The 72,089-nt window shown below is 37.8% G+C and overlaps 1 protein-coding gene across 1 annotated transcript; it reads left to right on the top strand.

The window, feature by feature from the left end:
- The first annotated feature begins 7,440 nt into the window (after positions 1-7,440).
- sema3d (sema domain, immunoglobulin domain (Ig), short basic domain, secreted, (semaphorin) 3D) lies at positions 7,441-58,986 on the top strand. Its single transcript, XM_048169076.1, is given in 19 exon segments — positions 7,441-7,718; positions 16,702-16,913; positions 32,496-32,656; positions 36,578-36,640; positions 37,505-37,624; positions 37,774-37,867; positions 38,906-39,034; positions 40,224-40,366; positions 44,591-44,705; positions 44,820-44,889; positions 45,021-45,165; positions 45,420-45,642; positions 45,999-46,087; positions 46,202-46,243; positions 47,088-47,245; positions 50,650-50,714; positions 51,221-51,339; positions 51,341-51,358; positions 58,011-58,986. Coding segments are annotated over 18 exon segments (2,313 nt in total). The 5' UTR covers positions 7,441-7,718; positions 16,702-16,732; the 3' UTR covers positions 58,389-58,986.
- The last annotated feature ends 13,103 nt before the right edge of the window (positions 58,987-72,089 follow it).

Raw genomic sequence — 72,089 nt, forward strand, 5'->3', positions numbered from 1 at the left:
TAGATTACACATTCAAACACTAATGTCCAAATCATATTCTATGCATATATGTGACTGTGAATGTGAGCATTTCAAGGTACAGTATTATGCAAGCTCAAATTTATGCATTGTTGCCTTAGGCTTAGGAAATGTGTCAGAACATGTATAATGTGTTGTATTCTCATCATTGCATTGCTACATATCATAAATGGGATCTCTATAAAATCTCAATTGTTTCTCTTAGACATCAAATAGATTAAATTAAAGGATTAGTTCACTTTCAAATGAAAATTATCCCAAGCTTTACTCACCCTCAAGCCAAGAAATATTAATAAATATCCTGACGCATCTGAGCTTTATAATGGTAGTGATCAATAAGTATGAGCTGAAGAAAGTGTCTCCATCCACATCCACCCATCATAAACGTACTCCACATGGCTGGTTAATAAAGGCCTTCTGAAGCGAAGCGATGCATTTGTGTAAGAAAAAAATCCATATTTAACAAGTTATGAAGTAAAATATCTAGATTCCGCAAGACCGCCTACAAAAAAAAAAACGGATCTGGCATCATGTCAGTTAAGCTTTTTCTGTAAGTTGAATAGGGAAGGTGCAGGAAGTAGCGTAAGCTTTTTGAACTGCAAGAGTTTTTCACTTTCATCATAAGTGGAATACAGAAGGCGGTCTGGCAGAAGCTAGATATTTTACTTCATAATTTTTTTTTTTTTTTTTTTTTTTTTACACAAACGCATCGCTTCGCTTCAGAAGGCCTTTATTAACCCCCCAACGTTTATTAACGCTCATACTCGTTGATCCCACGCACCACCATTATAAAGCTTGGATGCGTGAGCCAGGATATTTATTAAAGGTGCCGTAGAACGTCTTTTTAAAAGATGTAATATAAGTCTAAGGTGTCTCCTGAATGTGTCTGTGAAGTTTCAGCTCAAAATACCCCATAGATTTTTTTTAATTAATTTTTTTAACTGCCTATTTTGGGGCATCATTAAATATGAGCCGATTTAGGCTGCGGCCCCTTTAAATGCTCACGCTCCCCGCCCACGGAGCTCACGTTTGCCTTTAACAGCATAAACAAAGTTCACACCGCTAATATAACCCTCAAAATTGTTCTTTACAAAGTGTTCATCATGCAGCATGTCTAATCGTGTAAGTATGGTATTTATTTGGATGTTTACATTTGATTCTGAATGAGTTTGAGGCTGTGCTCCATGGCTAAAGCTAACATTACACACTGTTGGAGAGATTTATAAAGAATGAAGTTGTGTTTATGAATTATACAGACTGCAAGTGTTTAATAATGAAAATAACAACAGTCTTGTCTCCGTGAATACAGTAATAAACGATGGTAACTTTAACCACATTTAACAGTACATTAGCAACATGCTAACGAAACATTTAGAAAGACAATTTACAAAAATCACTAAAAATATCATGTAATCATGGATCATGTCAGTTATTATTGCTCCATCTGCCATTTTTCGCTGTTGTTCTTGCTTGCTTACCTAGTCTGATGATTCAGCTCTGCACATCCAGACATCCTGCCCTTGTCTAATGTTTGAACATGAGCTGGCATATGCAAATATTGGTGGTGTTATGTTGAGATTCGCCTGTTTGTCGGAGGTCTTTTAAACAAATGAGATTTATATAAGAAGGAGGAAACAATGGAGTTTGAGACTCACTGTATGTAATTTCCATGTACTGAACTCTTGTTATTTAACTATGCCAAGATAAATTCAATTTTTAATTCTAGGTCACCTTTAATATATTGTGTTCATAAGAAAGAAGAAAGTCCTATACACCTAGGATGGCTTGAGGTTTCAAATTGAGACTCGCTATTCTCAGAAAAAAAAAACAAGGTTATATCTCAATGTCTCAAACTGATTTGCCAAGAGTCTGCAAATAAATGTTGTTACATTTTTCATCAAATTATTTCAATTATCTGTTCTACAATGTCCATGTTAATGTTATACTGTAGCTCTGTACTCTTACTGTATGTCAACAACTGTCTCATTTGTGTCTATTTTTTATTTTTCTTAACTTTTAAAGAAACACCTGAGACAAGGTTGAAAATTCTTAAAAGTAATTCAACTAAGAACTCCACTAAGCCTCCTGAACTAAAATATTTCTGATTAAATTTCCTCTGGATGCAAGAAAAGATATCTGGTTTAATGGCACTGACATGTGAAGGTTACTATTGTCCACTTTAGTTATTGACTAAAAAAAACAAAAAAAAACAAAAACAAAAAAAAAGCTCTTAAAAAACTATTTTTGTCAGCTAGTAGCTAAGGTAGCATTTCTCTCTCTCTAAAACTGAAATAAAATTATTAAAACCTATGCAGACAAATAAAAAAAAGACAAAACAACAAAATTGCTAAAACTAACTGAAATTAAAATAAAATAAAAAAAATAATAATAATAATTCAAAATATTAATGAAAACTACAATAGCATCTCAATAATACAGTAATCTAAAATGACTCTGTCCCTTTGAGTTCTAAGGTTTGTTACTGTAGCACTTGCAATGCATTAGCCAAGTATTCACTTCTTGGTTTGTCCACTTGCATGGAGTAAGTTTCTGGCCTAACTCACACATACACTTATAGACAATACACAAAAGGTTCTTTCCAGGGGAATATTCCACTTATTTCGTCTTTGGCAGCGTTTTGGGACAGCAAGCCACTTTTCTCAACAACACCCAGTTGTTTTTACACAGACTGTCCTGCATTTTATCCAAAGCACATCCCAAAAAGGTCAGTGAGCATTCAGCGTAGTCTTCAGCTTTTAGGAGTTTCTGCACCAGATTAATCACAATATTTCAGTTGCTTACAGTATATTTTGCCAAATAATACAACTGCATGTTATAATCCCCATCAAAAGGGCTTTATGTTTTGATTAATATACCCAGAAGGGCAGCTGAGTTTAGATTTCTTTCTGAAGTTCTTAGAGTGCAGTATGTCATGATGAATTCATGGAAAGGGGAAAGTATAGCTGGGCTCAGTTTCAACCACATGTATGTAATGCTACTCCAAATGTGGAAGTGAAAAAATCAAATCAATTGAAGGGTGTCATTGCTCAGTGCTCTCACTCTCTCCCACTCTGGCAGTCCTGCTGGCCAAAGGCTCATACAATGACTGAATTGTGCCTCACATTCTGTATAGTAACAGGCTTCTGAATTTATTGTATGTGTCAGCCTTCATAAAGAACTATGTAAGTCACAGCACAAATGAATGACATTAGCTATCGTTAATGACGTATGCAACCAGAGGGAAGTGACTCATATTGAGACCTCGACCGAGCCTTGATTTTACAGTGCAGTAGTGACTATTTTTCGGTGGCATTGGATTCTTTGGTATGCTGAGTGCCTTCGAAATGAGACACAGGCAGTGTTTTTGAAAGAATATCTTCAAGTTGCGTCGCTACCATAGACATCAATGATTATAGCCAAACTATAAAATTTTATCCCAGTACTTCTGTGATGTTTGTAAAACAGAAATAATGATACTGTGTAGTTGAAAAGACTGTATGTGAAGCTGTTTCATACCTATACATCTCTGGCTCAATGGCAGCGATAGTCATTTAGGAGTAAGATTGTGTTGGTGTTTGAATCGAGATTGATAGCTTTTAATGAATGATTGTGCAGCTTAAACTTATAGTATAATATAGTAAATATATTATACTTGTAGCGCAAATACTTATAAATGTAGTATAGCCTGCTATAATAATTGTAAGTAACATTTTATAAGTAAAATATATTTAATTATAATAAATAGTATAAGGTACGAGAGGCTGTGCTGTATCGTGAATAAGTCATGGCTGAAAGGCGTTGTTAGGCATGACTCAAAGCAGTGTGCCTACAACCCCTTCAGCCGTGACTTATTCACGATACAGCACCAGCCTCAAGTACCTTATTGCTTTTATAAAATGGTTACCACACAATACAAATATTAAAGCCAAAAAATATAAGTATCAATGCAACTTTCATGAAGTAAAATTACTAAAAGCCTTCCTTCCACCGGAAAAAATAGTCCCTGACTGTGAACAGCAACAGAAGTTACATTATTACGCCATTAGATGGTGGCAAATACTGTCTTTATGAGTGAGTCACTCAGAAGCTAAGACTTTTATATTGAAAAGACTGAATTGTTGTGAACATGGAACAAGACGCAACTGACAAATGCTTTAACTAGTGCTGTCAGTCACAGGAAAACATACAGTTTACGTTGCTAAGAGTGGTTGCTAAGGGTGTTGTGTAGTGATATACAGAACCGTTGGGTGAAGCGGTCAAAGACGTGTTTTATCGTGAATAAAACACAGCTATTGACCAATCAGAATAAAGGACAGGAACTAACCGTTTTATAAATAAAAATAAAATATTCTTAAAAAATACGTTAAAATAATGCAAATCGATGACTTCAAGAAATGCATACTATCGATTAACAATCTTGGATAGTTACAGTACATGTAAATCTAGTAGGTCTGTCTTTAACGGTTAAGTTTTCATTTCATACCTGTCAAAAGTTTGGCCCATGGTGGAGTCAAGAAAATGAGGAGCCATGGTGGAGGCTTGGCAGCTGGAACAAGGGGACGGCTGACCGAAATGGAGCTACTGGCTGTGGAGACCCAGGCGAAGACAAAGAACAGAAGGGACTTTATTTAGACAATCACTCTCCCAATCAATCAGACTAGGGCTCCACTTCTTCTTCTCAAACTCCAACAGTATTCCCTCAGAAACTGACGTTGTAACCAGCTCACACACCTGGTCAGATGATTCTTCGGGCTTGGGTTCTGGGACAGTATTGAGCTCAGGCTTTGGCTGTGGTTTGTGGCGGGCTTAGGCTCTGAGTCTGGGGTGGGCTCAGACTGGTCTGTCTCTGGGCTAGTGGCTGCAGAAGGTGCGCTGTTTTCCTCCTCACTCTCGCAGATGGTAAAGCGGGAACCGTTGGGGAGGAGTACCCAGTCCACGTACTTTTGAAATGTCCCTCAAAAGTCTGTCACATGGACAAACATGCAGTCAATCGTCATCATAATACACAAGATGGTACATTCCAAGAAAACCCGCATGTGGGCCTGGTTCCCCTGCAAGAGGATAATTTTAAAGGCTGCTATCCATCTTTCTGTCACTTCTTGCTGGGTACCAAATAAAGATGAATGCAGGATCTAAACACAAGCAGTATTTATATGGATAAGTTATAAGGCAGGAACACACCAAGCCGATGCCGACGAACTAGTGGCGATGAAAGCAGACTGCGGGTTTGGCTCATGTCGGCAGCGTCTGGGTCCAAAGTTGCCCTGGCTGACACACCAAACCGACGCTCGGCAGCTGACGACCAATTAGCACGTCCATTCTGCGCCTTGCGCAAGATGAAATGCCTTTCCATACCAGCAGGTGGCAGTAGCTGAACAGCCAATCAGAATGATCAAATGGCCCAACAAAAAAGCAGACGAGGACCAACTTCAGCCGACGGTGCGTTTGTGCGGAACACACTGAGAAAACTTAGGCCAACAAACAAAAACTGCCTGACGGCCGACTGTCGGCTTGGTGTGTCCCTGCCTTTATTTACACTGAATTTAGGAAAAATGAACAGGAACAGAACAACCAGCTTAAACACACAGGTCAATGAAACTAAGCCTAAATTAACAACATAACCAAATGTTCGGCAGCAGCATGTCTACTAATAGCGAAGCTGTACATTTAACTGCTTCAAAAACAGCAACGTTATTATCTCGCAACTGATAATTGATGTGCAGCTTTTCAGTTACTTAACTATTTTAGGCTACTGATAAAGTTTCTGTGCTTGTGTATATTTCCCTGTGTGCTTCTTTACCGTATGTGTGTGACTTGGGTAAAGTTGGTTTTATATTCGCACATTCGGTCATCCGTATTCATAAGCCTTGTTAATCACACTACATTGGACGTTCAGTGGACATTCACAAGTAAATATGCCATTAAAACAATACTTGCCTATTTTGATCGACTGTGAAAAATGTAAGTTGACAATTGTTGGTTGTCAATATCATGTCGCTGCTTAAAATTCACAAACATTAATTTATTGCACATTTATTGGAAAGTCTGAATTTATCAGAAGTCCGAATGTGCAAATATAAAACCAACTTTACCCAAGTATGTGTGTGCATTCGTATGGGAGAAAGATGGGGAGAAATAGTTTGTTTTCATATTATTCGTTATATTTATTTGCTTGGTCACTGGTCAGTGTGTTTGTGGGTTTTTATTTATTTATTTATTTTGCTGTTGTAGGCTGTAGGCTACCTTTGAAATAATATAAATAATTTGGTAATATGTAATATGTAATAAAGTAATATGGAACTGTAATGCTGTTTCCTGAAAAATAATTGCACACCTTAGAACATTCATCAGTCAATCAGAATTGATCATTCAACAGCTCCATATAAAATGGAAGTTATTCATAACTCATAATGTTGCGCAATGATGGTCAGTCGCACGCCATCTTTTGATATCAAATGACGTGCTGCTGAGGTCGGACTCGGGATTAAAGGTGCTACAGAGGATATTTTCGTCGACTGAGAAACCAAAGACTTAGTGAGTTTTTGAAATGAGCGCATGCGTAAGAACAACCCCCCTCCTTCACATTTCGAGGGAATGCCTCCCAAAACTCGTGCACGAGTATTGGAACACGAGTGTTTGTTTACCACCGGCATTCGCTGTGTCATGTTAGTGGATTCATTATGTCGGACTCACCGCAGGTAACTCATAATCTGCAGTTGTTACTCCTGACAAAAACATTGCATGCGGCGCCTGTAGAGTGTGGAAAGTTACTGGAACGCGCACGTCTCTCACAAGGAACTTCATGGCAGTGATTGACAAGCCAGAGGGCCAATCGTTTACGCAATGATCGCGTTAAACGATTGGCTGATGTTTTTAAGGCCCTACCTCATGCACAGATGATGTATATTAATATTATTCCTTTCAGTGCACCTAATAAATAGTCTTTTATCAGTTAGTAAAGACAGTTTCAAGTAATATTGCCAAAATGTATAAAATAAAACATCCTCTGTTGCACCTTTAATCGATCTAATCCAAGCTCAAGCGCCGTTCTAGTCATTATTTTCATGTAGGGGGCAATGAGAAGTCTGGAACGCAGCGTAATTCTCTCGCATTTTATTCAAACCGAATTTAGTTAATCATTATATATATATATAATTTGTATATATGTATGTATATATATATATACACACACACACACACACACACACATATATATATATATATATATATATATATATATATATATATATATATATATGTATGTATGTATGTATGTATGTATGTATGTATATATACAGTAATAAATAAATTGCTCGGCTCAAATGACAGTATCTCCAACTCATGGAAAATGTGTGAATATGTTGAAGCGTGCTTTGCTCTTTTGCGATTCCAGCCCTCCCCTCCCTGCACGCGGCGCTAATTGGCGCTCTCTGCTCGAGCCAGCAGACACGAGCGCCACAGACGCGGACACCGCAGCCAAATTCGCAGAGTCCAGACACACTGAGAGAACAGTTCATTAGTCTTTTTATTTGTTTTCGTTGTATGTGTCTCCCCTCAATTAAGTTGAAGAGAGCTTAGTTTGAGAACAGCGGACACGTCTTCAAGATATATCAAGCATGACTTTGGATAATAACGGGTCTTGAAGTGTCAAACTGCGCCTCAGACTTTCAGAAAATAACGACAGACACCAGCTCTCACAGGTACCCTTTATTATTAATATTTCCTCATTTTATTGCATTTCAGTGATAAATATTGGGCAGAATAGCACCAAAACCTAATCAAAATGCCCATCTTCAGCAGTTCAGACATATTTTGATGAAGTTTTAAGGTGCATCACTCAGAGTAAGTGACAGTTAGTGTCTTATGACGGGCGATTGTCGATTGCGATAATCTTTCCTGAATTATATTATGTTATTATCACATCTTATTATTATTATTATCACGTCTTCTCTGAATGATACAGACTTTAGGGTATAAAATGATTTGCTGACTCTCATGAGGATACATATTTACAGTGATGTTTATTGAGGTTGTGGATCATGGTTCTCCCCCTTTCTCTTCTCATGTTATTTTTAGGTGATAGAAAACATGTTTTATTTCTGAATATTTAAATCCCAGCTGCGATTTATTAAACATTATCTTATAGCAACTTAGTGTAAAGCAAATATTTGACTTTAACAAGTGTGTAAAGCAATTATAAAACGGCGTCATTACAAAAGCACACATGCATTTATCAACACATGCTTGCTATTGTATAGATGCCCCATTTTATTATTTATTTACATATATTATTATAAATATTTATTTTATTTACATATACATTTATTTTACATTTAATTTATTTCCATTTATAATTTCATTTATATATTGGTTAATTTAATCAATTATATATATATATATATATATATATATATATATATATATATATATATATATATATATATGAGCCCATGTGTCATCCTTTCCTGTGCCCATTGCAGTTTTCTTCGCTGTGAATGATTTGCTAGTCAGTTGCAGGTGGAATTAGAGGATTGGGACTTGTGATGGGTGTAGCATGTGCGTAGGATGTAATTTTAAGTTTCAGAAAAATGTGTTCTGATGTAGGCTCCATGGGGCAGACTATGTGGCATTGTGTCACCAAAGTGTGGACTTGAAGGAGGAGGACCACAAAGGCTCAGAGCAGCATTTGGCACAGTGTCATTATCATTCTAGAGAATTTACCTTATGTCATAAGTAGTTTTTGTTTACATGTTTTAAATCCATTATCTAACTTTTATCAACTTTTAGAAGTAATGTAGCATATTGATTGCCTCAAAACATGGATTAAAATCCACAAAAACTCCCATGGGCGACTTTAAATTAAGGAAAAGATTAATAAGGTTATGAAAGTAGATAAGGTTTGTTTTCAAACGGCTGGCCAGATTTTCTGGTGAGGAATGTTTGATGGGAGTAAAGTGTCTGTTGTGTCTGTCAAGGGAATGAAAGATGGGAGATTTTCAGTCTGCCTCTGGTCCTCCTCACACGTCCACGCCAACAGCTGAGCTGGGATTGGCATTAACTCTTGACTCTGTGGTTCTTCAGAAGAGTAAGAGGACTAAAGTAAGTCAGGACGTAGTACTTGAGTGCGTTAGAGAGGGCTCTTTCTCTTCCCAGCGGTATTTCCCTCGTGTTAACGGTCCGGATAATACCTCTCTATGATGCACGCAGACTTTATGGAAACTCTCTCTCACACGCCCCACCGTTTTATGGGGTGAGACCAAGAGAAAGTCTCAGTCATAAGCCAGATGTAGTATACACACACTTTACTGACTATGTGAGTGTGTTTCTTATTAGGTATTGACTGATTAAAATAAATATTAGCAGTTCATTTATCTATATTGACTTTTTTTTAGTAAAACACAAGCATAGCTGTTTTTATTTCATTTGCCTGAACAAGCACATATGCCGTACAGTATAGTTGTACCTGTGTTCTCAATATAATGTTTTGCTTTGCTTTGCTTAGCTTAGCAAGCTGGACTTCTGACATATATTTGAAGAGGAAAACATGATACCAGAGAGGGTGGGGAGCTGGATTTCCTCTGTGTATGCTGAAGAATCAAAGTAGGGCGCTAAGTGGCAGAGTGATGGATTCTAGTTGCTGTGTGTGTGTGTGTGTGTGTTCGTGTCTAAGTGTGTTTACTGTACGTCTGTGTAGCATAGTGCCACCTGGGTGTTAAAAGGCTCTAGCACAGAAGTGTGATTTTTTTTTTTTTTTTTTTTTTTAGACTTCTGTCTCTCTTTCTCGTACATTTTCTCTCTGTCTGTCTCGCCTCAACGTCTCTCCTCACTACATCAGCAGTATATGAGGCAGTAAGACAAACCTTTGATTCTTTTAAATCCCAGATTTCTTGACTCATTTAGAAAGTAGTAGGCTGTGCCCTAGTGCAGGAACTTCTGTTTAAACTCATTGAAAGAAAAGAAAAAGTGATGCTTGCCATACAAAAGTGCCATCATAATGTTTTCACTTGCTTATACACATGTCCCAAAACACCATGTCATTTGGTACAACCACTATAAAACATGGAAAATGTTGTAATATTTTTTAAAAAAACTTGTGCTAAATATAAAATGTTTGATTGTTCTTTTGTATTTGATATCAGCCTGTTAGCATTTTTTGAAAATATCGTCATTTGATATAACCAAAAGTGTCAGTCGGTAAAACCGAAATTTTGGCTAAACCGAATGACTTTTTTGGTGACAAATTTTGTCCATCTTGTAAAAAATGACAACAGCAGTGTTAATTGATTTTAAAAAAAAAACACATAATCTCATTGTTAACACTTGATAAAAACTTCAAAATTAATTATATCTCCATTATGTTTTATCACTTTTAAAAACCTTTTTCGTCAGTGACCCATTTCTCACAGCCGATTGGTCCAGTTTTGATTTGCGATCTCTTAGACGGAATAAAACCTCCTCCAGATGGTTTTGGTTCCATGTAGTGTAAGTTACCATGACAGTGAACACCACTAAAAACCAGTCCATCTTCTTAATCCTGAAAAACCAGAGTTTGCTTAAACTAAACTTGTGTAGAGCCACTAAAACTGGCTTCATAAAATAGGTTTTGTAACAGATCTATTATGTTTTGGACACATACAACCCTAAGTGTGTGAATGTTTGTATCCTAAAATGACTGTGTTCAGCTTTGTCTCTCTCAAAGGGCTCCTGTCAGCGGCCTCACACACCTGAGCACCCTTGATAGAACACAGAATGTCAAATCCCTCGTCTTTTATCCATCCTTCACACGGCCTAAACCTTACACCATCCGCCCCCTCTTCACCTGTGTGTGGATAACAGTAAAGTTTTTAATCCGCTCACTCCAAACACAGCTAATCGACAGGAGGCATTATCCGAGCACTTTGTCTGCTCTCAATTACGGCTATGGAGGTTCCAGGATGTATTGAATTACTCATAATTCCCTAAACCTGTCACTCACAGACAGACAGACAGAGTGTCAGGTATTCCGGGCATATAATGAGGTTTGGGAATGTTGGCAGGGAGGAATTTCTTCACCCTCTTTCTGCTCTCTGTCATTAGATATGCACCTGGCTCTCCTTGAGCTAAGTGCAGGTATGAGAGCTAAAACATGTCCTCCTTTAAAGATGAGAAGGGGGATTAAAAGCATATCATTAAACATGGACTTGGCTCAAACAAACAGGTCTAAAGACAGAGCTTCGCCCTTTTTAATGTTTGCAGAACACAATTGAAAGCTTTTTTTTACTGTACTCTTTCCTCTGTCTAACATTGTGGCGATACTTGATATGTTTTTCAATAGCCTTTACCATAACAGTGCAATGATCCATGGATGATGATGATGATGATGATGATAACCTTCTGAATGGCTGTGGATATAAAAATGTCAAACTTACAGACTGTAGGAGTTGTTGAGGATTAGAAATGAAATTTGAGATAAAATCGTTATGACATCGTCTGCTTTCGTGCTGGATGATTGGACATTTAAGTTGAGGCCAAAGGACTGTACAAAGTGTCATGCGAATACTATTCAGTGAGTTGAACTAAAGGTCTGCTTTTACTTTCGCTCCATATGTAAGCTGTCAGTCATTCAGTTATGTCTTGAGGCAATTATGTATTCATAACAAGTAAGGGAAATAAGATTTTACAAATGTTTTCATTATAGGTATTAAATATAGTTGTATACACATTACCGGGTTACAGAATCATGAATACACAGATTTTATACACACAAGAGGAGTTGTGACTAGAATAAATGTTTTTTGTAAAATGAGCCACTTTTTATATGAGTCTTTGTAAATGCATACAGTGAATATGTCATTGCGTTTGTGTGCACTGAAAATACTTAACTTCGAACCAGTAGTAGTAGTAGTAGTAGTAGTAACGGCTGTGATCTCAACGTGGCACACATCCCATAAAGGGACACCCCATGTAGAATAAAACAGCTTGTTCCAAAAGACTGACTGGAGTCTGGAGACTGATATCTAGAGTCTGTAAGTCATGTGAGCATTATTTTAATGATATTTCTTAAAAATTATGTTCATTTCTTCATGTAAAACTTCTAATTAGCAGAACTAAAAACACCTTTAAGTTTACATTGCACTGCAAACATGGAAAATGGTATTAGTATTTCTAAGAAAATTGATTATTGGGAAACCACGTAAACAATAAATTAATTGAAAATATAATTAATAATAGAAATACTAATTGTAAAAACTTTCACTTTACATTTACACCAGTAGTACCTCATGTAGCTATGGTGTGAAACCTTTATATGAATATTAAATAAGGACACATATTAAATTTGTTTAAAATTTGCTAAACTTGTTGGCAAAGGTTATTTTCACTAACTACTTTTACTGACCACAATTGCTAGATATTTTCCTTATATATTAAGGAAAATTACTTATATTAATACTTACATTTTGTGTGAATAGCATCATGTGTGAAAAGCATCTTTACACTACAACATTTCTTACAGTAGTCTGAAGAAATGCAGTTCCTGTTTATACTCACGCAAACATGTACCACTTACACTTAGTATAAATAACCTTTTCTTTATTTTGAGTAATTCAACTTCAGTCATTTAAACACAATTAGAGTCATGTGGAAAAATAAATGAATGCTGCCAAACTAACTTAGCTCCATTTCAGTTCAATCAAACAAACAATTTTTTTTTCCTTTTTATTTTTTCCTCTTTAAAGAACAAAATAGTAGCTGTACAGATGGCGACCATGTGAGCTGACACTAAGTATAGTAATATAACTGGGCTTAGCTTGTATAAATTATTGAAGCCAGAAAATACAGCCATATATCCGCAGAGCAATATTTCAGTGGTTATTCTGATGGGGCAAATGATAGGATGTTATTTATCTTCTCTAAAAACCAGTGTTGGTTTTAGAAAGTCCAACCGCCACCTTGAACATGATATGAATTTCTTGTGATGTAATGAAGACAAATTTTCGTTGTATGTTGTGATTAGTATATGAAAACATAACATGGCCTTGGTGTCTGCATGTGCTTATGTTGATATGAATATTATTTACACAGAGCAAGGGGTAACACTTACACCCGACTATGACCACAGTGAAAAGACTGACCCCTGCCAAGAACAACACAAATACGTAACCTGAGCTCATAATAATGAACTTGCTCTGACCTTTTGTAAAGCTGAATGATATTGTAGTTGACTGTGTCTGTGGTAGGTGTAGGAATCTGTCCAGGAGATGTTTGCATGACACAATAGCTGTGATGTCAAATCAGATGAAAAATGTGTCTTTCTGGAGAAGGAAGAAAACATAAAAAAAAAATACATGGGAAAGAAGTTCTGTTGTTTGATATATGAACTTCCAAGACTCAGGCATTACCCAAGAGCCCCCATGCAGATTTCGTTGTGACATTTGCTCTCTGAGATAGCTCCCTCAGCCCCTTTAAATCTGCTCTACATGTCACGGATGCTGTATAATCATTCTTAATCAAAGCTATCTGTGATGCCTTCATATTCTTTAAATAAACAGACAAATCTGACTTATCTTTATGTTAGCGTTAGATATATGTATATCTGTTGTGTGTGTAAATGTGCAGTAATAAAGTAAATGTGCATGTCCTTAGCGACAATGTATGTCTTTGTCAGAGACATCTAAAAAAAAAATAGATTAACAGTGTTTCTGTACTGTTTATCAATGCAGTGGATATAGCAGTTGGTCATTAAAATATATGGACACTATTTTGGTTGGGCCGTTAGACGATGCCATTGTCCATCGCCGATGGCTGACAGACATCACGATGTTGAGCCGGCAACGAATTATAGGCTACTAGATTTTTTTACACAAACTAAACTACTGATTTTCAAATGGCATCCAGACTCCGGCATGTTTCCATCCAGACTGCAAGATGGAACGGTAGCACCATTTTACTGTTTCTAGTTGAAATGAGCAGCGCGTCAAAACAGCGGTGCAGATCACACCACAAGCACTCAGGATCATTTGTGGTAATGATATTTCAGTGCTGTATCCTCTACTAGTTTTATCTAAAGCCAAACGCGCTTCATTCAAGCCTTTTCAACTCTGTTCACGTTCTCTCTTTCTCCAGATGCGCGCCATATTAAAGGTGCATGTCCACTGGATTGGACCAGAGCGAACATTTTTAATTCATTCCAATTAAAGTTGAGCTTAACTCTCAAACGCGAACGTGATGATTAAACAAATTACCATAGTAACAAATGACTATGACCCCCCTGCCGATTGTCATTGTCCATCGCAATGTTTCACTGTAGACATCGTCTGATGCCAATTTGTTAGACATCGCCTAGCCCTAGACACTACTTGCATAAAACTCAGTATTGCGATTAATATTCCACAAATAAAAAGGCTAAATTAGGGCTGCACGGTATTGGAAAAAAAAACTGACATTGCAATATATTGTTTTTCGTGTGTGTGTGTGTATATATATATATATATATATATATATATATATATATATATATATATATATATATATATGAAGAGTTTGGTTCCAAAACGCGATAAACGCCATTTTCAAAAAAATCGAGTTTCCGCCAAAATCAGTATTGTATATGGTCAGTATTGAAAAGTCATTTATTAATTTTGCGCAAAATGCGATATCCGTCGTGTTATTCTGTCATGTTCCCTCCCTTTCTTTCCAAAATGCGACAAACACCAGTCTCCTTTTTCTCCAAAACGCGATATATCCGCTCTCAACCAATCACAGCGCACCATTCCACCCACTGTAAACATTGAAGGCTTTTTAAAAAGCCGATTTTAATAACAATGTACTTGGCAAATGTGTTTATTTAACAGTGCGGTGGCGCAAGATACTCTTTAATCGGTAATGACAAATAATTTATAACGTTAACAAGATGACCCGTTGAATTCATTTTGGGAGCGACGGCTGAATGTATTTTTAGTAAAATGTCTGTACATAAGATAAATATTGGCAAAGTTTAGACTCTGTCATATATGTGTGAATCAACTTACTTTGTTGTGTATTTTCAATTTGAAAAATAACTTTTATATTGATGGATTAATTGCATTTTGAAAAAAAAGTATCATGGATTTATTGCATTTTGGGGGAAAAAAATAACATGTTTTTATAATAAACTTTTTAAAATCAAAATGTAGATTTGAACTTTTAATGTTTTTATAACCAAAAGATGCTATGTGAAAGTTTGAAACAGAAAATAGTGGTTTTCATCTTGCCACTTTCTTGGTAAAGAAAACACCTTTTTACTCAAATTAATCAAAATGGAATTATTGCGTTTTGGAACCAAACTCTTCATATATATATATATATATATATATATATATAAAATACAATAGAACAAAGAATGAAATAAACAGTGCTTTATTGAATAATCAAATGTAAAATAACACTGCATCTTCACTGTATAATTTGAATATAATTAATCTTTGTTAAAGCTACAAAAGTGATTTTTCTCTTCATCTTTTGTTTGATTAACATTAATGACACTGACAGACGAAGGTATATTTGGCTGCTGTCACTTTAAGACCTAATGCACGGATCCAAAATAACGATACACATCCGTTTTCTTTAATTTTTTACATTTACTTCAGACATAAGCGACTGTGTTTATGAGGATACTTGCCAAGATGTGTATTTTGACAATTTTGTGTGTTTGTATCTGTTCAATCACAAAAAGACAAGAAAGAGAACTGAAATCGCTGTTTGTGCGTGCACAGAAAATGGCAAGCAAGTTCTGAATTGAATTCTTTTTCGCGTCTTCTCGCGCTTGAATGTTTAAACCCACTCACTTGTGGGTTTAAGTGAAAACTCACTTAAACCCTAGGCTAAATATCCATAACATTTTATTGCACAGAACTGTCATAGTCCTCACAAAATATAGAGACCACAAAATGATGTAAACATTGCTCAGTAGGTGAATTGATGTCTGACAGTATTTGTCTGAAAGTTATTGTTGAAGCCCTCACTGACAAGTCTCTTAATTAATTTCCTAAAACCCTGATATAAATCTACATAAATGCATTCATTCATTTGCCCAGAAGTTGAAGTCTCTCCATCCCCTCATTCATTCATTCATTCATTTGCTGGTTCCTTCATTCAAAATAATGGGACTGTTTTGAGAGCCCCCACTCTGGAGTGTGTGAATCCTTGGTCTTAGTGATTCCCTGCTGAAGGAAATCTCCTAATGAAGATGGACTACAACAGTTTTTTCACTCTCCCCCACAATTTCATGGCACTCTGTTGACTAATGAAGCAGAGATTCAGACATGATCGTCACCCCAGCCGCTCAGCTTTTACAATACTGTTTGTTGTAGAAGCAAGAAAGGGAGACGGGGACAGAGCATATGAGAGATGGTGTGAGAAAATAAAAGAAAGGCATTTGGAAGAAGGCTGAAAGTGGCTGCTCTCATCAAGCTGACCTTTTGTTTAGAGACAAACAGATTTAGAAAGCGAGAGAGAAAGTATGTGTGTTGGTGGACAAAAGAAAGGACTTGAATAGAGCAGCAGCTGATGCAGAGCTGCTGAAAATGCATAGACATGCCTGAAAGAGACCACAGTAAAGCAGCTGAACATTTGTTTGGGATTTAACAAGTCCTCAACACACACCTCCCACAGAGATGCCCAGCCACTCCCTTAGATGACTCTATCTAACTGTCCACTCCATCACAGGTCCGCAGGAGCAGAATTCTCCTCTCCAGTCATGAAGACTGCTGGGGAACCAGACAAAAAGCACCAGAGGAGCAGACATCAGCGTCTCCACCAGGTCGGGATGGGGCGGTTCTCCGGTGTCTGGTGGTCTGCCTTGATGATGCTCTTCTTCTCTCTGCCCAAGGTGGACTGCATGAAGGAGAGTGTGCCAAGAGTTAAACTTGGCTACAAAGGTAAAATGTGTCCTTATGTGACTTTCAAACTTTATTTAACATTCTCTTTATTCCTAAAAGCTTTTAATTTGCTTTATGTCGACAATTTCTTTTTAGAATTATCTGTTAAATCTTTAGTGTTTTGCTGAATTTACATGTATTTATTTTAAACATCTGCTGGAACATTTGTCATTTTTAAAGGATACATTTTTAAGTACATTTTAGAGTGTGATGAGAGGTTTACAACTCACTTGTATGAGGTCAATATTTAGACTGCACATATGACTGATTGAGTGTACATAAGGGATGTGCTGCATATCACAGTAGCAGTATGCAAGTTTTGTATATTGTATATACTTGACACACACACACACACGCACACACTTAGCTATCTAAATGATGATAAATGCCATAGACGTCTATTGTTTTTAATTTAAATGGTTATAGTTCAAATAATTCCTCAAATAAAACTTGTATCTTTAGTATAATACTTTTGCTTTATGATTTTTTTTTTTTTTTTTTGCAAATGAGTATGTCCTCAGTTGATTACAACAGTTCCAATCTGAGAAATTATCATTTCTAGCGTGGTTACTCTAACGTGATGTAGTGTTGCGCCGTCATGAAAGTTTATATATTTGCATGCATTTTTTAAGCCTGACCAGTTTAAACGTTTAAGTGAAGCATTAAAGAGCTGTGAAAGAGAACTCAATCAATTCGGTACTCACACGCTGTCTTGGAGATTTTTTTTTTAAACGTATTGCACTTAAACGGTCAAATAAACACAAATATATGGCAAAATGATTGTCTTGGCGAGTATTCACGTAAACACAGTAGGTTACATCTTAACTGAATATAAACAATTGGATATTTTGTCAAAATATTAAATCTAAGGCTGTCATGATTCCTCGATTAAATTCAAGAACTTGATTTAAAAAATACCGGAAGTAGCGCATTCCACAGACGAGAATCTATGAATCGCATATTAGACCATTTTAATAAGGCTGCCAGATGTATTATAACCATTTAAAAGCCATACTATAATATAGTGCTATTTTGAATTCACATAGGCTGTGATTCAATTAATTAAATATATTCAAATATATATAAATATATATGTTCAATATAAATATGCGCTTTCATTATTTTCATACATGTAGTTTACGTGCGTCTCAGAGTGGCTCTGTAAATGAAACGAACTGTTATCATTTATATGAGAGCTTCTCAAACTCCGATCTCTGCATAAGCTGTGAGTTTAGGTTAATTTTAAAATTCCTCTGGGAATGCAATGTGTGCCATTTCATCAGATTTGTAAGGTAAATGATTTATAAACCTACACCAACACAGGAGAATACAATGTTTCTAAATATGCAAATTGTTCATCCAGATTTCAAAATAAAAGTTTAAACCCTCGCTTTGAGTTTGTATGTTTTGATGTCCTCATATTCTTGTCCAAGAAAAACAGTGGCTGTAGCATTTCTATTGTAAAGAAGTGGCCAACTATTAAAGATTAAGTAAACATTTGTTTAAATGTCGTTTAGTCAATAATAAATAGGGATTTGATCTGCTGTAAAGTGTAACAACACTCTGCCCTGTGCAGGCATTTGTTATAATACATGATGTGCATAAGATGATTGTTTTTATTATGTATATTATGCATTTTAACAGTGTTGTTCTATAAAACTGTATGATTACTTGCTTTTGCTACTTTTTTTAAACCCAATATTATTGCCACGTTGTTATTATATATGTATTTTAAGTCATTTGAAAGGCTTAGGTCTTTGCTTATGTAACGGATGTAGACCAGTAAGAGCTGTGCATGTAAACCTCACTCCCCTGATCTCAAGAGGCGCTCTAGCAACTGATGCTAGAGACTGTGGTCTTTAGTCTCCTTCTTAGAGTGCCCGACTTCCATGCCTGCGGACCCAGGTTTGAGTCCCGCTTAGAGCAGGGCGGTTCATACAGGACTGGTTACACTTAGGTCTATTTTTATTACCACAAAAAAAAAGATCTGATCACTCGATTAATCGTCAAAATACCAAAATAATCATTAGTGACAGCCCTAATTAGATCCATGCATTAGGTCTTAAAATTACAAGCCTAACACTCATAATTAGTTTCTTTGTTTTTTTTATTACTATTTGCTTGTCTTCAATAAGCTTGTTTACTTGCATTATATCAACCTTATTTCAAGCAAAAACAATTACATTATGATATATATTGTTATCGTGAAATAAAATTACTCATATCGTGGTTCCCCTCTTGCTGCGTCAGAAGTTCTAGGACAAAATGGCCCTTTCATAATGAGAGGTAAAATAAGGCCACGACTACTTTGGTCTGGGATTTTACCCAGTACCTCACTGTAACTGGCTGCATCTCTTGTGGTATTTGCTAACCACTGTTGCATGCTGTTAGCACACTCCCTCCCTCTACCTGTGGTTGTGTTTGATCGCTCGACTGCAGCTGCGGCTTCAAAGGTTTGATAAGTCAATAAGGCGTTAACGCTCTGATCTCAACAGTGATCCCACGAGCACAGCACATTTTAGCTTATCACTGGTGTTAGTTGACAACACTGTAGCAGTGCCACAATGTTTGAGAGTTAAGATAAACGTATGACGCTATAAAGTGAGTGAGGCGTAAAAGAAACATCTGTTAAAAGTAACAACATGTCCATACTCATTTAAGTGCACTGACACATGGATTGTTAAAAGTCATGCATACTTTGTCCACAGTTGTAGATGCATGATAAATCTGCACTGAGTTTTACAGCTTTACAACATCAGTAGCACCACTGATTAGATACCATATTCTTTTCCAGAACGTGTTTTTGGTAGTGCTGACAATTGATAAAGTGTCCCTTTGAAATTAATGGTCTTTCTAACCAACAAGAAGTGATAAGTCTTTTCTCCATTTCTCACTTCTATGTTTGATCCCTGCCTCAATTTGAAAAGTTAACTGAGTATGGCGTTTGTTTTATGCCACTGAGGAAAATAAAATTGATGGCTCCCTAAAACTGACCCACAGCATGCCAGAACTACTGAAACAGAACCTCATCCATATAAGGAAACTCACGCCAATAAAAATATGAGTGACTGTAGTGAGCGCCCTGTTTATTTTCAGTTTCTTTAGCATAAAAATCCTACCTGCTGTGCGTCAGTTTGCCATATTTTAGTTGCTGTGCTGGGGAGAATGTAATGCGAATGAGTGGAAAGAACAGACAGCTGCTTGGCGTATGTTAGAAATGATGCTTTGTGCATTGACTGACCTCTGAAAAGATTTTCTTGACATTTCTACAATGAAAATCTGTACAGTATGTTGGTTTTCAAGTCCCATTTACAGTTTTTTTGTCAGTTTTTTTCTGATTTTAAGCATAAATCTCACTAGTGTTTTTAGTTAAAACACACAAAAAATGGCAATGGTAATGTACTCGGTTACTAACGTAACCTCGGTTCCCTGAGACGGAATGAGTACTGCGTATGGGGGAAAGGTCTCCTTTTTCCCGCTACTGAAGCCTTTTTCAATAATGCAGTGTAACTGCATCGTCATTGGTTCAGAGAAGTTGTTGAACCAATGATGGCATGGCGTTGCCACGCAAGCCTATGGCGACAAAGTGCGTGAAGAAGCCCGCCAAAATGGGCGGGGCTTATAGCTATATAAGCGGGCATTTCGCCATGGGATTTCAGGTCATTTGACTGAAGTGACGACACTGAAGCCGCAGCCTTCTGGCACGGCAAGTAGTGCAGTACTCGTTCCGTATCTCAGGGAACCGAGGTTATGTTAGTAACCAAGTACGTTCCCTTTTCGATACTTCACTCATACTGCGTATGGGGAACGAATTCAAACGCGCCGTGCCACGGCAGGGAACGACTGAACTTGTCTTGGACACCACAGGGGAAACAGAGGACAAATGAGAAGGCCGAAGCTGTCGAACCCAAGTGTTACACTTGCAAAGGGGAGCTAACTCCCGAAATGGCATGAGGCGGAGCTCGACAGAAGCCGCTGTATCATACCGAGAGGACCCGAGCTTGTAAGATCGGGATATAAAATCTGACAAAAGTGGATGGCGAGGACCAGCCGGCCACCTGCCTCACAGATGTCTTTAATAGAGACTCCACTGGACCAAGTCCACAAGGAAGCCATTCCTCTAGTGGAGTGGGCTCTGACTCTTATGGGGCAGTCAAGGCCCATAGAGGAGTAGCAGAGAGCAATAGCGTCGACTATCCAACGGGACAGATGTTGCTTTGAAACCGAAGACTCCTTGGTGCGGCTGCCAAAGCAGATAAAGAGCTGATCGGATTGCCGGAACGGCCGTGATCGCTTGATGTAGGTCCTCAATGCCCTGACAGGGCAGAGTAATTCCAGCTCTCGCTCATCCGACGAGGGAGGCAGCGCTGAGAGGGAAATTACCTGTGCTCTGAACGGGGTCGAGAGCACTTTAGGGACGTAGCCATGCCTGGGTTTTAAAACGACTTTGGAGTCGTTGGGCCCGAATTCAAGGCATGCAGGGATCACGGAGAGGGCCTGCAAGTCGCCAACACTCTTGACCGATGCTAATGCAAGTAGCAGAGTGGTTTTGAGTGTCAGGAGCCTGAGGTCAGCTGAACGCAGTGGCTCAAAGGGGGGCCCTTTGAGAGCTCTGAGGACCGTGGAGAGGTCCCAGGTGGGAATAGTGAGAGGACGAGGGGGATTCAATCGCCTAGAGCCTCTCAGGAAACGCACCACAAGGCTGTTTCGACCCACTGATTGGCCAGCGATAGGAGCGTGGAACGCTGCGATGGCTGCTACGTACACCTTGAGCGTTGAAGGGGTGAGACCCTTATCTAAACGCTCCTGGAGGAATGACAGTATCGGGGATACGTCGCACTCCACAGGGTCTTCGTTGCGTGCTGAGCACCAGTCAACAAAGACCGACCATTTCTGGGCATAGAGGCGTCTCGTGGACGGGGCTCTCGCCAGAGAGATGGTATTTAGCACGTCCTTGGGGAGGTTCACAGGCTCCCATCGAGGGACCATAGGTGCAGAGCCCAGAGTTCTGGCTGAGGGTGCTGGATCATCCTGTCTGCCTGAGAGAGGAGGTCCTGTCGGGGGAAATGCATAAAGGAAGCGGCTGGGCCAATCGTGGGCCAGCGCATCTTCCTCCTTCGAAAAATAGATTGGACAGTGAGAGTTGTCTTCTGAGGCGAAGAGGTCTATCTCTGCCCTCCCGAACATCTCCCAGATTGTGAGAACTGTCTGGGGGTGGAGCATCCACTCATCTGAGGGGACATTGCTCCGAGATAGCATATCTGCTCCCAGATTCGTTCTTCCTGGTATGTGCGTCGCCCTGAGCAACCTTGGTAATGCCCATTCCAGAAGGCGCTTCGCCAGTGCACATAAGCGGCTGCACGAAAGACTGCCCTGGTGATTTAGTAAGACACCACTGTCATGCTGTCCGACTGGACTAGGACGTGGCGTCCCGTCAGGTAGGCCTGAAAAGAGTGAAGGGCCTGCCAGCTGCCAGCACTCGAGGCAGTTGATTGTGAAGATGGCTCTCCTCGTGAGACCACGAGCCGAAGGCTGGTCTGCCCTCGCAAAGAGCACCCCAACATAGGTTGGACGCATCTGTCGAGAGCACCTTCCTTCTGAACACCGCCTGCAGGGGTACTCTATGACTGAACCAAACAGGGTTTGTCCAGGGTTTCAGAGCTGCCAGGCAGGCCTGATTGACCCTGATACGCAGGCGGCTGTGCCGCCAAGCGTGAGGAGGGACCCGATACTTCAACCGGTATTGCAGAGGCTGCATCCGTAGAAGGCCGAGCTGCAGAACCGGGGAGGCGGAAGCCATCAGCCCTAGAATCCTCTGGAAAAACTTCAGAGGGAGGTAGGCTTTGTTCCTGACTGAAGCCGCGAGCTGCTGAATGGCCAGAGCATGCTCTGGCGAGACTACAGCTGTCATACGGACTGAGTCGAAAACTGCACCCAGGAACGTGATACATTGGCTGGGGAGCAGTGAGCTCTTGGCAAAGTTGACCCTGAGTCCCAGGCACTCCAAGTGGCTGAGGAGGACGGATCTGTGATGTTCTAGCTCGGCTCGCGACTGGGCCAGAATGAGCCAGTCGTCGAGATAATTCAGAACCCGGATTCCCATCTGTCTTAGTGGGGAAAGCGCCGCATTCATGCACTTGGTAAAAGTGCGGGGAGCTAGAGACAGCCCGAAGGGAAGGACTGTATATTGGTAAGCCATGCCCTCGAATGCGAATCTCAAGAATCTCCTGTGATGGGGGGCTATCTGCACTCTTAAAAATAAAGGTTCTTAAATGGTTCTTTGGCATGGTATATGGTTCCATGAAGAACCTTTACTATCCAAAGAACCTTTCCATTGCACAAAAGGTTCTTTGTAGCACAGAAAGGTTCTTTAGACTATAAAATGGTTCACACTCAACAGTCTCATGTTGTGTGTGTGTGAGTGTGTGTATATATATATATATATATATATATATATATATATATATATATATATATATATATATATATATATATATATATATGTGACCCGTCACGGAAACCAGGGACACAAGTCGGCAGCACAACTCTTGAGCAAAATGAGAAAGAAGCATTTTTTTTTCAAAATTGGTGATTTTCGTGTTTTTGCAGAATCTGTTAGTTGAGATCATGAAGAAGCCTTTCCGTGTTTGAGATAGCAGTATTGGTATATTTAAAAGCGTACATTTTGAGGTCGAAATCGGCTTGTTTTTCGGAGATTCTAGCACGCAGTAGGGGCGTGTCATGTCTGTGTGTATTTCCATACTGGGAAGCGTGGCTACTTACTATGCAGCGCTCTGGCCGGCTCTAGCTGATATCAAAATTCAATGAAGAACCGTGGCCGTTACACCGAAAATGTTTTGAAGTACTTCTTCGACAAGCCGGATGCTTATGAACAAGCGCTCACTGATTCTGAAAACGATCTGAGCGACGATGAAAGCGGCATAATAAGACATTACCTCTCTGGAGTCGGGTAACGCGCCGGCGCATTTTGCAGGATTTTTTTCACATTGCAACAAAACAGACTTAAAATACTCCGTCATTTTTTGTCATAGAGACATAAGTAATATATCAATTGAAACTATAGAATGTCTTCTTTTATTTGTGTACACTCAGAGTAAAAACACAATGTTGTGCTTTTTGTAAAATAAAGAAAACTAACATGATGCGTGATCTCTCGTCTCCCTCTGAACGAAGTCCAATCTGATAGTTCTCAGAAAATGAACTGTAACTTAGTGAATACTAATCATAAAAAAATTATACTTATGTCTGAAAAAACATTGAAATGTCAAGTTTTAAAACGTGTAAGTCAAATCGAAAACAAACCTTCTGTGTTTATGTAATCTTTATGAAAAGAGAGCCATGTCAGAAGTCCGTGATTCAGCTCATTATCCGCTAATGCGGCCACGCCCACGGAGGGAGCGCTATTCAGACGCAAATTCAGAGGCAATGCATGCATTCATCGTCTCAATCGTGTAGCTATTTATTGTCTTGAAAAGTGTTTTGAATAGCCATAGTTAGCGATCTCTGGCCTCTGTTAGTCCAGTTATTTCCTGGATTGCCTTTTCTTCTTTAACAGGCTTCTCAGGTGAGAACATTTCATTTCATGATTAAAGTGACCAAAATGATCACGGTTATCACAGAATCCTGTTCAAAAAGTCAATTCACCAAGTTTTATGTGGAAAACCAGCAAATAAAAAATAAAATTAGCATCAATATGTACTTTTTCTTTACATAAACATTAAAATAATAACATTAAAAATGATGGGCAGATTTTAAAGGAGTGTCTTGCAACATGTTATCTACAATGCACGAGTTCAAATAGAGTTTTGACAAAAAAGTCACATATTTCAGCCTCTAAATCATTTTTATAAAAGTCAAAAAAGATAAATTACTGACATTTACAATGCACATTAACCTTTATTATTAATAGTATGCGGTCCATGCAGCTTTACAGGGGGTATGGCTTATCTAAATGAGATGTAAATGAGCCCTATTGTCACTCCCAGCAGGTGAGAACAGGTGAGAACTGCAACTTTAGAGGCGTTTTTCTCCCTATAGAGCTTTCTTGATTGCCTACCTTCAAATGGCCACAACTTCTCCAAATATTATCAGATTTCCATGTGTCACACATCGTTGGAAAGCTTGGAGACTGCACTTTCAGAATCTGTGAATAACTCAAAATGCCCCAAAACTGACTTGTGTCCCTACTTTCCGTGACTGGTCACATATATATATATATATATATATATATATATATATATATATATACAGTGGGTACGGAAAGTATTCAGACCCCCTTAAATTTTTCACTCTTTGTTATATTGCAGTCATTTCCTAAAATCATTTAAGTTCATTTTTTTTCCTCATTAATGTACACACAGCACCCCATATTGACAGAAAAACACAGAATTGTTGACATTTTTGCAGATTTGTTAAAAAAGAAAAACTGAAATATCACATGGTCCTAAGTATTCAGACCTTTTGCTCAGTATTTAGTAGAAGCACCCTTTTGATCTAATACAGCCATGAGTCTTTTTGGGAAAGATGGAATAAGTTTTTCACACCTGGATTTGGGGATCCTCTGCCATTCCTCCTTGCAGATCCTCTCCAGTTCTGTCAGGTTGGATGGTAAACGTTGGTGGACAGCCATTTTTAGGTCTCTCCAGAGATGCTCAATTGGGTTTAAGTCAGGGCTCTGGCTGGGCCATTCAAGAACAGTCACAGAGTTGTTGTGAAGCCACTCCTTCGTTATTTTAGCTGTGTGCTTAGGGTCATTGTCTTTTTGGAAGGTAAACCTTCGGCCCAGTCTGAGGTCCTGAGCACTCTGGAGAAGGTTTTCGTCCAGGATATCCCTGTACTTGGCCGCATTCATCTTTCCCTCGATTGCAACCAGACGTCCTGTCCCTGCAGCTGAAAAACACCCCCACAGCATGATGCTGCCACCACCATGCTACACTGTTGGGACTGTATTGGACAGGTGATGAGCAGTGCCTGGTTTTCTCCACACATATCGCTTAGAATTAAGGCCAAAATGTTCTATCTTGGTCTCATCAGACCAGAGAATCTTATTTCTCACTATCTTGGCAAACTCCATGTGGGCTTTCATGTGTCTTGCACTGAGGAGAGGCTTCCATCGGGCCACTCTGCCATAAAGCCCTGACTGGTGGAGGGCTGCAGTGATGGTTGACTTTCTACGACTTTCTCCCATCTCCCGACTGCATCTCTGGAGCTCAGCCACAGTGATCTTTGGGTTCTTCTTAACCGTCTTCCATTTAAGGATTATGGAGGCCACCGTGCTCTTAGGAACCTTAAGTGCAGCAGAAACTTTTTTGTAACCTTGGCCAGATCTGTGCCTTGCCACAATTCTGTCTCTGAGCTCTTCAGGCAGTTCCTTTTGACCTCATGATTCTCATTTGCTCTGACATGCACTGTGAGCTGTAAGGTCTTATATAAACAGGTGTGTGGCTTTCCTAATCAAGTCCAATCAGTATAATCAAACACAGCTGGACTCAAATGAAGGTGTAGAACCATCTCAAGGATGATCAGAAGAAATGGACAGCACCTGAGTTAAATATATGAGTATCACAGGAAAGGGTCTGAATACTTAGGACCATGTGATATTTCAGTTTTTTTTTTTTTAATAAATCTGTAAAAATGTCAACAATTCTGTGTTTTTCTGTCAATATGGGCTGCTGTGTGTACATTAATGAGGAAAAAAATGAACTTAAATGATTTTAGCAAATGGCTGCAATATAACAAAGAGTGAAAAATTTAAGGGGGTCTGAATACTTTCCGTACCCAAAGTGTACATGCATGATGGTATAGACATGTATGAGTGTGAAGCGTTGTGCAAACACAAAGCCTAATTTTGCAATAGGAAAACAGCAATTTAAGGACTCTCAGTATAGTATACAATGAATTTATAACTAGATGGCTCCCAGTTGGCTGTGGCTCTCTAAACAGATGTAAAACAAGCAGGTCATAAATATAGTCATGCGTCTTCCTAATGTACTGTACTCAGAGTTACACTCATTTCCACTAGTTTGGCTCTCTTCCCAAACCACAGCCAGAATATTGATTACACCTGAGAGTGTAATCCTTTACCGTCTGAGAAATCTTAAAAGAAGTCTTACTCTGTGACATTAGCTTTCACATGTGGCCCAGTTTCTGGTGAATAGCTGGGGGTGCCTTAATTTGTCAGCCCCTCAAATTGTGCATTACTTCATAGGTTTGTATTTCACTCATCAACCTTTATGCTTTGCTGTTGCCTAAAGATAAATGATGTACCTGTAGAGCTGAAATAGCTTGAAATGTAAAGGCTGAACTGTATAGCACTATGTAAGGATTGAACTGAATGGACAATACCTTCTTTATGTTTCCACATGGAGTCTGTGTTTCTTATAAGAATAATTATTAAGCCACCACGATCAGCACACTGCAGAAGTGTAGCATTACACTACAAGCTAAATAAAATTATAAGAAGTTCTTATTGAAGTCATTTCACTCTATAGCCGTAGCCATTTTGACAATTGCCTTTCTAGTCATGGAAGTATAGTCCCTCTGTACTTGAGTGAGAATAGTCTGTTGGGCAAGTTACTTCCAAAATGTCATACATTATATATTACTAGTTACTGTCATTTGAAAATAATTAGTTAGATTACAATATTACTGTATCTGAATTGTAATGCTTTACACTACTTTTTTGTTACTTTTGATTACTTTCACCAAAATAACCACAGAAGTATGATGCATAAATTGCTAAAATGTAGTATATTGCTGCTCATTATACATCCAGTTGAGGGCGATTATGTAGCATAATGACGGTGTAGGCCAGTGATCCTCCAGGGGGGCTTGGAGATAACTTAAAATTAATTTAAATATATTAATATAATTCATTAATTGTATTATTAATACGTTAAATTAAATATTAACAAACACCACCTCTATTCTGCATATTCTGCGATTGTTTCGGAGCAGACCACGCCATTTCTCATCGCGCTGTATGAAATACAGAGTGAACGGCAGCTCAAAACACCCAACCGCAAACTACATCTCTCAGTTGGATAAAGTGAGAGTGCTATTGCCTATTTCTAGAAAGTTCCCTCAGTGCCGCACATAGATTGCAATATTGCACTTGACTATTACATTCTTGTGCTTTTCTCTGAAATAGATTATCATCTCAACCATTGAATTCCAGCAGCAGAAAAAAATAGACATACTGTTTTACCCGCTGATTTTTTCTCTCTTGTGCTGGAATGTCTTGCAGTGTTGGTAAAAAATAAAACACCACTTCATTTCGGGTTAAAATGTGTTGTTGTAACATGCGTTACTGAGATTGTAAAAAGTAGAATATTACCCAAATTTTTTTAGTAATGTCATGTGTTATATTACTACGTTACAGCAAAAAGTAATATATTACTGTAATATAATTACTTTTCTAATGCGTTACTCCCTACACTGGTTTCAACATATAACAAATGTTCACAAATCACCAAAGTAACAAGGGTCTTCTACTGAAATAAAATGTATGTATGTATGTATTCATACATATTCATTTATTCCTATGTCTAATATTCTCTTGTCTGTACAATGAAAGTGAATGGTGACCGCAGCTGTAAAACAAATATTTGGTCAATAATGACTTAACTTTGCATATGAGTTGTCTGGACTACTTTTACTACTTTTAAATTTTTTGTCCTTTTTGGAGCTTGACAACCCTTGGTTTTTCTTATCTGTTTTATGGAAGAAAGCAGTTCAAACATTCTGCTAAATGTCTCCTTTGGTGTTCCATGTAGAAGAAATCATATACAGGGCTCTAGACAAAAAAAAAAAAAAAAAAAAAAAAAATGAATTAAGGAGCTATTGGCTCCTATAAAGAAAAAAAAAAGGCACCAAATTATTTTTTAAGTGCCACAAAAGAATAAACATGTTTTAATTTTGTCATGTGTTGTCACATCTGCCCTCCTTTTACAGCATCAGCATTTTCATCCATCTTGTGAATGTCCTGGGAACTAAGATTCACTTAAAGTAGGAACTGAATTGTTTTTCCAACTTGCATACAGCCACAAAGAATAGTTCTTTACATAGAATTTGAACCAGTGTCATAGACCATAATAATGTCAGCATCACTTGGCAAATGATTATATAGGCCTCCTCCTAATGTATCCTATAAACGTTGTTTTATGTCTTCCACACACCCAATCTATTTTTCTTCATTAAAGAGGTAAATTTGGTGAAAGGCAGCTCTTCACATGCAATTATATGGGTGGTGTTGAATTTCATTTTTAGCTCCTTCCATTCTTTCTCATGTAGACAACAGGTTAAGTAAAAATATAAGGATCATGTGATATAGTTCATATATTTAGCAAAATGGCCCTTTCTATAGTTATTTTTAACTAGCTGACAAACAAGTTTATGAGCACTGAATGGCTTTTCTGAGGTAAATTTGACATTATGTGACATTATTGTTCTTAAGCTGTTTAATACAAGCTCTTTCCAAGGTCGAAATGCTGAGTGCCAAAACAACATGTATTGCTTGTATTTCGTGATAAAATTGTCAGAAATTTGAAAGCTGAAAGTTTGTTAATTGTTTACTAAAATTAACAAACACATTAAAAGTGAAATATTAAAGGTGACAGTTAAGTACAAATCTTACTGCGATTATGGATGGTTGCGCTACAAATAATGTGAAATTCAGGCAGTAGCCTAACAAAAAGCAGCAAAGATTAAAAGATATTGAGAATCCATATCAGTATCAATTAAAAACGAGAATTGTTAAGGATTTGTTTGCGTCCAAACAGCCGACGTTTATCTGTTGTAGTTCATCCACATTGTGTGCGTGAAATAGACACTGCCTTCCTGCACTTTTACAGTACTTGGAAGCACATTCATTGGCACGTCACCGTCGTTTTCTATCTCTCTCATGCTGGCACAGCCGTCAGCGTTGTTGCTTGATAGAGATATATCTTTCATTTTGTCATGCGTTTCTGACGCAGAAAGCTAATCCTCGCTGTTCCCGTGCGTATTTTGGCACTCTGAGTTTTTTTATCCCACTGCAACTTTTCTGCGCATTGTCTTATTTTATTACGTGAACACAACAAAAGCAAAAATATCATTCGCAAATTAATATTTTTAGATGCAGTCTGGAGCCCTGATATAGCCCTATAATGACTTGTGGGTGAGCAAATTATTACAGTATTTTTTTTTAGGTTTTATTACTCTAAAGGCAGGCATTCTGTTATGATAATTGCCAGATTGACTGTTGCGATTTCTGCCATTCCTTTTTGTGGTCATCTACTCCTTATACTTTCTCTGTAATTCATAGACTGCTATGAGTTGAAGTGAGGGGTTTATTCTCCTAGGGGTCCAGATAAAGCCCCAGAGCTCCAGATAAATCTCTGTAGACCTCATTGCTAAGCAGGGATCTTTCAGCAGGGCTCTGACCTAATACTGTTTGCAGAGTAGATTAGCATCAGCTAGTCAGGCGTTAGCATGAATGGGGTTTTATTTTGGAGAGGATTTTTTGTCTTGTAAATATTGATCAGAAATGACCCATTCTTGACCCTGCACCCCAGAGAATTAATAGTTAAGTCCTAAGATTTATTCAACTTCTTGATGCTCTAGACGCTCCTTGACCTGACCACAACAGGGATGTTCAAACAATATTTGCGTACATGGCAGACGACAGATGCCGTGAGGTAGCAGAAAATTGGGAGATATAAAGAATGAATGCCAAATGGTGTGAGAATATGTGAAACTCAGAATTTAAAACAACAAAAAGAGGATCAGAGAACATAAATGAATCTACAGACCTGCTTTCCATAGTGTTTAGGTGCACACTGCCAGATTTTCTTGCTTTGAGGCTGCTGGCAGATGGTTATGTTTGAATGCATGGAGAGCAGAACATAGGGTGGAGAAATGTTAGGACTCTGTCCAAGTCTACAAAGACTGTGCTTTAGTCAAACGTCATGACGTGTTTCAAAAATATCTCAAGAATTATGTATCCAGAGAGTTTGGTTTGTACGCACCGAAGAGAATATGAACAATGCTTAACAACGTCACCTTTAGAGATTTTTCATCTCTCTTATGTTGGTGTTGATAGCTTGTAACTTTTAAGCTGATTTGTGTTATCGTGACAACTTTTGGCTTACCTTCATTGCATGCGCAAACGCCAATCTCAGCCATATCTCAGCTGTCTAAGCTCTTAACCAGCATTCTTCTGCAAGAATAACAGAATGTGTCATTGCTCCCTCAGAGACCACAAGAGGTAAAATATGAAACATACTGCAAATGAACCATCGAGCTAATCTGCCTCTGTGTTGACATGTGAGAATTGATATAGGTGGAGCAATTAGATCCAGCTGAATTCTTACAGACAGCTCAGAGGCTCTTGGTTTATGTTTGGCAGGTGAAATGAGACGGGTTTTGTAGACGGGTGGATGTTAAGAGAATAACATTTTATCCGGATGGAATCTGAACACATAGATGACAGATAGCCCCAAGGTTATTGATACTGTAGATCAGATTTAATATAGAGATAATGGAGCCTCTTAGTACATTAGAAAAATTAGAGGATGGGGGGTGGGTGTGTAGACAATAGGTGTGAGATGATAAAATCTCAGATTTATTGCTACACTATTTATTGATTTTGTGTTGTGTTTTCATGTTTTATGGGGACTTTCCATAGACATAATGATTTCTGTACTGTACAAACTGTATACACTACCCCACAGAAAGCTTTCTGCATTCTTACTTTTAAAAAAAAAAAAAATGAGCAGCTCGGCAGACTTACTAGAGTTCATAGTTTAAGCTTACTAGTTTCATCTTTCAACTTTTAAAATTGCTTAAGAGAAATAAACATAGAAACAAATAGAAACAAGACAATTGTTGACATATACTCATGAACATGCTCATTCACACATGCTCTTAGTCAAAAATAATAGCCAAAAATATAATTTTTAAGTTAATATTCTGATGCACATTTATACTTTAATAACCTTTCGGTCCCACTTTATATTAGATGGCCTTAACTACTATGTACTTACATTTAAATTAATCATTTGATACAATGCACTTATTGTGTACATGTTTTTACATTGTACTTATATATTTTTTTAAATACCTGCATGTAATTACATCTGTAATTAATTTCTGTAATTATATTTATAATTACACTGTTGACCCATCCCTTACACTTTAGCCCACCCTTAAACCTACCCAAACCACCAAACCTGTCCCTAACCTTACCCGTATCCCACCTCAATAGCAGCAAAAGTCTTTTGCAATACAATATGAACACATTAAGTACAATGTACTTATTTTTTGATGTAAGTACATAGTAGTTAAGGCCACCTAAAATAAAGTAGGACCAACTTTTCTACTAAAATTGCTTAAAGGACCAATTAAAATAGAAACAAATGAGACAATTGTTGATGTACAGCCTGGTTCAGATAATTTACAGTAGTCTTAAAATTCTTGCATTAGAAAAACTTCGGTCATCATTCTGAACCTGTTTGTGCATACAGTACATTGTATTTATGTATGTGTATTTTTGTATTGATAACCCTCATTTGACTTCTCCAGAGCTGATCCATTCTCAAAGTGTGGTGCCATTTGTGGGTTCCAGCCAGGGACAGCAGTTTCAGACAGTACTTTTGGATGAGGAGAAAAGCCGATTACTGCTAGGAGCCAAAGACCACATTTACCTGCTAGACCCAGACAACATCAATAAACACCCCAAAAAGGTAAACACACAAACCTTAAAGGACTAACACCTGCAGACATGCAGAATCAGGTATCCGAAAAGACATGTAAAGACTTTATACTATGTGTGGTCTGGGGAAGAATTTAGCAAATTTTTCCATAGAATCATCACTCTCAGACTGGTTGACATATTTCTTTCATTTGGAAAAGCAGCCTTACATAGTGCTTTCAATAGATGTGAGAATTAGAATGAAGTCTTAGGGGCCGTTCACACAGAATGCGTCTTTGCATCTAAAAACGCGTGACGCAGCGCTCAGGAGTGGTTTTAAAAAAAACGCAGCATAGAACGCGAGAGTCTCGAGACGCGCCTTTGAGACGTGATGCAATAACGACAATAACGGAAATAATAGAAATAGGCAAAAGACGCGAGACGCGAGCGTAACGGTCATGCACGTCCGTCAAGCACGTGTTTACATAGAAAAACAATGGGAAAGTAGCGCATTGGAATAGAAAAACGCGTTCTGTGTGAATGGCCCCTAAGAATGCAAAGTGCACCCACTACCAGTGTTGGGGGTAACACAGTGTCCTAACCAGATGTGATGCGATAAGTTTCCAGCGACAAACAATTTGTCTGTCCACATCAGACGCGACGTGAATATGAGACATGATAAAGCCAATCAGAAGAGCGTGTAAGCAGGCTCTCTCGGCAAGCCCCCTTCACTCACAATGAAATGGATAAGTACATAATCAAATTCATGAATATTACACCATTTAAACATTATTAAAAATACATACTGAGTTACTGAAACAATTTTTGTCATAGAATACACTTGCAGGAAAAAAAATAGTTGGCTAAATCGTAGGGCTGGACGATTATGGCCTAAAATCAAAACCTCTATTAATTGAACATTTTACCTCGATTACGATTAATGAACGATTATTTTTTTATTATTATTTTATTATTATATTTTTTTTTTGCCCTCATAGTTCACTGACAAGGTTTGTACTGTAAATATGATCGACTATTAAAGATGGGATATTTTTTCCTATTGGAAGAGCGATTTGACATCATAGCTCACTATCAGCAGTTATTTTATTTATGTTCGTAACATTTCTTACAGATTTCTGCTCGTTATAAATAAGAAGAAGATAAATTAGCGCATTACCAGTACGAGTGATTGCGTGTGTGAGTTAGTCATACCGTCTCTCTATTGATTGTGAATCTGTGGGTTGTAAACAGTTCCTTAAAAAGTAGAAAAATATATGCTATAATAAGTTTTGAGTTTCTAAGCTACTTAACTGGACAGCGCTGACAACTAGTTTCTGCGTTCCTCTCTGTGCGCGCGATCTTCATATTTTGCGCAGCTACTGTTTGTATGAGTGTTTGTGCCACAATGCAGCTGCGCGAGCGCGGTAGCTCGATATAATAATACACATTCGACTGTCTAATCGCTTGACTGTCCAAACCATAAAACAAATACAACTGACACAGTTTAGTGAAGACGCAAGGCTCACCGCTCGCGCGCCATCACTATGTGTTGAACCGCCGTTCACCTCCGTGTTTTGCCTTTATGCCACTGACTGGACGGGGCAGAGTCATGCTGATTCACACTCGGCATATGTTTTAAGGGGAAAGTGTTAACAGGATTAAATAACCGAAATAACCGACATGGGAAAATTACGTCGGTTAGAGGTTCTGAATTTCGGTTTCGATTACTTTTTGATTAATCGTCCAGCCCTACTAAATCGTGTGCATGATTTACTAATTGCATGTCGCTGTCGCAGCTAATTAGAACAAAACTCTGATTAACATGGAAAAGATACCTTTTATCACATGTTGCGGCATTGCGTATAGTTAGGACACAATGTATTACTTTTTTCAAGTAACAAGTAAAGTAATGCATAACTTTTAAATTTACAACAAAATTTCAGAGTTTCAAATTAGTAACATTACTTTGTAAGTTACTTTGTTTTTTCCATTTATTGACTGACACTTTTCTTGTCCCCATGTTGAGAGTAATCAGCACTAAGGTGCAAAGGCAATGTGTGTGCTGCGTAAACATAATGGTTATTGTAGTTATATCAAATGTATGTTTTGTATGAGTGACTGTTTGTAAACTAGATCCTCTATAGTACATTTTCTGAAGAAAAATGGTGCTTGTCAGGGCAAACATTGCAGCCATGATCAGTGCAGTACTATGCAGTTGTTAGGATGTTGATAAGTAAGTCAGAACCACTAATACATTTTATCCCAAAGTATTTGTCTATATTTTGCCAAACAGGTGCATGTTTTTATTGTGAGAACAAATGTATTTTTCCTATAAAGCTCTTGACATGTTGACTGATTACACTCCTGAATTTGGACAACATAATCAGGGTTACACTAAGTACAAATCAAAACTGTACCTTTCTTATCTCACAAAAATGTCTGATAGCATAGTGCGAGAGTCTCTGGATCTGTTTGGCTTATGAGTACATTTATGGTAGTAGGTATTTGAGTGTATTTATGTGTGTCTCTCCATTAAGAGGTCCTTTAGTTCATTTCTCACAGTTATTTCACTGTCACATCTAGATATTCTCATAGCATCACCATACAGAGCTACTGACCTGACCCTGCCACTATCACACCTGTCAATCACTGTCTCCACAGTGGTCCCATGACAAGACCACATCACCTTCTCCCTCACAAGTTTAAGTTACTTGTATTTCCTTGTATATATTTTTGACCATGTATTTCAATCTAAATATAGTTAAATTGTTTAACATATATTTTATAAAATACATTTTGCATTACCCAATATGTTTTTTTTTTTTAAGATTGGAAATGTACTTTTTTTGCTGCTTAAAGTACATTTTGTCATATATTTTGGCATTTGAAAATTTGAAAGAATATATTTTCTTAAGTCATTCTTTGTACAACAAAGATTTAGCATATGTTTGAAATATATGTTTTGGGTAATATATAGAAAAAAATAATTTTCTTGGCTATATAGGCACCTAATGCTTTAGTTATAATGTGTACGTTTACAAAAGACGTGTGTGTTTATGATCCGTGCTTGTATGTTCATACTTTTTTTTTTTCATTTGTATGGTGGAAGGTACATATTGAGCCCCTTTGTCCATTTGTGGTAAGCACGACAATCTTCAAAGCGCCGTCATGAAAAGTCGTCTCACGAGCATGTGTAATCATGGATTGCATATTACATGTAGAGACGGCACTTGGAGGTCAAGGTCAAAGGTCAGCCCTAAGCGTTTAAGCTTTAATAATACATGTGTGCAGAGACAAGGCCAGCAGCCCCTTCATCACTCTTTATCTGAACATGATCCTCCCTCTCGTGAGCTTAACCCAGGACCCATGTTTGTACAGTATTTCATGTGTGCAGCTTTTCATCTGTTAAATACACAATGGATTACACTCTGTTTAAAATCCTACTCTGAGTTACGACACAATGTCAGTCTAAATCAGAATTTTTGTATGGTTTACACTTCATGGTTGATTTACTTTTCTGTAACAATGCCATGAGAGACTATTGTATACACTGACTCTGACTATTTAAGTTGTAAGGTATTTGTTGCAACTTTTAGTTGAATATACTGTGTGTGTGTGTGTGTGTGTGTGTGTGTGTGTGTGTGTGTGTGTGTGTGTGTGTGTGTGTGTGTGTGTGTGTGTGTGGTCCTGGTAAACCCGACGTTATAGGGACCAAATGTCCCCACAAGAATTGTATTACCAGATATTTTTGAGCTTGTGGGGACATTTTTGTTTGGTCCCCATGATGAAAACAGCTTATAAATCATAATAAATTATGTTTTGGAAATGTGAAAATGCAGAAAGTTTCCTGTGCGGTTTGTGTTTAGGGGTTTAGGGTTAGGGGGTAGAATATACAGTTTGTACAGTATAAAAATCTTTATGTCTATGGAAAGTCCTCATAAAACATGGACATGTGTGTGTTTCTCACTTGCAGATGAGCTGGCCAGCTCCTAGAGACAGGGTGGATATGTGTATACTTGCTGGCAAAAACCCTCTTGTAAGTATCAGTCAGAATATATGTCTGCTGAATGAACATTTCAATACACAGACTAACTCTAACCTGTCTTGTAAAGGAGAGCGGTAAACTGTTTTGCGTCAGGCTTCCACTACAGTTTTTTAAATTATTTTTTTAAAGGAAGAAAATAATACTTGTATTCAGCAAAGATACATTAAACTGATCCAAAGTGACATTTAAACTTTAATTTAACTTTAATAAACTTTGAACTTTTTATTAACCAAGAAATTTAAAAAAAAATACATTGTGGTTTCCACAACAATAAATTGATAATAAGAAATTATTGCAGTAAATCAGCATATTAGAATGATTTCTGAGGGATCATGTGACACTAAAGACTGGAGTAATGATGCTGAAAATTCCATCACAGGAATAAATTACATTTTATAATATAGTGAAATAGAAAATACTATATACTGCTGTATTTACTCTATCCTCTATTACAGTGGCCCCAATTTGTATTTATATACTTGCTTACTTACACTTAGATACTTACACTTACAGTGTATGAATGTTATTGTATTAAATTGTATATTTATTTTATCAAAAACAAGTGGCACAGATAATTTTAGACATTACTATTTTGTGATTTAAGATCTGATCCCAAGGTTTGTGAATGTATGAAGTCAGTTCCCTTCAACAAGCAGCATATTTTAAACACTACATTGATTGTTTTAAAACCAAACGGACATAATTTTGTGAAAAATTATGCTTGTGATATCTTTCTTTATGAAGACCACTTAATTTTGCTATTGATTGCAATGATATTTATACATTTTTATGTGTGATTTAAATATCCAAATACTTTTTGAGGACATAATTTCTTTATTTCCCTTTCTACCTTAGACCGAATGTGCTAATTTCATACGAGTTTTGCACAGTTATAACCGGACCCATGTCTACGCCTGTGGCACTGGAGCCTTCCACCCCATCTGTGCTTTCTTAGAGGTCAAAGGTCACAAAGAGGCAAGAAATTAAATTACTGACTGCTTCCACACAGAGTATATTGAGTTTAAGGTTTTCTTGTAATCCTGAAAGAGTTTAAAATTTTTATTAAGTAATTTCTCCTTTATGGTAACTGTTAATGATGAGTGTTTTGTGTACTATGATTACAGGACAGCTGGCTGCACCTCCACAGCAACACTGTCGAATCTGGCCGAATGAAATGTCCTTTTGATCCACACCAGCCTTTTGCTTCAGTACTCACAGGTGAGACTGAATCAGAGCTTTCTTCTTTTAAACACAAACCTGATGTATATAGCATTTTACTCTTTACACGTGATCGGCTTTCACCCAAGAAAAATCTGTTTCATCTGTTCTGTCTGTCAGAATTTCTTTTTTTGCTTCAAGTTAAACCGACCCTTATGTTTCCAGTGGAGGACTGTGGATAAATGTCACACCCTGTCAAAGCTACCAGCTGTAAACTTTCAAAAATGTCCAAATTTTTTGTGTGTTCCATTTTTGTGGGTTGTATCAAAACCTAAATTTTCCCAGCTGAGCAAAGTTTGATTAATTATAGCCATTAGTCATTATAGATCCTTCCTCCCTGAGAAGGCCTGAATTAGGAAAGTTTTAAATGAATAGTTTACTCAAAAGTGAAAATTATGTCATGATTTACTCACCTTCATCTCATTCCAAGAGTTTTGAAGAAAGTTTGTAGAACAAAACCAAATTGTGACAAGCTCAAAAAAGGCCCCAAAAATCATAAAAGTCATCCAGAAATATTCTGCATATATATTACATCTCTACTGTAGCAATAAAATCTAAAGCAATTAATGCAAATGAAAATTTTCACTTTTGGGTGAACTCCTCCTTCAACAGTGTGGTTGAGTGTGTTTGTTTATTTTTATACTGACAGGCATAATTAACAGTGAACAACTCTGGAAGAACACAGAGCACATTCTACGTCATAAAGATTTGCTCCAAAACACATACAAATAGAAAGATGGGTGAAGTAGGGTGGAGGCTCAAACACCAAATGATAATGATGATGATAGAAATCACTGAGTGATTTTAAAAACACAATCCATAAACCCGTCTTGGTTGTCATGGGTACTGTGGAGATGGTAATTTATGTATAGTACTTCAGATCTCAGGGCTTGTATATCACATGTGTGAGGAAAAGAGAACATGATGGCGATGGCTTATGGTCAGCTGATGGCCAGCAGTTATAATTGTGCCTGCAGCCTCACTGACTACAGCTCAATGTTTACGCTGAGATGCTCCCTTTCTGTGTTTTTTTTTTAGATCAGTATCTCTACGCTGGCACAGCGTCTGATTTCCTGGGCAAGGACAGCACGTTTAGCCGCTCTCTTGGCCCGCCCCCAGACCAGCAGTACATTCGCACAGACATCTCTGAGGACTACTGGATCAACGGTCAGCTTTTCCAACCAGTCCACTATAATAAACTCATACCAACACAGTAAATGACATACAGGCACATCTTACAGAAGTTTTAGGTGTACTAAAGAAAAATAAATAGAAATCTTTTGTAACATAAATTTATTTACTGTCACTTTTGATCAATTTAATGTGTCATTGCTGAATAAAAGTATTATTTTCTGTCAAAAAATCAAACAAAAATCGTTGTTACCCTAAACTCTTGTATACTTGAATGTTAGTTTATCTTTTCGGTCAAAAACACAAGCCCACATGCAAACACACATCCAAGCAAAAGTCAGAGAATGGGCAAAACCACAGAAAATAGCAAAGGCACAGTTTACCTACATATACTGATACTACAAACTAATTTATTCTCACAATCTTTGAAAAAAAAGTTATGGCATTAAAGTGCCACATTTGAGGTGTGTTGTCTGTGTGTCTATGATATATAACTTGATGAGTTAAATCACCCACCCAACAGAGAGGAATGAAATGGATGCTCATATCTGTGTCAGTTGCCAGTGTGTACAAAAGTGCATTTGGTGTCAACTACTCAACTCAAGGCTTTTAGATATACCCATAAAAGTGTCAAATAGCTTATAAATATCATTTTTAGACTTCCACCTCTTAAATATATTGAAAAAATTACTCAAAACTAATGTGATACAGTATATCTTGCTGCTTGGACTCTGAGAGTCATAACGCTCCAATCCTTTATAGACATACTGTACTCTAAATTTTACCAGCTGCTGGTACTTTCCTCTTCTGTCCTCTCTATCTGGGTCTTAGTCATTTGCAGAGAGTCCAATATAATACAGTCTTTGTCTAGTCATCGAGTTAATGACTGTCTTTCTTCCACCTTTGAATTTTTTTCTGAATGTTAGAGCTCTTCTAGTGGCTGATGCAATTTAATGGAGTTTAAACCCACACAGTCTATTTTCCAACCCTAAACACTCATTAACGGTCTGCTGTGAGTCCAAAAGGAAATGCCTAGCATTTACACTAAACATTAGGATACAGTTTTGTCTTTATACTCTCTCACACACACAAACAAGGGATGAAAATCATGGTCTTTGCTGTTTTAATAGGCTTCCACACTTTTTTATAAGTCTTATAAAGGGATTGTTGTATTTGCATCACAGATATAAATTAAAGCTGACCAGATTTTCTCTCTCATCCACAGAGGGCAAGTTTATTTCCGCCCATCCCATCGCAGACACCTACAACCCTGATGATGACAAGATTTACTTCTTTTTCCGTGAGGCGTCCCGTGATGGGAGCACTGCAGACAAGAGCGTGCTGTCTCGTGTCGCCCGGATCTGCCGGGTAAGTCCTGTCCTCACGCTGCCTGATCAGAGACAAACTCACCTCATCTCTCTGATCCTTCCTCAGCACATAAGATTAAATGTGCTTCTCCTGGGAGGGGAGGCTTCCTGGCACGTTCCCCTTGATGTGATCTGCTGAAAGCGGACCAGACCAATGTTGTCAGGTGGGGTAAATCATAGCAGAGGTCTGGCCATGTAATTGCTGCCTTAGTCGTTGTTCATGATGACAGTGGAAATCCCTTATGTAGGGAAATAAGTGTGCTAAGTGACTCCATTGTGTTTCTCTGATCCCTTAACAGTTCACTATGAAGGCTGGGGGCATTACACTTATGCCATCCATAATGAAGTAAAAGTTAGATTTGATGTCATCTGAAATAAACGATGGGGAACAACAGTTCAAACATCACACTGACCACAAATTCATAATTTTTACTCCCTTGAAGGGGACTGTGGGAAGTGAATTCCATTGCCAAGGCCATCCCTAAAGAAAGTGAGCAATTAAATCCCTTCCATATGCTCAAAGAATACAAAAGATGGAAGTCATTTTGCTGTTTGGGATCCTGGGTGACAAATCCTCAACAAAACCTTAAATTTAATTTAAGATTATTAGCAAAATTTAAACTTTTTAAACCATCAATTGCTCTCATGTACCCAAGGATAATCAATGTTAGATAAACATGTTTTAAACAAAAACGTGGAAAAACAGTTATAGATTCTTGTTTTTTAATTTATGAAGAGAATAATGCATAGTCAGTTTATCAGGATTCAATGTAAATAACAAAATCCAAGTGCAGAGATGAGCAGTGAATGGTGATTTATTGACAAGGGAACAATGTGTAACAACTGAACAGTCCAGAGACAGCCCCACAACTACAACTAGGTCTACAAGGAGGCTAGGGCACAGGATTGAGCAGCCCAGGAACCTTTTGCGAAATTTTCTAAACGTCAATAAAAAACTATTGCGAAATGACGGCATTTCCATTAACCGATGTTATGCGACTAAAACACTTGCGATGAGTCATTTTCTAAAAGATACTTCTTTCTGGGACGGCTTCTTGTCACAGCTTGCCACGGCTTCTGGAAACCCTTCTCCCTCATATATGCTTCCCTGGTTGCTTTTCAATACTCCAATGGATGCTTCCTCATTTCTTCACTTCTCCATCCTCCATCTTGTGACCTGGAAACCGACCAAAGAAAATCTTGAAGGCAATTTTAATTCTATAAATGCACCGCGAGGAGGTGAGGAACAGGGAGTGAGAAAGCTTCCTGAGGAACTATGAGCGAGGATGCTAGGATTAGTTTCTATTATGTTAATTATTAATTGTTAATAGATTAATACTATTAGTATTAGATGTCAAACTTCAATAACATAAGATCCTTCGAGACTCGAGCACAGCTGATGACGCTTTAAACTGACGCTCAAAGGATCAAGAATATTCCAATATACAAATAAGATTTCCTTTGATTATCCCTTCCTCGTTTTCTTTTCTTGCATCCTCCCGTTGCATCTATGGGGTGAAGCTGAGGTCTGAGCTCCCCGTCTTATCTTCTGTACAAACATACCACGCTATCTTTCAAGAATGATGTTGTGGCTGTACGCCATGTGACCTGTAAATGCGAAAAACTCATGTGAGCATAAAAACTTTTTTGCGATATGTAATTTCAATTCGCAATTACAATTTGCACAATTTGAAGGGTAATGGAAACACAGCTACAGACGCACAACACAACAGGGGAGAAACAAGACACAAGAATAAAACCACTCAAACATTAAATTAGTACAAAACAGGGCAAACACTAGATTTATGTGACTGAAAATCTAAACCTATAAATCTAAACAAAAAGTTAAAATAAATAGCTGAAGTAAAACAAGACTACAGCAAAAGAAGGCTAGCTAAGAAGTATAGACACAGGCTAAATAACAAATCAAATAAAAAGCTGAAGTAACAAAGCAAGAATTGCAAGGAGACAAATAACTTTTGACAATAAATCCCGGATAAGAATGCAATACTTCAGACAGGTTTATGACAAACACAACACAATAATCCAGCAAAGACATAAAGCAATAAAGCACAATATAAAGGGAGGAAAGCACACGAGGACCAGGTGAACACAATTATTGAAACGAGGACTAGACTATAGGCTTGTTTGACTTGATGCAGCACCATACAGACCGATCGGCGGCTGAATTGAAGCAGTGCATGCCGGTAAGAAATTTTGTCCAACTTGAGACAGCGCCAACGCCATGTGACCGTGACGTGTGGCATCAAAGTACCGCGAGAGCGATTCGAGATCAGCCGCCTGAGTTAGCCAGTGCAGTTTCTCAAGAGGAGCTGCACGAGTTCTGATGACGACACAGCTGTTTCATGGTTGGCCGGATTCACCGCATGACAACGATCACGTGTGTTTAGTGTTTATTTTCACGCCTTCAGTTCCACTAATGCTCAAAAATCTGTGTTTTTATAACCGTTAAAGCTCTTTTCATGTAGTTGCAATGTTATATTGTGTCATGTTTATAAAAATAAAACTGATAAAAAAACATAGACCCCACTACATTGGAATTTAAATAATATATGCTTATGTTGACCTTTATTCTTGTAAAAACAGACGCTGTAAGCAGGACATAAAGTATTGAATGAAAATGTCTCTGAAACATCAGTGTATTAGTAAAATATTGCATTTATATCACTTCAGCTGTGATAAAGTATGCAAATGCAGCACGAGCATCACTACGAGAAGCAGAAAGTGTCTGACTTCACGTCTCCGTTTTCAGCTCCTCCCCGCCTGCACACGGCTACTCTCGCCGATCGGTTGCATCCAGCCGCAGCCGATGTCGAACACACCTAAGCACTAAACAAGGGGGCGTGGTAAGGGGAAACTAGGAGGCAAGACAAGGGGAGGACATGGCCAACATAAACAATGACAAAGCCATGTGCTCAAGCAAAAACACAAACATGGAAACATTAAGCAAAGACACAACAGACAAAGCTGCCAGGGTGGACCCTGACACAGTTGATCATTATCATAAAATATTACTGTAAAAAAGATTGAAAATAGTATGACTAACTGACTGTACATTATAGTGCGTGTTAAACAGCCACTTACCAAAATAAAGAGACATTAAATATTGTTTTGAGTTAAAATTATTGTATTATGTGAGAAGAAACAGAGTGATAAGAGAGACATGAAACCAGTGCTATTGTTCAAACAGGATCAGTAAGCTTTTTTTCCCTCTTTCAGCTTTGGAATAAATCACATCAACAATTACAAGTTTCAGAATGGATTTCATGCTAAAGTACCCAGACCAAAAGCAATATTTCATTGTTTTTGGCCTGGGTACTTACAGAGTGCTGCAATTGACCAATCAGAATCAAAAATTGTAGAGAGCTGTGTAGTGATTTTAAGCAATTGTCCATGCAAGTCAGCTGTCAACCTGCAATTATAAAAAGTCAATGATTTAAAGCAGGTTCCTCAATGCTGTAGACTCATCCTCCCGGGCTGTACGCTATAAAAATTCCAAGCTCTATTGCAAAATTCTTGGTTCGAAGCAGGCGGGTTTTTATAGCTTTAGGAGTGAGCTGTAAAGCTATCTGAGGCCAGATTCCTCACTGGATAACTAGCCTAACACTTGAGAGGGCATCTTTGAAGATTAAAGAATTCGAAAACGCCACTCCTAAACCTCTTTTAGGTCTTTGCCCCCCCTTTTTCTCAAGTGTGCCTGTTATTCAACAGGGATAATGGCAGAGGAGGAATATGTTTGCTGCTTTAAGTGAGTGTAGGTGAAATCATTGGAGTCCTTTGATTAAACCCTTCTGACTATAATGAGGAGATTCATTTAAGTGTTCTCAGCATGTCTTCTCGTTCTAAGACCTCTCAGTGCTCTATTGTGCATCTAAAGACATAAACCTGCTCTTGGAGTATTCATGGAGAGGGTCGTTATATCCCCATTATAAACTCGCCTCTCTCGCTCTTCTCGATTTCTTGAACTCCCTTTCTTTGTCTGTCTCTCTTGTGTGCGTGATTGTGTGCCTCTTAAGTCTGTGTGTAACCGAGGGGTTTGTGATGTTCTGTAGCCGCATGCTTAATTAAATAAGCTGCTCTAATCAGAAGCAAATGCTGGTTTTACATTTTTATTGTAAAGCCTATAACTAAAAATGTAAATTATAAACATGTGCTTTCATAACTACAACATTAAAAGACTCTATATGTATGTGTTTGCTTGCAGAATGATGTTGGCGGTTTGAGAAGTCTTACCAACAAATGGACAACATTCCTCAAAGCAAGACTTGTGTGCTCCATTCCTGGGCCAGATGGAGTGGACACACACTTTGATGAGCTCCGTGAGTGATATGTTTTCTGTTCCTGCTCCCTCTCACAAACACACATATTTCAGTTTTATCATACTTCTTGGCATTTAAAAAGATGTTCATCATGTATTTGTGTGTGTGTTACAGAGGACATCTTTTTCCTCCCTAGCAGAGATGAGAAAAATCCAATGGTGTATGGAGTGTTCACCACCACCAGGTGAGAACCAGTTTTTATTGTACAGTCAGCATATCAATATTTGTATAAAGTTGTCCATTTGTAATGGGAAATTCTCTTTTAATGTGGCATACAGCTTTAGTTTTTGTAACATGTTTTTTTTTTGCGGTCAGTTCCATCTTTAAAGGATCGGCGGTGTGTGTCTATAACATGGAAGACATCCGTGCAGTTTTTAATGGACCGTATGCTCATAAAGAGGGACCAGACCATCGCTGGGTGGAATATGAAGGCAGAATCCCCTATCCACGGCCAGGCACTGTTAGTAACACTCTTGCACTTTTATTCTCTTTTTTAGGCCCCCTTTCAATCATTGACACTTTGAGGAGTTTTATGCATTACCGCTAGAGGGAGACATAACACAAAATATACCTTTTACCTTACACATTTCAAGACAGTTACAACATTCATGATAATACCAAATGCAGTTACATCACTTCATATGAGTGAATATCTGAAATTTTTACTGTTAAATATTCTAAATGAATAACTATAAATCTTATTTTCTTTCTTAGTGCCCCAGTCGGACATATGATCCTCATATAAAAACGACTAAAGACTTTCCAGATGAAGTCATCAGTTTTATAAGATTGCACCCACTCATGTACCGCTCCGTGCACCCAATGACGGGCCGACCAATTTTCACTCGTATCAATACAGAGTACCGGCTCACTCAGATTGTAGTGGACCGTGTGGCAGCTGAGGACGGACAGTATGCTGTTATGTTCTTGGGCACAGGTAAAAAAAAGACTACACAAATGTCACTAGTGATATGTAACAACCACATATATGTGTATTTTGGGAAATCAAGGAAAGAATTTTGATTTTGATTTTGATTTTGATAAGTTAACCTAGTGAACTGCCTACAAAGACAGCATTTTGCCAAACATAGGCTTGTTCTAAATATCTTTAATGTTCAAATATACAGTAAAGGTTAGAAATGCAGTAAACACTTTAAGATGGCTGTGTATATGCAGAGTACATAAGCTTCAAAAGGTAAACAATAAAAGTGGCTTTTATTTTGATCAACCAGCAGATGGCAGTAGAGCTTGTCTATTTAAGAGATACAAACGTGTGCGTGTTTGTCTGTACAGATATGGGATCTGTTTTGAAGGTTGTCAGCATAACTCAAGAAAACTGGTCCACAGAGGAGATCATCTTAGAGGAGCTTCAGGTGTTCAAGGTAAAAGTCACAAACATTCAAATATGAAGCATTTATGGATGAATTAAAAACAACACATTAATAAAAAAAAAAAAAACAAGTTCACCTGGTAATGTGCATTATTTTTCCTCTCAGAGTCCCTCACCCATCCTCAACATGGAAATCTCCTCAAAGCAGGTAAGAACCAAAGTTTAAACTTGGTTATAATGAACTAAATCTTAAATTGGGAATGAATAAATGAAGAAAATAAATCATTTCATAAATGAAATAAGTCAACTTTTTCCTCAAGTAATGAACGAAAAGCATTAATCAGCAAGCTGTTATTATCTCAGAGGTTCCACAGGACTATTTGTCATATTTTAGCTCCTGAAAGTCAAAGTTCTCAAGCCTCGGTCTCATAATAGATGTGTTAGTGCCTCCATTGTTTTGTTCTGTTTTACCAAAGTCTTGCGGATAAGTCTGTTTCTTCTGTTCTTGTGCCATTCCTTTCATTTTTCCTTTACACTCCCGTTTGTCTAATTATCTTTTATTATCTTTTGGAGTTCACGGTTAGGTTAGCAGTTCATTCAAAAGCGTTTATCCTCTCTGCACACAGATAGAACCGTATGGCTGCATCATATAATAGCTGAGGATAATTGAGTACAGATAATAATTTATATGTAGAATACAGGAGTTCTCTACAGTGAATGCTACCACTTGAAATCATTAAATGGTTTCAAAAAAGATCCTAAACAGCATTTGCATTTACAAGAGTGTTATATGGGAAGGTGTACTCTGACTGCCTACTTATTTTCTGAGTCATGCTGAGAGAAAAGCAAGAGCACCACAACTTTTACTGTGCTTATTGTTGTTGTTTAGGGTTTGTTTCATCACATTCTTTTTAGAGTTTGTTGGACCAAAAAAGACACTGCAAACGAGTGACATTTACTTATAACTCTATTAGAGAGGTTGCTCCAGTAAGCACTTTTTTTTGTCATTGCACCTGGTTTAGTACTTTGTGTGTGTGTGTGTGTGTGTGCAGCAGCAGCTGTTTGTTGGAGGAAGCGACGGGTTAGTGCAGGTGTCCCTGCACAGGTGCCATATTTATGGGCAGGGCTGTGCAGAATGCTGCCTGGCTAGAGACCCCTACTGCGCTTGGGACGGCACCCAGTGCTCCAGATACATTCCAGCCTCTAAGAGGTAACACAAACACATGCACCTGAACTAATAAAGTCATTGTCCCAAAGACGGGTCGATGCAAAGCCTTGACATTGATTCACAGAGTCAGCACTTCTGTTTAACGGTCTTCTTATCGGCGCACACAAAAATGCAAAGCCACATGTATCCTATGATATCCCCGAGATGTGCACCGTGTGCAGTTTGGTGCTCTGAGGTGTTTGGGATAGCAGAAAGTTAAAAGAGAGAGAGGGCTTTGTGGTGCCCTCTTTCTGACCTACTTCTCCTGGGTGAGTTGTTTCCTGGAGTTCAGCACAGAGAAGAAAATGATAAATATTTGATTTTTCCTGTGCCATAGGGTGTAGTGGGACTGGACTGGACAGGCAAATTGATTAAAGTTGCTTTGTTGTTGAGATGATGTATGTGAGCTGCCAGAGAAGTTTTCTTGCCCTTTCTCTCCCCGGCTCTCCGGTCCGCCACTGACGCAAGGAGGCCAGGTCAGTCCTGCAGAGAGAGAGCGAGAGAGAGGGAGACACACAGAGAGAGGAATTTTAGTTTGTTTTGGAGATTGTTTGGCTGTCAGATGGCTCTGTTTGAAATACACTTTGTGGCTTCATTAAGATTCATATCTGTCATTGAAGTTTGTTGTATTACAAAGAGAGCTGAGGGTGTTTTCATAAAAATCATGGCAGGAATGCTTTTGTGTTTAAAATTAAAAGGGTGGTAATGCTTCATTTTTTTTTTAAAAAAATATTTTTCCCCTTTATTCTACACCACTGTTTCCCTTCTCCTAAAAACGCTCTGTTGAGTTCCTGGTTCTATCAAGAGCCTCCCTCAGAAATACGCAATGGACTGATATTGGTTAGCTGGCCCTGTGTATTGTGATTCGCTGTCCGGAATACGTTGTCACGATTCACGTTGTCCGGAAACGCCACGCCCCTTACCAGTCTTTGCTTCAGTGGAAATGTAAATAATGGCATCAATATTGCCGTATCAATTTGAGCCCGAATCAGACCCAGATAGCTGTAATGATGAAGAGGGTCAAGCAGAACCTCCGCAAGCACGGCTTTTAATGGACATTTATGAATGTAAAGTATTTTTGTTTGTATTTGTGTCAAAGTGTTTAGATATGCTGTCACTTGTAAATGCTACTGCTGCCCCATAGTGTTCTGATTAAAGCTTTACTGTAGCTGAATACATGACTGAGTAGTAGCATTTTTGTAGATGTATTGTTTAATTTATAGCATGAACGAGCAGGTGGGTAAACACAACATAAATGCTGTAATGAGACAATGCTGTACACTGATAACAGAAACGCCACCAAACACCAACAGAAGTTCGCTGGTGTGATTACATAGGAGTTTGTTGGTGTTTGTAGGCGTTTGTTGGAGAAGTATGAAATAGAATTTAGCTAACTGGCTAGCGAAGCCAAACCACGTTGGTCTTTGTTTACGTCCCAGAAACTATATAACTTTATAAAAAAATAAAACATACTTACAGGTTGGGGCCCATAAACAGCAGCTTCTGCTTTTAAAGTGGGAACTGCTCCATCGTTCAGTAATAGCCTTTGTGCAAATCCAGCATTGAACTCGTGTAGATTCTGAAAGCTGTCTTCCATAAAATGTGCATCACAGACAGCTAAATTAGAATTATAATTGTCAGGAACAGAATTAAACATAAATTTTAAACATTGTTCCCGAAATCCAGCATCCCTAGGAAGCCCAAACACAGAAGACTTGTATGCACGCGACATGGCCTCGCCTAATTTGTTGCGTGTTCCCGTGGGCAGTGTTTATGTTAATTGCAGGGTTTATGATGTCCCCAACCCTGGAAGAAGCTTGTTGTAGTCCAAACCGGTCGTTTTTTTAAGGCATTAAACTGCCATAACTTTAAAAGACAATATTGAAGTTTTAGCGCTGTAACTTTGCAGATACTGTTTATGCTCAAGCAGCAACATTACACACTAACTAAAGTTAAAAAAATGAAATTCGCAATGAACCACCCCTTTAAATAAAATACATAGCATGACAATAGTCTTTAATGTCTTTTTTCTTGCTCTGAAATTTAAACTTTAGATTAGCCAGTTATGCTTTTATGGGTGTAGTGAACTAACTGATCTTACTATCTTGGATTCATGAGTAATGAATCTAGTGGTTCTCAACCTTTTTGACTACAGGATGCCCACAACAATATTTAAAGGTCCCATGATCATGATGTATTGTGTACTGTGTTTACGTTGTATAGACAGTACAGGCTTCTGTGTACTACGTCAGAACGCCAGCTCAGTATTGGTCGACGCTGTTCATGACACATGCATGTGATGCTGACGCAGGAGCCGGCCAATAATGAGCCGGCGTTCTGACGTAGTACACGGAAGCCTGTACTGTCTATACAACGTAAACAGCATAGGAGACTGACAGGGGAGAGATGGAATTGTTGAATAAAGTTGTTATTTTTGTTTTGTTTTTGTGCACAAAAAGTACATTAAGGCTGAACCACTGTAGTCACATTGACTATTTTAATGATGTCTTTATTACTTTTCTGGACCTTGAATGTGGTAATTACGTTGCTTACTATGGGGAATAAAAAAAAAAAAAAAAAAACTCTAGGATTTCATCAAAAATATCTTAATTTGTGTTCCGAAGATGAACGAAGGTCTTAAGGATGTGTTTTTGGGTGAACTAACACTTTAAAAATGAACACATATGAAGGCTGTCAGTCAGTGCAGTTCCAATGTTATGTCAGCAGGTGCCAGAAAGGGATTGTCTCTATGAGTGAGTCATCATTAAACTTTTCATTCAACTAATATGCTTAAAAATGCTGATTCATTTATGAATGAAACAAGGTGTTGAAATTAATTTAACTTTTAGTGCCGCAGGAGTTGCCTGAACCCCGCTTCGACAACAAATTAGATTTGTTGTATTACTGTAAATCCTTTAGCCAATGTTCCTCAAAGTGATATTTCTTTATAACTTCATTGCGTGTTTACGTTATCAAATTGGGGTCTGTTTGTGAGATTGGCCAAATTTAGTTATATAGAATTGGGCAATACCGATCTGTGGGATGATCAATCAGAGCATCACTAATTTGCAGACACTTTTATCCAATGGGACATTGCATTCAAGGTTCTTTTATGAGTTCATGCATTTCTTGGGAAGCAAACTCATTATCTTGACACTGTTAGCACCATGCTCTACTGTTTGAGCTACTGGAATGGACAATGTTTTTAAATGTTTCTTTGTTGCATTCTGTGTATGAAAATGTATAAACTGTCCAGTTACATTTGAATATTGATGAATGGACACTGAAAAATATTAAAAACTCTTTATTTGCTCTTTAAATGTTTTGGCTGTTCAAGGAGCATGAAATGTAATAAAAATGTAATCTAAATATAAATGAATGTTTTTTTTTTTCATGTGTGCTTACAGGAGGGCCAGAAGGCAGGACATCAAACATGGAGATCCATCCAGCCATTGTTGGGACACAGAGGATGGTAAGGAGGCATTTGAGGGTGTGTGTGGGTGTGGGGGGTAACAGGTAAACCTACGTTGTGTCCCCACAAAGATGGCAATATCCAAAATCCTTGACCTTGTGGGGACATTGTTTTGGTCCCCATGAGGAAAACAGCTTATGAATCATAATAAGGGATGTGTAATAATTGAGAAAGTTTTCTAATGGGTAGGTTTTTAGTAGATTTATGGTTAGGGGGATAGAATATACAGTTTGTACAGTATAAAAATCAATATGTTTCTGGAAAGTCCCCATAAAACATGGAAACCCAATGTGTGTGTGTGTGTGTGTGTGTGTGTGTGTGTGTGTGTGTGTGTGTGTGTGTGTGTGTGTGTGCGGGCATATGGAGCATAAAAGCACTAAAAGCTCTGTTTTGTTTTAAGATGCCGCATTGTCCTGTGGGGTTCAACTAATGGACAATGCTAACCCAAAAAAATACCTTTACTGTCTTTCTGATATGCTGATTGCTCTCTCTCTTCTCTTTGGCAGTGTTAGGGAGGAATGTCGAGGAAAAGGTGTTGTACGGAGTGGAGAGTAACTCCTCTTTTCTTGAGTGTGTTTCTAAATCCCAGCAGGCCTTGATCCGCTGGTTCGTACTGAAGCCAGGAACAGGACCACCGTCAAGAGGTATCACCAACATACATCAGCCTCATTCTGTGTCTGTGTGTGTGTGTGTGCGTTTGATTCGCCCACTGTCGTAGTTGTATCAACTTGACAGTTAAAGGATTAGTCCACTTTTAAATACCGTTTTCCTGATAAATTTACTCACCCCCATGTCATCCAAGATGTTCATGTCTTTCTTTCGTCAGTCGAAAAGAAATGAAGGTTTTTGAGGAAAACATTCCAGGATTTTTCTCCTTACAGTGGATTTCAGTGGCTACCAACAGATTGAAGGTCACAATTACAGTTTCAGTGCTGCTTCAAGGGCTTTAAACGATACCAGATGAGTAATAAGGGTCTTTTTCGGTCATTTTCGAAAAAAATACAACCGTTTATGCTTTATAAACAAAATATCGCCTTGAACGTACTTTCCGCTTCCGCATTCTTCATAACGCTTACGCTGAATGTTCTACGCCTTCCCTATTCTACTTACGGAACGAACGCGGCGCCAGTTTCGTTTTTTTTCCATAACTTGAATTTCTTTTCGACTGACGAAAGAAAGACATGAACATCTTGGATGACATGGGGGTGAGTAAATTTATCAGGAAAAGTGTATTTAAAAGTGGACTAATCCTTTAAGTATTTTGCTACATTACAAAATTTAAAAAATCTAAATAATTTTTTGAAGTGTCTAACTACATTTGATCAATTTAAACATTGTCAATTAATTCTTAATTAGAATATACAGTATATCTGACACAAAAACATCTAAATAACAGTGATAGCATTAAATTAAACCTAATTTTACAATAAAAAAAAACGAATAAAATTAAAATCTTTAAAAATATCTAAAAATTTGCATAACAAACAGCAGCATTTAACTAAATATTTAGCTAAAAACGAAAGCAGTGCATGGGGTCATGCAAATGAAATGTTGAATAATTTATTTCGACAGCGAATTGCTTGTTTACATGAAGTGTGCAATCAAACTGATTCACCAAAATAAATAGTACCATAAAATGTGGTGGTGCATTGTTTTAACCCTCTGGAGTCTGAGGCTGATTTGGGGCTTGGAGAAGTTTTGACATGCCCTGACATTTGTGCTTTTTTCAGTTGTTCATAAACATATAAATGACAAAAGTGTCATTACACTGTATTCAGCACAAACTAGGCTACAATAATATGTGAGGAACATGTATGTACATGTTTGTATTTTTGAAGGAATAATGTTTATGCGTGGTTATTGAAAAAACAAAAAACTTAAGTCACTGAAATAAGGCCAAAAAATGTATATTAAATCTATGTTCACAAGACTTTTGGGTATTGGAGGTTGTAGACTAGAGTTTTTGCTTCAGAATTATGTAAAAATTATGCCGCCTACTCCTTCATATAAAACAATATATTGATTTAGTTTTTGAAAGACACTTTTTGTCAAGAAACACAGTATGCGTGGGGGCGTGAATCTGCATGAATAATGGGCCATTTACACCTGAGAAGACAAAGAAATCACATAGTAATGATCTGAAATGACTTGCATATTAATGAGGCCTATCAGTCAGGTAGGCTGTGAAAAAACCCCTCTGTAATCATGTCTCAGCTCATCATAAACAGCAATACTGTGAAATATTATTCCAGTTTAAAATAATGTATTCTATTATATTCTTTAAAATATAATGTATTTCTGTGGTGCAAAGTGTCTGAACAATTATGTTACCTCTATGGCATTTCATATAGGCTTTTAGCTTAAAAGCATGCACATTTGGAGAAATATTGATGGATTCTTATATATTTATGTCAGTTTTCTATACTGACAAATAATATTTATTGTCATCACTATGAGTGCTGGATACTGTGTTTTTAATTCATACTTGCAGCCGGAGGGCGCTCTTTACACCTTTAGTCCACAAATTCATAATATAAAGAAGAAAAGGAACTAGGAACTAATGGCATGTCTTCTAGAGATCGCTAACCATTGCTTTAACATCCAAATAAACACTTTTCAAGACAATAAATACACGATTGAGACGATGAATGCATGTATTGACTGAATTTGCCTCTGAATAGCGCTGGCTCCGTGGGCGTGGCCGCATTAGCGGATAATGAGCTGAATCACAGACTTCTGACATGGCTCTCTTTTCATACAGATTACATAAACACAGAATGTTTGTTTTCGATTTGACTTGCACGATTTAAAACCTGACATTTCAACATTTCTTTAGACGTAAGTGTCATTTTTTTTGTCATTAGTATTCATAAGTTACAGTTAATTTCCTGAGAACTATCAGATTGGACTTCGTTCAGAGGGAGAGGAGAGATCATGCATCATATTAGTTTTCTTTATTTTACAAAAAGCACAACATTGTGTTTTTACTCTGAGTGTACACAAATAAAAGAAGATATTCTATAGTTTCAATTGATATATTACTTATGTTTCTATGACAAGAAATGACGGAGTATTTTAAGTCTGTTTTGCTGCAATGTGAAAAAAAACCTGCAAAACGCGCCGGCGCGTTTTCAGACCTCAGGGAGTTAAACATCATTCAGCAATAATGTAATCTATAGCCTGGGTGTATTCCAGTCATATTTTCTCTTTCATAACAATGTCTTTTGAGATCACAGGCTTTTTATGATTGGACACACTCCAGAAACAGATTTACTGTAACTCTCAACCTCCTGATGCTTAGAAAAAGTAGATGTTGCATAATTCTGAAGATCATATTACTAAACAATGTGTTGTAACAGAGAGACAGAGAACTCAAACAGTTCTGTTGGTAATCATGAAAATGGCCGGGGGCTTAGAAAACTAAGGGAACACAAACATGGAGGTACAGAACACAGCAGAACTGTCAAGAAGTGACCTTCACTGGTGGATTCACCTCTCTCTTTCACGGTTTTACACCTACACATTTAATCTCATCTTCACTGCTGTCTATGAATACAGTTTCCCTTTTTTTTTTACTTTAGAAATAGATACAAATACACTCATCTTTCTGATATCTCTTAAACTCTCTGATGGATGCTATCTACTAAGATAAAGATACTCCATTTGTTGATTTTAGTCAGTGTTTTGTGCAGCACGAGTGAACAGCAGTCTATTATGGAATCTATGTGTGTTGTGGATGAAAGTTCATAGTGCAGATACAGAGGTCATTTTAACCTTGTGCTGTGTGTGTCCCTCGTCTTTATTAGCTGTGATGAATAGACGGGGGCCAAGACCTGACTCTGGAGTGGTAGATCAGCATATCCTTCTATTGATCCATCTCCACAACAATTAATCCCAACAGGAGTGTGTGTGTGAGAGAGAGAGAGAGTTGAAGACACATTTGGGGAGGCATGACAGCAGAAGGTCAAATCACAGCACAAATGTCAATAGATAGATGCCATTCTAGAAGAAACTTGCAGTTTCCTGCTTTTGGAAATATCCTGCAGTCCCACGTCTCAAGTAAACATTAGTCTTGCTATGATGCATTTGTTTTATTTTAGTTTCCCTTCCTGCTTTTCTTTTCCTCCTTTCTTTATCCTGTCTTTCCCACAGCAAAAAACGACTCCCTAACGCCCAGCTGCCCAAAACACCTGCAACACACAATCTCACATCTTAAAATATCCCCTCACACTTCACCTCGTAAAAGACAACAAAGAATGATAGAAGAGAAAATGGTGCTTGCGTGTTTGTGTGAATGTTTATCGAATCAGGGTAAACTGATATCTGGTTGCAATAACAGAATGGACGCTTCATATCCCACGAAGCTGAGAACACAACAACTATGGGATGGGAATTTATTGGTTCCCATTCTGATTTTGGTTCCTTAACAATTCTGTGAGGAAAAAGTCAAGCCTATACTTACACCTTGAATTGATTTTGTCAATATTTAGGCCCATATTTAAGACTTAAAAGATGTATTTCTATTGCATGTACAATTTTCATCCATTTGCATTACTGTTTTAATGTAAACAAACTAATAAACTCTAATATGCAATACATATTTATATCAGTCATACATAAAACAATTAAGAAAGAGATTTATGCAATAGTACTAAAAAGCTAAATGTGTTTTACACAATAAATAGGTTTATATATTTATCATCATTAAGTTCATCTCATACATTTTAACTATATGAATTGCTTGTTCCACAGCTGGCCATATTTGAACTTTTTTAATGGATTAAATTTAATTATTTTCACAATTAAAAGATTTACAGTATGCTGATTCTAAGGAATTTGAATAAATACATTTTGAAAATATATTTTTTAATAAAAACAAATAGATGCAAATGCTTAATAAGTAATAACCTATAATATGATTAATTTTTGAGTGCATAAGTGGCAAAGAGTTGCTTTTACACATTTTAATTGTTGATTCTTGTGCAGGGCTGACATGAAAAAAAGAAGCATGTATGCTGATCATCATGACAACAGTGACATTTTATAGTCTAAACTTTAAAATCTCTGATAATTATTCAGCATATTTTATTGTGATGTTCCATGCATGTAGGTGGAATAATCCAGACATTCTAGAACCATTTTCAAACCAATGTAACAAAACATCATGAAAATCCTTCCTGTGTTTTTTTTTTTTTAAATATGAGTAAATACCTGAACAGCCCTTAACAGGACTGTTCTCACTCCCTCTCCTTCTCTTTTTCCCCTTGATCCCTCTACCCTTTTCCATACGCTTTACTACCCTCTTTTTACAACTAAATATAATTTCCCACAGGATAGTGGGTAACCGGCAGGCCAGCTCGTATTTGAGATGTGAGACAGATCCTGTGCTGAAGGTTCCAGACTCTTTCTCTCTCTTTCTCTAAACCCACAGCTAGACCCAGCAGTATGCGGAGGGGCCACAGGGAGACAGAGGCCTCGTATCATAGTTTTAATGCCTTTGACCTGACTCTTAGACCGTTGCTGTGCTTAAACCTGCGTCTGTGATCAGAGGCCAGTTTCCTCCTGCCCCTGCCTCCCCAGTAAAACCTTCAGCGGGAGTTATACAGCGTGATATACTGCTGAGATACGAAACACAGACACATGTTCACTTCCAACACACTCACACACCAGAACATCTCCATGACATACACACACGTTTCATCTTGACACTCATGTGCCCTTGGCCTTTACGTTTTAGTTCCAGCTGTCACAGGTGCTGTAGACAGTGCAAAACCACCCTATTTCCTCTAATTCCGGACACGTTTCTGCAGGGTACGATTTATAGTCATACTCCAAATTTAAATTCCAAATCTAAAGAGTTGTGATCATGACTATTGCATTTCCTTGAAGCATCTCTTAGATGGCAGATAGATTAGCATAAGTCAATGCAGCGGTAAGCAGTTTGTGTGTGTTTTACAGGGATTCGGTATGCTTTGAAGCTTTCTTTCCCTCCTCTCTGTACTGCACAGCTGTATTGATTTAGTCCACCACTACAGCAGGAGAAGTCAGCAGGCTCAAAAACACAGATAACAGTGAAAAAATGAAAACTACAGGAAGAATAGGCAGATAGGAACGGAAGGAAGGGAGGCAAAGAGATAGAAAAACAGATATTGAAGAAAGAAAATTCAGTGCAAGGGCTAAAAAGAAACATTAGCATGACTAAAGCTGGTGGAGATGATTGATTTGTGAATAAATTGTTAATTTGAATCCGTTATTTATTAGGGTTTCTATTATATGAATTATTTGACTAAATCGAAATCTGTGAAAATTCATCAGACAGCATCAAACTTGAATATCCAAATTTATACGACCAATACAACTAAAATCGGCCTGATTTATACAATTGAATCAAAAAGATTGTGATATCAGCAATATTTAGCGCCACACTAACCTTTGGCCTTCTACTATCTGCTTCTCTGAATGGATGAATTCGGTTCAAGTCAACGATATACACATGGATACAGGCCATCTTATAATTTTGTTTTTACAATGGGTATTTTGTAAGTTATTCATATTGGATGATCCATGGTCATGGTCATGGTCAACTCACAGCCTCGGCTACTTTTCTCTGTATAAGAATATAATGTGACATGCATGGGCAAATGACGTTTGTATGCAGTTTCCTATGAAATCCCTCCCGAAAGCTCTAAAATATAAATTGTTATTTTAGTTTTATCATATTTGGGTAAAGACATGGTTTGGAAGATGGATTTTTTTCAAAGAATCATTGAAGTGGATTGATTGATTAAAATGAGTCCTATTTCTACAATTTTTTTTTCTTTTTTTTTTCTGTATGGTCACAAACTGATTTGTATGCACTGAACACACAGAGCACTTCGTATGTCCGAGGTGACCAGAAAGATGGACACCTTGCATATAGATCAGTGCAATAGATCATGCAAACACCCTGAGATGAAAGTAGACCGTGTAATTTCTCAAGACCTTCTCTGCCCCCCTTATTCCTTCTGCTTTTCTCTCTCGTTAGCATTAACATGTGGTCAGCTTGTCTAATTTGTCTAATAAGGCTGTAATGACCAATGAGATGGTGTAATGTGAGGTCAGCAGGAAGCAGAGCGCAGAGGTTAAAGACTGATCTCTGACCTTGAGGGAGCCTTACTGTGGGTTCTTGGGTGGAATGATTTATGAGAATAAACCCAGCAAGTGACACATAAATTTACTGTTTGGCTGTGATTAAGTTGGTGTGTGTGTTCAAGAAAGACTTTTATGAAAGAATCCTAAAAATTGTGTTTGTTACAGATCAAACCAGATGAGCGTGTGCTGATAACCGAGAGAGGTTTGCTGATTCGTTGGCTTCATCTTAGCGATGCAGGTTCCTACTTCTGCACCTCTCAGGAGCACAGCTTCACCCGTAACCTCCTCCACCTCTCTCTGCACGTCCTGGATCGCGGACAGCTCCACGGACACCATTCTGCTATACGGGAATCATCAGAAAACCCTACCATGACCGAACCCCGTCAGCGCTATAAGGACTATTTGCGCCTGTTGAGCGGCCCTGCGCGCTCTCTAGACGAGTACTGTGAAACGCTCTGGCACAGAGAGAAGAAGCAAAAACAAAAGGGCAAATGGAAGCATGTCCAAGAGTTCCGCAAGAGCAGGAATCGACGCCACCACTAGGGGTGCCAATGATGCATGGATTCGAGTGTGAGGTTAGAAGGGTCACAGTGCCCTGGAAGCCACTGGATGTGGATTAAATGAACTCAAACAATCTTAAAACCAAATACAAATACAGAAATAAACCATCTCCTGACCAGTCTGTTTATGCAAAGCAAAAAGTCCTCCAGAAACATCAATCCTACCATTAAACATTAATCATGTTTCCGTTTTAACCGATGCCTCAGATATGACCCAGTGATTCTTTACCATTTAGAAATGAACCTTTAGCCAAAATACCTATGTGATTAGTCATCTTGGTTGAACTTTAAAGGAAGACGCTACAGGCAAAACCATTGTGGTGCTGGTCAATTTTGATATTTTGAGCAATTTATCTTCCATAACTTTTCTTCTTTCAGACTAGTAGAAAGAAAACATCAAACTGCACATTTAATTCTCAAAATAAGTTTTTTTTTTTCCTCATGCAATGAGACAAAAATCTCCACTTTAGTAGTACTTACATGAACCATATACAGTACAGTCCAAAAGTTTGGAACCACTAAGATTTTTAATGTTTTTAAAAGAAGTTTCGTCTGCTCACCAAGGCTACATTTATTTAATTAAAAATACAGTAAAAAACAGTAATATTGTGAAATATTATTACAATTTAAAATAACTGTTTTCTATTTGAATATATTTCACAAAGTAATTTATTCCTGTGATGGCAAAGCTGAATTTTCAGCATCGTTACTCCAGTCTTCAGTGTCACATGATCCTTCAGAAATCATTCGAATATGCTGATCTGCTGCTCAAGAAACATTTAATGTGTACAATTGTACAAAATATGTGTACAATATTTTTTTTCAGGATTATTTGATGAATAGAAAGTTCAAAAGAACAGTGTTTATCTGAAATCTAATCTTTTGTAACATTATAAATGTCTTTACTGCCACTTTTGATTGATTTAATGCATCCTTGCTGAATAAAAGTATTCATTTCTTTAATTTCTTTTCAAAAAAATAAAAATAAAAATTCTTACTGACCCCAAACTTTTGAACGGTAGTGTATAATGCTACAGAAGCTTTGTATTTCAGATAAATGCTGTTCTTTTGAACTTTCTATTCATCAAGGAATCCTGAAAAAAAAAAGTACACAACTGTTTTCAACAATATTATATATAATAATATTTCACAATATTACTGTTTTTTTACCGTATTTTTAATTAAATAAATGTAGCCTTGGTGAGCAGACGAAACTTCTTTTAAAAACATTAAAAATCTTAGTGGTTCCAAACTGCACATATATATATGAATGTAAAAGGATTTTAAACCTGGCTTTATCCACATTATAATTATGCGAATTAGTGCATATTTAATTAGACAATACATCATTTGCATATAAAAAACATTTCAGTCTTAATGTACTCTGGTTAATCAACTGGGGACGTACAGTGATATTTATTAGTTAAACGTTACCCTATTTACCTGTAGTGTCTTGCCTTGCCTTAAAATGTCAAAATCTATGGGGCAATGTATGCTATACTAAAATCATATGGCTATAAACCTATAAACGACGCTCAAAACAAGGATTGTTCAATCTCACATGTCTGGATTAGGTTTTTTCAAAACATGGCACCAGTTCATTGCGCTTTAATTTTAACCAAGAATAAAAATGCATTCATGTTGAATGTATGTAAATATTTATATTATTTGTACATGAAATTGTGCATGCGTTAGCATTATTTACATAGAATTCTCTTTTGAGATTACAGTTTTAACCAAGCATTTAAGTTTCACTGAGTAAAATACATTATTTTTGTATTTTTCAATTTGTCCTACTGTAGGTCATTTGTTTATGGCATATGACATTATTTAAAATTACCATGGTGTTGAAATAAACTTTTTTATTTCTACTTAACTGAGCAATGGTGTAAAGACAGTGACTTTATTATTTAAAGAGATAGTGCACACAAAAATTTAATTTCTGTCTTCATGTTTCTCAAAGTCAAACTATGTATGATTTTTTTTTTCTTCAGGTAAAAACAAAAGGAGATTTAGTAGATACACAGGCTGCTTTTTCCATACAGTACCAGTTTATGGTGACCACGGTCTTGTCAAGCTCCAAAAAAATAGAAAAATGTGCCATAAAAGGGGTCTATAAAACCCTGTAATATGTACTGTATTCCAAGTCTTCTGAAGACAATATCTGGTATGAAAAGCATATTAAAAGAGTATGTGGTGATTAGATGACAGAATTGATTTTTTTTTAAAAATCCCTTCATTGATTAATCATTGATTGATTTACTATTAAGAAACAAAAAATTATAATAATTTGCAATGGCACGTATTGCAAGATAGTTTAACCTCTATAATTCAGTATTTTATATATAGTTCAATTGTACAATTTCATGTTTTCCCTCAAAATATTGCTTTTTATTTTTAATTCTATGTCTTGTCATTTTATATTTAGATAAAGATGTAAGGGTTGACACCACAGTATTTATTCATAGTGTATTATTTTTTTCAGAAATTGGTCCCACTCACTCACCGTCCCTCCCCCATGCTCTCAAATGTCTGCATCCCTCAGGATACAAAAACTATTTAAGGGTTAAACACAAGTTCAATATTTGTGATGTAATATAGATGAAACAATCTGACCCCATATATCTGTCACAGCCTCATAATCGCACTTGTATACGCACATACACTCTCTAGGCACAGTAATATCTCACATACCACGACTTCAAATCTGAACAAGAGTAATGCAGCGCTGCTGTTATGATTAATCTGAGAGCTGCCTCAGATCAGATTAGAGAGGGAGTGAGCTCCTCACACATACTTTACAATATAGCACGACCTCAGATAACCTCACTGCCTGAAGCATTTGTGCGTGTGTTTTGAAGGTCAGGGCTCCTCTCCCATCAGGATTTCTCATCTCCTCTCGTTTGGTCAATAGTGCATGCGGTGCCCTGCTGAGGAAGTCAAGGTCAGTAGGTCACACTCGCACACACAAACTCATTACTTTATTTTTGTTTGGTTCATTTCTTAAAGGGATAACATAAACAACAATTTAATCCTTTATAAACCTAGTTATAATAATCATTTTACACAAGTAAACAAATCCTGCCAGAAATCGTGCCAGAAAACCAACACAGGATCCGTTTTTGCTCTGGGTTCGACAATAAGGCCTTTCTGTCCGAGTCAGGGCATGGCCGGGGATGGCAGTGACAACCACATGGGGAGTGCAATGAAGGGGAAATGACTGTTTCTGGGCTGATGGGTGAACTCATTTATCAGTGCTAAAGTCTTGAGTAATACAGCTTTCTTATCCCGTACCTCCTGCCACGGCCAAGACAAGCAGAAAGTGATCTTTTCTCTCCAGAATGCCCCCCTGTAGTGGTAATCGCTGGAGCTCTTTAACTATACATGAGCATCTATTAACAGAGATGTTCTGCTTCATGCCGTGGCAGGTCAAAGGTGGAGCGGATTGACAGAAAGAGACAGAGACAGACAGAAAGAGCATGCGAGAGAGTTTCAAATCGGCTAGATTAGGCTCAGCTGGATGTTGTCTGTATTAATGAGTGTCTTTGCTAATAGTTTAAATGCTGCTACTTATGAGTTTGGGAATTATAATTACGATTCATGTCATTTTGGTTGGAATAAATTAAAATATTTCTATTGTTTTTTTGATTTTTGATAAATTTATTTTTATTTTATTTAGTTATTTTTTGCTAAAAATAAAAAATAAAAATAGAGCAAAAGATGAACATTAGGTATGTAAAACTTTTTTTGTGTATTTTAAAGGGGACCTATAATGCCTCTTTTATGAGATGTAATATAAGTCTCTGGTGTCCCCAGAATGTGTCTGTGAAGTTTCAGATCAAAATACCCCAAAGATCATTTACTATAGCTTGTCAAATTTGCCACTATTTGGGTGTGAGCAAAAACATGCAGTTTTTGTGTGTGTCCCTTTAAATGCAAATGAGCTGCTGCTCCCTGCTGCTTTCCAGAAGAGGGCTTTAACAGCTCGCTTCGGTTACTCAACAACAACAAAGCTGGAGAATCTCACGCAGCCAAAATGACGATTGTCAGTAACGGTTTTCAGCCTTACATTGTTCAAACTGGAGTCGGACACTGATGGAGAGACTCAGGAAGACGTAAGAAGTTATAGAATGCATCTGGACGTTTCGGAACGGTTAGTGGATACATTTATGTAACATTAGTTGCAGATGGAGTTGATTTAACTCATCAATTAGCATGTTCCATCCGAGTGTGCCTCACATGTCCTGAAAAGTGAAGCTGCGGGCTCTTTGATCGCCCCCTGGTGGCTGGATGCAGTACATGTCATAAACCCGCCCTCTCCATATAAAAGAAAGGCACTTGAGTCAAAATAAAAAAATAAACTACACTTCCAATAAAATTTTCCGAAAGATGGTTTTGGTCATTTAAGGTAGTTGTTATCACGCTGTTATATGTTCAATTGTTTGTTTTTGTGATAAGTTTGATTTTATCTAGCAATTTTATACTATAGAAACGGGGCGTGTCTTCATGATTGACAGTTGATTGACAGCTTCTCAGAGGACTGTCGGAGCTTCGAGGGGAGATTGAAGATATATAACTAACTATTAATTTTTGATTTCTGTGTTATTTCACACCGGCAAAATGAGTTGTTCAGCAGTAAACTGTACTAACCGACCTACAGGATCTGACGGATCACTGAACTTTTTTCGGTAATGTTAAATGTGGGCTTTATAAGCTAATTAATAAATGTTATTAGCTGAGATAACACGCCTAACGTTAGCCATGTCGGGAAAAAGCAGGTGATCGTTATCTGGCAGTTACTAATTATTTTTATGTGTATAAAATAATAATTAGCAGGACAAAACTAATGATAGCCTACTCTAATTATTTAAAGAGCACTGTCTACAGCAATCGATCTCCTGGAACGTTCATTCAACTTTATTTAAAATGGCAGGACCGTTAATGATGATTTAGAGTTGTTTCTAGTGGCATATTGAGTTTATCTACTGAATTTGCTGTTTCAAAAATATTATTGCTCTAGAAACAGAATAGCCTATTATTTTATAGGTAGAATTTTAAATTGTGTATTATTTATTTAGCCTATTTAAAATACATCAATGATGACGCAGATGACGCAGAGGTCTGGGTGGAAGTTTGATACCGCGTCGTACATTTACATTCAGTTCATTACAATGAATGGAAGCGGCGTTGCGTCGTCCATCTTTTTTTTACAGTCTATGGTTTGTGTCATGTTAATCTTTTGTGCAAATCTAACATTGAATTGACCCTTGTTTGTGAAGCAGTCCGGCTTAAAATTGATGGCATGGTAACAACACTCTACTACAACAACTCTTCTTCTTCTCTAAAGCAGCCCAACATGGCCTCGTCCCCTTTGTTGCGTGTTCTCGGGGGGCAGAGTTTATGTAAATTTTAGGGTTAGTGATGTCACTAACCCAGGAAGAAGCTCATTGTAGTCCCTACCAGCCATTTGTTGTAGTCCTTAAACAGAGAATTCTTTAAAAGAAAATATCTGTCTTTCCATTGAAATTTGAGCGTAATAACTTTGCAGATGTTGTTTATGCTCTAACAGCAATATTACACACTAAATAAAGTTACAAAAATGAAATCATAATCAACCACCCCTTTAACATTAACATGCTGCTAACAGAGAATCATGACAAATGTAGTTCATCACCGCATAAATTGGCTAAATCATATTTTAGTAAAAAAAAATATTTGGTAATATTTTTAGTTATTTTTTTTTTTCACCACTGCACCATACAAATGATTAAATATATGATTAATTTGACCAGTACCCATTCGTTTCACTGTGATTCTTTAATTGACACATGCTAAAGCATTAATGTGAATTCATGTTGTAAATATGATTATTTTGACTTGATCTGAAGGCATAAAAGAGCAGGTCTGATGTGATGGGTCCAAATTTATGTGGCTGGCTCGATCATTCATGTTCCTTCTAGTCTTTTGGAAGTTGTCGGGATTGAATTGGGACACAGTTTTGCAACTTGGCTCTGATTTTGCATATTTTATCAATGTTGGCTGCTGACTTAATGAAAATAAAGATGTTTTCACCCAGTTACCATGTGTTGGGTTGGACTGTGATCTGAAATGTTTTATAATCATCTCTTATCCGTGTTCAGGCTAATTTCAGTCATTACAGCATCAACGCATCAACGCATTTCAGTGTAAACACTCTCTTAAGCTGGTACTTTTACAGAACCAGTTGTAATGTGCTTTGTGAATTTAAAGTGCTTTAGGTTTACTTTATTTTCATGTAAAGTTTAGCATAATTCCATATATTTGGCCATTACGCTATCATGCGAAACTAATGATGCACAGCTACATTGTGACACTGAACAGTTTTGTTGACATGAATTTTATACAACTGACACATTAAACTGAAGTTATGTGATCCATGACTGTTTGACACATCATACATTATGGGTTCCACTTCCATAGTTGATTAATTCTACCACTTATGATGCTTTAGTTCTGTATCAAACAGTCATGGATCTCATAACTTCAGTTGCATAAAATTCATGTCAACAAAACTGTTAAGTGTCACATTGTATCTGTGCATGGGTCATAATGCAGACATTGCTGTAGGTCAGTCCACTCTTGATCCCAAAAAGTGCATGTTTGCAGATATGACTCAAACTGATTAATGTGTCTTACAGACTCCCAGTGGAAGCAGGACACATGATGACCATGTCCTCTACAGGACACAGACAAATAGATGATCTACAAAACCTGGCGCGAAACCACATACCATTTCAAGCAGCATTATCATAACTGTATAAAGTTGCTTCTTCTCCAGCTGAGATCTGAGTATTTGAGGAATTTGTGGTTGTATCATCAGTAGTTGTGTGCAGTGTTTTTCTGTGATTTGCTCCCGCAGCGCATCCGGCACAGGGTTCACGCATTCCTTACGGCAAGCATGCGGTTTTCCAAAAGCCTGTGGAGAGGCTCAAAAAACGGATACAGATAATTATACGATCTCCGTGTGGAATGTATGATTCTGATAGAATTCATTTATCGTTTTGCATGTTGAAAATGGAGAAATGTGCGCTGAAATATTGTGTTGGTTTCTTATCTATTATTCTCGGCTCTGTTGCTGAGTTTATAAGAGTGTTCACTCTCTCGCTCTCTCTTTGTTAACAAAGCTGATGAATATTTCAGACCATGTGTTTGAGAGTTTTTGAAGCTTCATTGTTTATTTAATAGCTAGAACAAATCGGAGCACCTATCCGAGAGAGAATGCAGGAACCCTGTGGAAAACTAGAGGCCAGTTGTGATTCTTACTACTAAATTTAGGCCTTTTTATAATAATTAAAAGTCTAGTATAAACTAGTATTAAAGGGGACCTATTATGCCCCCTTTTACAAGATATAAAATAAGTCTCTGATGTCCCAGAGTCTGTATGTGAATTTTTAGCTCAAAATACCCCAGCATGTTAAAATTGCCACTTTTTGGGTTGAGCAAAAACGCGCCGTTTCAGTGTGGTCCCTTTAAATGCAAATGAGCTGCTGCGCTCGGCCTAAGAGGGCGGAGCTTCAAGAGCTCATTCTCCATTGTCGGGAGTCAGTCAGGATGCACTATAATGTCAGAAACTGTAAATATGAGGCATGGAGATAGAACAGGTATGGTTTAGTTTAATTACGGTTAGAACTTATATTGTCTTCTTGTTTTTATCCACTATATTAGTACAAGCCTGTTTACTGATGAGTTTTACAACATTTATTGTACTTAAAACAAAATATGAAGCATCTGTTTTCACTCTAGAAAATCACTGTAAGAGCTTAAAATACAGTGCAAGTGTGCATTAAAATATTATCCATAAACTCTCTCTCTCTCTCTGCCTTGCATTATCATCAACATACACAGCAAAGTACACAGAAACACTCGTTACAACTAACAGTAAACAAATATATAAAGACCTTATGCCTTTTCGGCTGGTGCTTAATAAACTGGTACACTTTATATCCATAAATCAACTCCGATGAACTGTAATAAAGTGCTCTCACCTTCATTATTGCCATATCCAGTATCACTCTGGAGACTGAAAGCTGGATCACGAACAGTTTACTGATCTATCCTTGAGTAACAACTTTTTAGCACAAACTCTGTTTTGTATTGTCCCTTTGTATTGACATTCGTCCACAAAGCAGTCTGGTATGAAATGATTCGCGCAGACATAATGGAATTTCGGTAGAGTTGAGGGAGCATTTTCTTCGAAAACAAAATTAATCCACCTCGTCTTCAGTGGCTCAGATTTCAGGAGTAAATGGAGAGAGCTATGTGGATTAATCAATGCAGCTACAGAACACCTAAAACGCTTGGGAGATGTTCTCGTCAGTGCAGCAATGGCGGACTGTGTACAACTCGCTGTGAACTCGTTCAGGGTGGTTCTATGTTAAAACAGCAGTGTCTGTCAACATGCATGGGCGGTGCCTGTGGTTAATGTGGCGTCACATTGCCAGGGATCTGGAAACGGCTTGTTCTGAGACATTGCTTATGATATATTGGGATTAAAAAAAAGGAGTGGTTGGATTTTTATCATTATAGGGTGGTTGTGTACACTGCCAACACACATTTATGTCCAAAAAGTGAATTTTGCATAATAGGTCCCCTTTAAGGTACAGTAGCCCCAACTCATTTCATTTTTGTGTGAACTAACCCTTTAAGTTGAGTAATAAAAACTCCATCTCCGTGCCGCTTTTACAACATTTAAATCCCTCAGTTCTCACCATCTCCAAAAAGCCATGATAATGTTGATTCTTGTTTTATTACAAACTGTCGCATTCTCTTTTTGCCAGCAGACTCTCCTCCGTTTGGCTTTTTTTCTTTCTTTTTTTAAATGAGTGATTCCACAAAGGTTTGAGATTTAGCATGCTCCATGTTACCTTTCTCTTTTGCTGTGCCAACTAACCTATGCCACTCCCACACCATACACACATCAAAGTAGCCAGAGCAACTTTTCTCAATGTACGGATATGATGAGACACACATGGGCATGATACATTTTTTTGAAAATTCTTCGATGAATAGAAAGTTCAAAAGAACAACTTTTGAAATACAAATAATTTATAACATTATAAATATTTTACTGTCACCTTTGATCAGTTTAATGCATTAGAAGTTAATTACATTTGAAATATCGGAAAGTGTTTTAAAAGTGTTGTGGAAATGATTCTTTGACTGATGTGAATCTTTTATCAAAAGATAAGCTAAAAAACACATACACAGGCATGCTTGTGTGTGTTTGAACAAAGGTGCTGACAGGATTGACTTATCAAAACAAATGTCGTGGAAAAAAGTACAGGATTGAGATATCAAGGTGGTACAAGGTATGTTTGGCAGAATATTACAGGGCAATTACACTGCTCCAGATGTGTACCGCAGCGCTGACAGACAGAAAGAGAGAGAGAGGTGCTTCCTTTAAGCCAGTGACAAGGGAAGAATATTGATAGTGTCCTGAGGGAAGAAGGGCAGGAGGAATGTATGATGGAGAGAGAAACAGTTGTTACCTCTGAGAGGGTAATGACTACCTGTGTGGCTCACACCTGATTTATGCCCAGGATCTCTCCACCTGAGCACTGCCACAACATGCTGAACACACATACACACACACCTGTGGAGTGATGGCTTCATTCACAGGAAACATTTGTATGTCTGTGTTTAGGCAGCATCTTAATTTTCCATGTACCACCATCTCTGAAATTACAGGCCACAGCTGGTTTAAGATACGAACAATATGAGCCTGTAGTTACAGAGAATTCCTTCTAGTCTACCCTGATAATGTTCAAAAGACACCATTAGGGTAAGACAAATTACACTAAAAAAATGCAATAAATATTAACATAAAATCTCACACAAAACACCTGAGTCAGTAAAGAGCAGATAATCTCCCTGTATTGGACTGAATAGATTTAACTGATGGAGGTCAAGGGTCGGATGGTTGGGGATTGAGTTACAACTTCTGCATTGACTGATCTGCATTCAGTTCTGCCCTGTCTTGATCATGTGTTATGGGTAAATGTTTGTTGATTTAGGGTCAGTAGGAGCTCTGGAAAGGCCGCTGATGTCACTGACATCAAAGATGACGGAGGGTGCCTTTTGGCTTAAACCTGCCGTTGCCGAGCATCGCTATGCAGATGTTTTGGAAGATGAAAGAATACTCAATTTCGAAGTTTGGTATGTTTGATAATAATTATCTATGATGTTTGAAGTTTGTGAATGATGCAGTATCTAATGCTATATAACAGTATTTTTTTATTTATTTGCCCACCTATAGATATTTTAAATAACCTGACAATCAACTCCACTCGCACACCATTGGCCTGAACTTTGACCCTGTGCTCCCAGGGTTTGTGGGTAAAAGGTTGTGGCAGGGCACCACAGCCTTTTCATGGATCACTCAACAAAAAGAAACAATGTCATTTGCAATAACACTAACCAGATATAACCTAAAAAGCATTAGACATCAAACAGTCACTTCCGACAATAATTGTCTTGAAATTTATTGTTGAATTTCCATTTGCGGTTGTAGCGGCATTGCTTTAAAGGGGATGAATTTAGAGATTCAAGATGTCAGAGAGGGTTTTAGCTGCTGAGACTTTACAGTTGCTGTTAATTCCATTTCAATCAACACAAAACTCTCAACTAATTTACTATATAGTTGACCTGACCTATCCGTAGACAGAACTGATGCAATAACAGATTGGTGGAGCTCAGCAAGCAAGCAGGCACTAAAAACATAATGAGCTATCAACTACTAACAAGCATTAAATCTGTACTGTGCATAAACTCTGTCCCAGATTAAACTAGGAATGTTAGCTTGCGTAAGAGAGCAGGAGTTTGACAGGATTTTGGCGATTTTTTGTTTTTAAGAGCTGTGCTGTAGAAACCACAATGAACCTCTCAGTGCATGACAGAGATAATTTCATTCAAACGTCTTACTGTCGTAACCATGCTATTTCCTGTGTTGATTATTTAATACAATCACAATATCATATGTATTTCATTGGCCTTACTAAATAAAAGCTCTGTTTTTCCTGACGAAAATACAATAGAGCAGAAACTTTAATTGAATGCTGTCAGTCATTCTTTTGTCCTCTGGGCTTTTAATGTCTATTAAGGGAGAAACATCAATCTAATTCTTTTACTTGGCCAAAATTGTAGAATGCTCCTGGCAAGCCTTGAGAGAAAGAAAGTGAAAAATCCAAAAACATGTATTAGGACAGCATAGGATTTGAACTTTAATTTGACTTGAAATTTAGAAGAAAAAAATTCTAAACAACGCTATGTGAAGTATTCTGACTAAACATAAAATGTTGTGTCATTGAGTGCCGTTTTAACACATTACAAGTAACTTGAGTTACGTAATCAGATTACTTTTTCAAGTAACTAGTAAAGTAACGTCTTTGCTGCTGACCTTCAATGATCTAATTCGACCATACTAATAAGTAAAAATTACTTTGGGTTAGATTTAGAAATGAGAGTGTTGAACTTCCTTCTTCTGTATCCTATTCTTCTTTAATCCAGAATGGCAGCACAGCTCAAAGGTTTGTTTGTGCTGCGCCCTCTACTATACATGCGTAAATATGCATTTCCTTCAGCCTGAGGCTTATTCATTTCACTTTTGGTGTGAAAGGGCCCTTACATTGGCCAATAATAGAACTTTGTTTTGTTGTTCTTAAAAACTAACAAACAAGCCCAGCCCAGGTTAGAAAAAGTAACACATTACTTTTCATAAAAAGTACAGTGCATCCAGAAAGTATTCACAGTGCTTCACTTTTTCCACATTTTGTTATGTTACAGCCTTATTCCAAAAGGGATTAAATTCATTATTTTCCTCAAAGTTCTACAAACAATACCCCATAATGACAACGTGAAAGACGTTTGTTTGAAATCTTTGCACATTTTTTAAAAATAAAAAGTGAAAAAAAATCACATGTGCATAAGTATTCATAACCTTTGCCATGAAACTCAAAATTGAGCTCGGGTGCATCCTGTTTCCACTGATCATCCTTGAGATGTTTCCACAGCTTGATTGGAGTCCACCTATGGTAAATTCAGTTGATTGGACATGATTTGGAAAGGCACACACCTGTCTATATAAAGTCCCACAGTTAACAGTGCATGTTAGAGCACAAACCAAGCCATGAAGTCCAAGGAATTGTCTGTAGACCTTCGGGACAAGATTTTATCAAGGCACAGATCTGGGGAAAGGTACAGAATCATTTCTGCAGCATTGAAGGTCCCACCAGGACTCTTCCTAGAGCGGGCCGCCCAGCCAAACTGAGCGATCGGGGGAGAAGGGCTTTAGTCAGGGAGGTGACCAAGAACCCGATGGTCACTCTGACAGAGCTCCAGCGTTTCCCTGTGGAGAGAGGAGAACCTTCCAGAAGAACATCCATCTCTGCAGCACTCCACCAATCAGGCCTGTATGGTAGAGTGGCCAGACGGAAGACACTCCTCAGTAAAAGACACATGACAGCCTGCCTGGAGGACTCTCAGACCATGAGGAAAAAAAAATTCTCTGGTCTGATGAAACAAAGATTGAACTCTTTGGCCTGAATAGCAAGTGTAATGTCTGGAGGAAACCAGGCACCGCTCATCACCTGGCCAACACCATCCCTACAGTAAAGCATGGTGGTGGCAGCATCATGCTGTGGGGATGTTTTTCAGTGGCAGGAACTGGGAGACTAGTCAGGATTGAGGGAATGCAGCAATGTACAGAGACATCCATGAAGAATACCTGCTCCAGAGCACTCTGGACCTCAGTCTGGTGTGAAGGTTCATCTTCCAACAGGACAACAACCGTAAGCACACAGCCAAGATAACAAAGGAGTGGTAATGGACAGCTCTGTGAATGTCCTTGAGTGGCCCAGCCAGAGCCCAGACTTGAACCCGATTGAACATCTCTGGAGAAATCTGAAAATGGCTGCGCACCAACGCTCCCCATCCAACCTGATGGAGCTTGAGAGGTCCTGCAAAGAAGAATGGGAGAAACTGCCCAAAAATAGGTGTGCCAAGCTTGTAGCATCATACTCAAAAAGACTTTAACTGGTGCCAAAGGGGCTTCAACAAAGTATTGAGCAAAGGCGGTGAATACCTATATACACGTGATTTTTTTTTTTCATCTCTAAAAGTAACTTTCCCCAACACTGATTGAGTGTGAAGGTATCCTACACAAAAATTATGGTTGTCACCATTGTACACTGAAAGTCACTTTTCAGTATGTCTTCAGTACAGCGTCAGAAAAGAAAACATAAAATTGGTTCATAAACAGTGGTTTAGTGAACAAACTATGACTTTATGGTGCTATTGTAAATAAAGGAAGAGATCTGAAGTGCTTCCACTTTGGGATGTAAAATATTTTAGCAAAATGTATAGTTTAGTTAGAATTATTGCACTATTTGTTCTATTGCATGCCATCTGTTTGACACCCATGCGCACATCTGCACTCCTTCAATGAAATCTGTGAAGTTTAAAGGTACTGTATGAAAGTTTTTTTTTACTAAAGCATAAAAATAACCTAATATGTTTGTAGAGATTTAGGAAACATGCCAAGTTCAAATATTTGTTTCTCTGAAAAACAATGTTACAGCCAGTTATTCTACTTTGATTACTTTGACTATTCTGCACTTTGATCAAAAATGCAGTAAAACTCAAATATTTA

This window comes from Megalobrama amblycephala, linkage group LG19, assembly GCF_018812025.1.
Source record: "Megalobrama amblycephala isolate DHTTF-2021 linkage group LG19, ASM1881202v1, whole genome shotgun sequence".
Taxonomy (NCBI): Eukaryota; Metazoa; Chordata; class Actinopteri; order Cypriniformes; family Xenocyprididae; genus Megalobrama; species Megalobrama amblycephala.